The 72,089-nt window shown below is 50.3% G+C and overlaps 1 protein-coding gene across 1 annotated transcript; it reads left to right on the top strand.

The window, feature by feature from the left end:
- The first annotated feature begins 50,913 nt into the window (after positions 1-50,913).
- On the top strand, positions 50,914-52,766 carry LOC139751087 (uncharacterized). The gene is made up of 2 exons (XM_071666191.1): positions 50,914-51,110; positions 51,457-52,766. The coding sequence occupies exons 1-2, from the start codon at positions 51,033-51,035 to the stop codon at positions 52,378-52,380; spliced, it is 1,002 nt and encodes a 333-aa protein (XP_071522292.1). The 5' UTR covers positions 50,914-51,032; the 3' UTR covers positions 52,381-52,766.
- The last annotated feature ends 19,323 nt before the right edge of the window (positions 52,767-72,089 follow it).

Here is a 72,089-nt window from a genome sequence, read left to right as displayed (position 1 = left end):
ACTCTATCACATACTCCCACAACTCCTGATTCAGGAGTAGTGCTACTCCTTCCCTTGCTCTTGTCCTCTCACTAACCCCTGACTTAACTCCCAAGACATTCCCAAACCACTCTTCCCCTTTACCCTTTAGCTTCGTTTCACTCAGAGCCAAAACATCCAGGTTCCTTTCCTCAAACATACTACCTATCTCTCCTTTTTTCTCATCTTGGTTACATCCACACACATTTAGACACCCCAATCTGAGCCTTCGAGGAGGATGAGCACTCCCCGCGTGACTCCTTCTTCTGTTTCCCATTTTAGAAAGTTAAAATACAAGGAGGGGAGAGTTTCTGGCCCCCCGCTCCCGTCCCCTTTAGTCTCCTTCTACGACACGTGAGGAATGCGTGGGAAGTGTTCTTTCTCCCCTATCCCCAGGGATATATATATATACATATATATATATATATATATATATATATATATATATATATATATATATATATATATATATATATATATATATCTTTTTTTTTTTTTTTTCTTTTTCTTTTTCTTTGTCGTTGTCTCCCGCGTTTGCGAGGTAGCGCAAGAAAACAGACGAAAGAAATGGCCCAACCCACGCCCATACACATGTATATACATACGTCCACACACGCAAATATACATACCTACACAGCTTTCCATGGTTTACCCCAGACGCTTCACATGCCCTGATTCAATCCACTGACAGCACGTCAACCCCGGTATACCACATCGATCCAATTCACTCTATTCCTTGCCCTCCTTTCACCCTCCTGCATGTTCAGGCCCCGATCACACAAAATCTTTTTCACTCCATCTTTCCACCTCCAATTTGGTCTCCCACTTCTCCTCGTTCCCTCCACCTCCGACACATATATCCTCTTGGTCAATCTTTCCTCACTCATTCTCTCCATGTGCCCAAACCATTTCAAAACACCCTCTTCTGCTCTCTCAACCACGCTCTTTTTATTTCCACACATCTCTCTTACCCTTACGTTACTTACTCGATCAAACCACCTCACACCACACATTGTCCTCAAACATCTCATTTCCAGCACATCCATCCCCCTGCGCACACGTCTATCCATAGCCCACGCCTCGCAACCATACAACATTGTTGGAACCACTATTCCTTCAAACATACCCATTTTTGCTTTCCAAGATAATGTTCTCGACTTCCACACATTCTTCAAGGCTCCCAGGATTTTCGCCACCTCCCCCACCCTATGATCCACTTCCGCTTCCATGGTTCCATCCGCTGCCAGATCCACTCCCAGATATCTAAAACACTTTACTTCCCAATTGACTTGACCCTCAACCCTACTGTACCTAATAACCAATATATATATACTTACTTTGTCGCTGTCTCCCGCGGTAGCGCAAGGAAACAGACAAAAGAATGGCCCAACCCACCCACATACACATATATATACATACACGTCCACACACGCACATATACATACCTATACATTTCAAGATATACATATATGTACATACACACACATATACATATATACACATGTACATAATTCGTTTTTGTTGCCTTTATTCATTCCCGTCGCCACTCCGCTACACATGAAATGACAACCCCCTCCCCCCGCATGCGCGCGAGGTAGCGCTAGGAAAAAACAAAAAAGGCCACATTCGTTCACACTCAGTCTCTAGCTGTCATGTGTAATGCACCGAAACCACACCTCCCTTTCCACACATAGGCTCCACAAAACTTTCCATGGTTTACCCCAGACGCTTCACATGCCTTGCTTCAATTAATTGACAGCACGTCGACCCCGGTATACCACATCGTTCCAATTCACTTTATTCCTTGCACGCCTTTCACCCTCCTGCATGTTCAGGCCCCGATCGCTCAAAATCTTTTTCACTCCATCTTTCCACCTCCAATTTGGTCTCCCACTTCTCCTCGTTCCCTCCACCTCTGACACGTATATCTTCTTTGTCAATCTTTCCTCACTCATTCTCTGCATGTGACCAAACCATTTCAAAACACCCTCTTCTGCTCTCTCAACAACACTCTTTTTATTACCACACATCTCTCTTACCCTTACATTACTTACTCGATCAAACCACCTCACACCACATATTGTCCTCAAGCATCTCATTTCCAACACATCCATCCTCTTCCACACAACTCTATCTATAGCCCACGCCTCGCAACCATACAACATTGCTGGAACCACTATTCCTTCAAACATACCCATTTTTGCTCTCCGAGATAATGTTCTCGCCTTCCACACATTTTTCAACGTTCCCAGAACTTTCGTCCCCTCCCCCACCTAGTGACTCACTTCCACTTCCATGGTTCCATCCGCTGCCAAATCCACTCCCAGATATCTAAAACACTTCACTTCCTCCAGTTTTTCTCCATTCAAACTTACCTCCCAAATGACTTGTCCCTCAACCCTACTGTACCTAATAACCTTGCTCTTATTCACATTTACTCTCAGCTTTCTTCTTTCACACACTTTACACTCTGTCACCAGCTTCTGCAGTTTTTCACCCGAATCAGCCCCAAGCTGTATCATCAGCGAACAACTGACTCGCTTCCCAAGCCCTCTCATACACAACAGACTGCATACTTGCCCCTCTCTCCGAAACTCTTGCATTCACCTCCCTAACAACCCCATCCATAAACAAATTAAACAGCCATGGAGACATCACACACCCCTGCCGCAAACCTACATTCACTGAGAAACAATCACTTTCCTCTCTTCCTACTCGCACACATGCCTTACATCCTCGGTAAAAACTTTTCACTGCTTCCAACAACTTGCCTCCCACACCATATATTCTTAGCACCTTCCACAGAGCATCTCTATCAACTCTATCATATGCCTTCTCCAGATCCATAAATGCTACAAAGAAATCCATTTGCTTTTCTAAGTATTTCTCACATACATTCTTCAAAGCATGCACCTGATCCATTCATCCTCCACCACTTCTGAAACCACACTGCTTTTCCCCAATCTGATGCTCTGTACATGCCTTCCTCCTCTCAATCAATACCCTCCCATATAATTTACCAGGAATACTCAACAAGCTTATACCACTGTAATTTGAACACTCACCTTTATCCCCTTTGCCTTTGTACAATAGCACTATGCACGCATTCCGCCAATCCTAAGGCACCGCACCATGAGTCATACATACATTAAATATCTTTACCAACCAGTCAACAACACAGTCAACCCCTTTTTAATAAATTCCACTGCAATACCATCCAAAGCCGCTGCCTTGCCAGCTTTCATCTTCCGCAAAGCTTTCACTATCTCTTCTCTGTTTACCAAATCATTCTCCCTAACCCTCTCACTTTGCACATCACCTCGACCAAAACACTATATCTGCCACTCTTTCATCTAACACATTCAACAAACCTTCAAGATACTCACTCCGTCTCCTTTTTGAATCACCGCTGCTTGTTATCACCTCCCCATTAGCCCCCTTCACCGATGTTCCCATTTATTCTCTTGTCTTACGCAATTTATTTACCCCCTTCCAAAACATCTTTTTATTCTCCCTAAAATCTAATGATACTCTCTCATCCCAACTCTCATTTGCCCTCTTTTTCACCTCTTGCACCTTTCTCTTAACCTCCTGCCTCTTTCTTTTATACATCTCCCACTCATTTGCACCATTTCCCTGCAAATATCGTGCAAATGCCTCTCTCTTCTGTTTCACTAATAATCTTACTTCTTCATCCCACCACTCACTACCCTTTCTAATCAACCCACCTCCCACGCTTCTCATGCCACAAGCATCTTTTGCGTAAGCCATCACTGCTTATCTACATACATCCCATTCCGCCCCCACTCCCCTTACGTCCTTTGCTCTCACCTTTTTCCATTCTGCACTCAGTCTCTCCTGGTACTTTCTCACATAATTCTCCTTCCCAAGTTCACTTTCTCTCACCACTCTCTTCACCCCAACATTCTCTCTTGTTTTCTGAAAATCTCTACAAATCTTCACCTTCGCCTCCACAAGATAATGATCAGACATCCCTCCAGTTGCACCTCTCAGCACATCAACATCCAAAAGTCTCTCTTTTGGGCACCTGTCAATTAACAAGCAATCCAATAACGCTCACTGGCCATCCCTCCTACTTACCTACGTATACCTATGTATATCTCTTCTTAAACCAGGTATTCCCAATCATCAGTCCTTTTTCAGCACATAAATCTACAAGCTCTTCACTATTTCCATTTACAACACTGAACACCCTATGTACACCAATTATTCCCTCAACTGCCACATTATTCACCTTTGCATTCAAATCACCTATCATTATAACCCGGTCTCGTGCATCAAAACTACTAACTCACTCATTCAGCTGCTCCCAAAACACTTGCCTCTCTTGATCTTTCTTCTCATGCCCAGGTGCATATGCACCAATAATCACCCGTCTCTCTCCATCCACTTTCAGTTTTACCTATATCAATCTAGAGTTTACTTTCTTACAGTCTATCACATACCCACATAACTCCTGTTTCAGGAGTAGTGCTACTCCTCCTTTTGCTCTTGTCCTCTCACTAACCCCTGACTTTACTCCCAAAACATTCCTAAACCACTCTTCCCCTTTACCCTTGAGCTTTGTTTCACTCAGAGCCAAAACATCCAGGTTCCTTTCCTCAAACATACTACCTATCTCTCCTTTTTTTCTCATCTTGGTTACATCCACACACATTTAGACACCCCAATCTGAGCCTTCGAGGAGGATGAGCACTCCCCGCGTGACTCCTTCTTCTGTTTCCCCTTTTAGAAAGTTAAGATACAAGGAGGGGAGGGTTTCTAGCCCCCCGCTCCCGTCCCCTTTAGCCACCTTCTACGACACGTGAGGAATGCGTGGGAAGTATTCTTTCTCCCCTATATCCCCAGGGATAGGGGAGAAAGAATATATATATATATATATATTTCTTATCGAGGATGTAAGGCATGAGTACGTGTAGGAAGAGAGGAAAGTGATTGGTTCTCAGTGAATGTAGGTTTGCGGCAGGGGTGTGTGATGTCTCCATGGTTGTTTAATCTGTTTATGGATGGGGTTGTTAGGGAGGTGAATGCAAGAGTTTTGGAAAGAGGGGCAAGTATGAAGTCTGTTGGGGATGAGAGAGCTTGGGAAGTGAGTCAGTTGTTGTTCGCTGATGATACAGCGCTGGTGGCTGATTCATGTGAGAAACTGCAGAAGCTGGTGACTGAGTTTGGTAAAGTGTGTGAAAGAAGAAATTTAAGAGTAAATGTGAATAAGAGCAAGGTTATTAGGTACAGTAGGGTTGAGGGTCAAGTCAATTGGGAGGTGAGTTTGAATGGAGAAAAACTGGAGGAAGTGAAGTGTTTTAGATATCTGGGAGTGGATCTGGCAGCGGATGGAACCATGGAAGCGGAAGTGAATCATAGGGTGGGGGAGGGGGCGAAAATTCTCGGAGCCTTGAAGAATGTGTGGAAGTCGAGAACATTATCTCGGAAAGCAAAAATGGGTATGTTTGAAGGAATAGTGGTTCCAACAATGTTGTATGGTTGCGAGGCGTGGGCTATGGATAGAGGTGTGCGCAGGAGGATGGATGTGCTGGAAATGAGATGTTTGAGGACAATGTGTGGTGTGAGGTGGTTTGATCGAGTAAGTAACGTAAGGGTAAGAGAGATGTGTGGAAATAAAAAGAGCGTGGTTGAGAAAGCAGAAGAGGGTGTTTTGAAATGGTTTGGGCACATGGAGAGAATGAGTGAGGAAAGATTGACCAAGAGGATATATGTGTCGGAGGTGGAGGGAACGAGGAGAAGAGGGAGACCAAATTGGAGGTGGAAAGATGGAGTGAAAAAGATTTTGTGTGATCGGGGCCTGAACATGCAGGAGGGTGAAAGGAGGGCAAGGAATAGAGTGAATTGGATCGATGTGGTATACCGGGGTTGACGTGCTGTCAGTGGATTGAATCAGGGCATGTGAAGCGTCTGGGGTAAACCATGGAAAGCTGTGTAGGTATGTATATTTGCGTGTGTGGACGTATGTATATACATGTGTATGGGGGTGGGTTGAGCCATTTCTTTCGTCTGTTTCCTTCCGCTACCTCGCAAACGCGGGAGACAGCGACAAAAATATATATATATATATATATATATATATATATATATATATATATATATATATATATGTATATTTTTTTTTTTTCTTTTTCTTTTTCTTTGTCGTTGTCTCCCGCGTTTGCGAGGTAGCGCAAGAAAACAGACGAAAGAAATGGCCCAACCCACGCCCATACACATGTATATACATACGTCCACACACGCAAATATACATACCTACACAGCTTTCCATGGTTTACCCCAGACGCTTCACATGCCCTGATTCAATCCACTGACAGCACGTCAACCCCGGTATACCACATCGATCCAATTCACTCTATTCCTTGCCCTCCTTTCACCCTCCTGCATGTTCAGGCCCCGATCACACAAAATCTTTTTCACTCCATCTTTCCACCTCCAATTTGGTCTCCCACTTCTCCTCGTTCCCTCCACCTCCGACACATATATCCTCTTGGTCAATCTTTCCTCACTCATTCTCTCCATGTGCCCAAACCATTTCAAAACACCCTCTTCTGCTCTCTCAACCACGCTCTTTTTATTTCCACACATCTCTCTTACCCTTACGTTACTTACTCGATCAAACCACCTCACACCACACATTGTCCTCAAACATCTCATTTCCAGCACATCCATCCCCCTGCGCACACGTCTATCCATAGCCCACGCCTCGCAACCATACAACATTGTTGGAACCACTATTCCTTCAAACATACCCATTTTTGCTTTCCAAGATAATGTTCTCGACTTCCACACATTCTTCAAGGCTCCCAGGATTTTCGCCACCTCCCCCACCCTATGATCCACTTCCGCTTCCATGGTTCCATCCGCTGCCAGATCCACTCCCAGATATCTAAAACACTTTACTTCCCAATTGACTTGACCCTCAACCCTACTGTACCTAATAACCAATATATATATACTTACTTTGTCGCTGTCTCCCGCGGTAGCGCAAGGAAACAGACAAAAGAATGGCCCAACCCACCCACATACACATATATATACATACACGTCCACACACGCACATATACATACCTATACATTTCAAGATATACATATATGTACATACACACACATATACATATATACACATGTACATAATTCGTTTTTGTTGCCTTTATTCATTCCCGTCGCCACTCCGCTACACATGAAATGACAACCCCCTCCCCCCGCATGCGCGCGAGGTAGCGCTAGGAAAAAACAAAAAAGGCCACATTCGTTCACACTCAGTCTCTAGCTGTCATGTGTAATGCACCGAAACCACACCTCCCTTTCCACACATAGGCTCCACAAAACTTTCCATGGTTTACCCCAGACGCTTCACATGCCTTGCTTCAATTAATTGACAGCACGTCGACCCCGGTATACCACATCGTTCCAATTCACTTTATTCCTTGCACGCCTTTCACCCTCCTGCATGTTCAGGCCCCGATCGCTCAAAATCTTTTTCACTCCATCTTTCCACCTCCAATTTGGTCTCCCACTTCTCCTCGTTCCCTCCACCTCTGACACGTATATCTTCTTTGTCAATCTTTCCTCACTCATTCTCTGCATGTGACCAAACCATTTCAAAACACCCTCTTCTGCTCTCTCAACAACACTCTTTTTATTACCACACATCTCTCTTACCCTTACATTACTTACTCGATCAAACCACCTCACACCACATATTGTCCTCAAGCATCTCATTTCCAACACATCCATCCTCTTCCACACAACTCTATCTATAGCCCACGCCTCGCAACCATACAACATTGCTGGAACCACTATTCCTTCAAACATACCCATTTTTGCTCTCCGAGATAATGTTCTCGCCTTCCACACATTTTTCAACGTTCCCAGAACTTTCGTCCCCTCCCCCACCTAGTGACTCACTTCCACTTCCATGGTTCCATCCGCTGCCAAATCCACTCCCAGATATCTAAAACACTTCACTTCCTCCAGTTTTTCTCCATTCAAACTTACCTCCCAAATGACTTGTCCCTCAACCCTACTGTACCTAATAACCTTGCTCTTATTCACATTTACTCTCAGCTTTCTTCTTTCACACACTTTACACTCTGTCACCAGCTTCTGCAGTTTTTCACCCGAATCAGCCCCAAGCTGTATCATCAGCGAACAACTGACTCGCTTCCCAAGCCCTCTCATACACAACAGACTGCATACTTGCCCCTCTCTCCGAAACTCTTGCATTCACCTCCCTAACAACCCCATCCATAAACAAATTAAACAGCCATGGAGACATCACACACCCCTGCCGCAAACCTACATTCACTGAGAAACAATCACTTTCCTCTCTTCCTACTCGCACACATGCCTTACATCCTCGGTAAAAACTTTTCACTGCTTCCAACAACTTGCCTCCCACACCATATATTCTTAGCACCTTCCACAGAGCATCTCTATCAACTCTATCATATGCCTTCTCCAGATCCATAAATGCTACAAAGAAATCCATTTGCTTTTCTAAGTATTTCTCACATACATTCTTCAAAGCATGCACCTGATCCATTCATCCTCCACCACTTCTGAAACCACACTGCTTTTCCCCAATCTGATGCTCTGTACATGCCTTCCTCCTCTCAATCAATACCCTCCCATATAATTTACCAGGAATACTCAACAAGCTTATACCACTGTAATTTGAACACTCACCTTTATCCCCTTTGCCTTTGTACAATAGCACTATGCACGCATTCCGCCAATCCTAAGGCACCGCACCATGAGTCATACATACATTAAATATCTTTACCAACCAGTCAACAACACAGTCAACCCCTTTTTAATAAATTCCACTGCAATACCATCCAAAGCCGCTGCCTTGCCAGCTTTCATCTTCCGCAAAGCTTTCACTATCTCTTCTCTGTTTACCAAATCATTCTCCCTAACCCTCTCACTTTGCACATCACCTCGACCAAAACACTATATCTGCCACTCTTTCATCTAACACATTCAACAAACCTTCAAGATACTCACTCCGTCTCCTTTTTGAATCACCGCTGCTTGTTATCACCTCCCCATTAGCCCCCTTCACCGATGTTCCCATTTATTCTCTTGTCTTACGCAATTTATTTACCCCCTTCCAAAACATCTTTTTATTCTCCCTAAAATCTAATGATACTCTCTCATCCCAACTCTCATTTGCCCTCTTTTTCACCTCTTGCACCTTTCTCTTAACCTCCTGCCTCTTTCTTTTATACATCTCCCACTCATTTGCACCATTTCCCTGCAAATATCGTGCAAATGCCTCTCTCTTCTGTTTCACTAATAATCTTACTTCTTCATCCCACCACTCACTACCCTTTCTAATCAACCCACCTCCCACGCTTCTCATGCCACAAGCATCTTTTGCGTAAGCCATCACTGCTTATCTACATACATCCCATTCCGCCCCCACTCCCCTTACGTCCTTTGCTCTCACCTTTTTCCATTCTGCACTCAGTCTCTCCTGGTACTTTCTCACATAATTCTCCTTCCCAAGTTCACTTTCTCTCACCACTCTCTTCACCCCAACATTCTCTCTTGTTTTCTGAAAATCTCTACAAATCTTCACCTTCGCCTCCACAAGATAATGATCAGACATCCCTCCAGTTGCACCTCTCAGCACATCAACATCCAAAAGTCTCTCTTTTGGGCACCTGTCAATTAACAAGCAATCCAATAACGCTCACTGGCCATCCCTCCTACTTACCTACGTATACCTATGTATATCTCTTCTTAAACCAGGTATTCCCAATCATCAGTCCTTTTTCAGCACATAAATCTACAAGCTCTTCACTATTTCCATTTACAACACTGAACACCCTATGTACACCAATTATTCCCTCAACTGCCACATTATTCACCTTTGCATTCAAATCACCTATCATTATAACCCGGTCTCGTGCATCAAAACTACTAACTCACTCATTCAGCTGCTCCCAAAACACTTGCCTCTCTTGATCTTTCTTCTCATGCCCAGGTGCATATGCACCAATAATCACCCGTCTCTCTCCATCCACTTTCAGTTTTACCTATATCAATCTAGAGTTTACTTTCTTACAGTCTATCACATACCCACATAACTCCTGTTTCAGGAGTAGTGCTACTCCTCCTTTTGCTCTTGTCCTCTCACTAACCCCTGACTTTACTCCCAAAACATTCCTAAACCACTCTTCCCCTTTACCCTTGAGCTTTGTTTCACTCAGAGCCAAAACATCCAGGTTCCTTTCCTCAAACATACTACCTATCTCTCCTTTTTTTCTCATCTTGGTTACATCCACACACATTTAGACACCCCAATCTGAGCCTTCGAGGAGGATGAGCACTCCCCGCGTGACTCCTTCTTCTGTTTCCCCTTTTAGAAAGTTAAGATACAAGGAGGGGAGGGTTTCTAGCCCCCCGCTCCCGTCCCCTTTAGCCACCTTCTACGACACGTGAGGAATGCGTGGGAAGTATTCTTTCTCCCCTATATCCCCAGGGATAGGGGAGAAAGAATATATATATATATATATATTTCTTATCGAGGATGTAAGGCATGAGTACGTGTAGGAAGAGAGGAAAGTGATTGGTTCTCAGTGAATGTAGGTTTGCGGCAGGGGTGTGTGATGTCTCCATGGTTGTTTAATCTGTTTATGGATGGGGTTGTTAGGGAGGTGAATGCAAGAGTTTTGGAAAGAGGGGCAAGTATGAAGTCTGTTGGGGATGAGAGAGCTTGGGAAGTGAGTCAGTTGTTGTTCGCTGATGATACAGCGCTGGTGGCTGATTCATGTGAGAAACTGCAGAAGCTGGTGACTGAGTTTGGTAAAGTGTGTGAAAGAAGAAATTTAAGAGTAAATGTGAATAAGAGCAAGGTTATTAGGTACAGTAGGGTTGAGGGTCAAGTCAATTGGGAGGTGAGTTTGAATGGAGAAAAACTGGAGGAAGTGAAGTGTTTTAGATATCTGGGAGTGGATCTGGCAGCGGATGGAACCATGGAAGCGGAAGTGAATCATAGGGTGGGGGAGGGGGCGAAAATTCTCGGAGCCTTGAAGAATGTGTGGAAGTCGAGAACATTATCTCGGAAAGCAAAAATGGGTATGTTTGAAGGAATAGTGGTTCCAACAATGTTGTATGGTTGCGAGGCGTGGGCTATGGATAGAGGTGTGCGCAGGAGGATGGATGTGCTGGAAATGAGATGTTTGAGGACAATGTGTGGTGTGAGGTGGTTTGATCGAGTAAGTAACGTAAGGGTAAGAGAGATGTGTGGAAATAAAAAGAGCGTGGTTGAGAAAGCAGAAGAGGGTGTTTTGAAATGGTTTGGGCACATGGAGAGAATGAGTGAGGAAAGATTGACCAAGAGGATATATGTGTCGGAGGTGGAGGGAACGAGGAGAAGAGGGAGACCAAATTGGAGGTGGAAAGATGGAGTGAAAAAGATTTTGTGTGATCGGGGCCTGAACATGCAGGAGGGTGAAAGGAGGGCAAGGAATAGAGTGAACTGGAGCGATGTGGTATACCGGGGTTGACGTGCTGTCAGTGGATTGAATCAAGTCATGTGAAGCGTCTGGGGTAAACCATGGAAAGCTGTGTAGGTATGTATATTTGCGTGTGTGGACGTATGTATATACATGTGTATGGGGGTGGGTTGAGCCATTTCTTTCGTCTGTTTCCTTCCGCTACCTCGCAAACGCGGGAGACAGCGACAAAAATATATATATATATATATATATATATATATATATATATATATATATATATATATGTATATTATTATTTATTTTTTTATTATACTTTGTCGCTGTCTCCCGCGTTTGCGAGGTAGCGCAAGGAAACAGACGAAAGAAATGGCCCAAACCCCCCCCCCCCCATACACATGCATATACATACGTCCACACACGCAAATATACATACCTACACAGCTTTCCATGGTTTACCCCAGACGCTTCACATGCCTTGCTTCAATCCACTGACAGCACGTCAACCCCGGTATACCACATCGCTCCAATTCACTCTATTCCTTGCCCTCCTTTCACCCTCCTGCATGTTCAGGCCCCGATCACACAAAATCTTTTTCATTCCATCTTTCCACCTCCAATTTGGTCTCCCTCCTCTCCTTGTTCCCTCCACCTCCGACACATATATCCTCTTGGTCAATCTTTCCTCACTCATCCTCTCCATGTGCCCAAACCACTTCAAAACACCCTCTTCTGCTCTCTCAACCACGCTCTTTTTATTTCCACACATCTCTCTTACCCTTACATTACTCACTCGATCAAACCACCTCACACCACACATTGTCCTCAAACATCTCATTTCCAGCACATCCATCCTCCTGCGCACAACTCTATCCATAGCCCACGCCTCGCAACCATACAACATTGTTGGAACCACTATTCCTTCAAACATACCCATTTTTGCTTTCCGAGATAATGTTCTCGACTTCCACACATTCTTCAAGGCCCCCAGGATTTTCGCCCCCTCCCCCACCCTATGATCCACTTCCGCTTCCATGGTTCCATCCGCTGCCAGATCCACTCCCAGATATCTAAAACACTTCACTTCCTCCATATATATATATATATATATATATATATATATATATATATATATATATATATATATATATATATATATATATACATATATAGTCAGAGCGTGTATTGTCTAAGAATTATTTCCAACATCTGAAAAATGTGTTAATCTATTTCCGGATGTTCGTTATAAGATGAGCGTGACGCTCCTAATGACCTGAGCTGATAGGCTTATAGCCCATCCAACAACTACCCAACAAGTCTAAGGTGAATTATAAAGTGATACCTTGGTTGTTGCTAGTAGGTAACTTGTGACACCTTATGGCTGGTGGGGGATGGGGACCTTATGGCTGGTGTGGGATGGGGACCTTATGGCTGGTGGGGGATGGGGGACCTTATGGCTGGTGGGGGATGGGGACCTTATGGCTGGTGGGGGATGGGGGACCTTATGGCTGGTGGGGGATGGGGACCTTATGGCTGGTGGGGGATGGGGACCTTATGGCTGGTGGGGGATGGGGGACCTTATGGCTGGTGGGGGCGGCGGACCTTATGGCTGGTGGGGGCGGGGGACCTTATGGCTGGTGGGGGCGGCGGACCTTATGGCTGGTGGGGGCGGCGGACCTTATGGCTGGTGGGGGCGGGGGACCTTATGGCTGGTGGGGGCGGGGGACCTTATGGCTGGTGGGGGATGGGGACCTTATGGCTGGTGGGGGATGGGGGACCTTATGGCTGGTGGGGGATGGGGGACCTTATGGCTGGTGGGGGATGGGGACCTTATGGCTGGTGGGGGATGGGGGACCTTATGGCTGGTGGGGGATGGGGGACCTTATGGCTGGTGGGGGCGGGGGACCTTATGGCTGGTGGGGGATGGGGGACCTTATGGCTGGTGGGGGATGGGGACCTTATGGCTGGTGGGGGATGGGGGACCTTATGGCTGGTGGGGGATGGGGGACCTTATGGCTGGTGGGGGCGGGGGACCTTATGGCTGGTGGGGGATGGGGGACCTTATGGCTGGTGGGGGCGGCGGACCTTATGGCTGGTGGGGGATGGGGACCTTATGGCTGGTGGGGGATGGGGGACCTTATGGCTGGTGGGGGATGGGGGACCTTATGGCTGGTGGGGGCGGGGGACCTTATGGCTGGTGGGGGATGGGGGACCTTATGGCTGGTGGGGGATGGGGACCTTATGGCTGGTGGGGGATGGGGGACCTTATGGCTGGTGGGGGAATGGGACCTTATGGCTGGTGGGGGCGGGGGACCTTATGGCTGGTGGGGGATGGGGACCTTATGGCTGGTGGGGGATGGGGACCTTATGGCTGGTGGGGGATGGGGGACCTTATGGCTGGTGGGGGCGGGGGACCTTATGGCTGGTGGGGGATGGGGGACCTTATGGCTGGTGGGGGCGGGGGACCTTATGGCTGGTGGGGGATGGGGGACCTTATGGCTGGTGGGGGATGGGGGACCTTATGGCTGGTGGGGGATGGGGGACCTTATGGCTGGTGAGGGAAGGCAGGCAGACAGGTAGGCATGCAGTCAGGCAGGCAAGCAGGCAGGCAAGCAGGCAGGCAAGCAGGCAGGCAGGCAGGCAAGCAGGCAGGCAGGCAGGCAGGCAGACAGGCAGGCAGTCAGACAGGCAGGCAGGCAGGCAGGCAGGCAGGCAGACAGGCAGGCAGTCAGACAGGCAGGCAGTCAAGCAGGCAGGCAGTCAGACAGGCAGGTTGGCTGGCAAGCAGGCAGGCAAACAGGCAGGCAGGCAGGCCATGGTGCGTGGTGTCCCCATGGTTGTTTAATTTGTTTATGGATGAGGTTGTTAGGTAGGTAAATGCAAGAGTTTTTGAGAGAGGGGCAAGTATGCAGTCTGTTGGGGATGAGAGAGCTTGGGAAGTGAGTCAGATGTTCGCTGATGATACAACGCTGGTGGCTGATTCGGGTGAAAAACTGCAGAAACTGGTGACTGAGTTTGGTAAAGTGTGTGAAAGAAGAAAGCTGAGAGTAAATGTGAATAAGAGCAAGGTTATTAGGTTCAGTAGGGTTGAGTGACAAGCCAACTGGGAGGTAAGTCTGAATGGAGAAAAACTGGAGGAAGTGAAGTGCTTTAGATATCTGGGAGTGGATTTGGCAGCGGATGGAACCATGGAAGCGGAAGTGAGTCACAGGATGGGAGAGGGGCGAAGGTTCTGGGAGCGTTGAAGAATGTATGGAAGTCGAGAACATTATCTCGGAAAGCAAAAATGGGTATGTTTGAAGGAATAGTGGTTCCAACAATGTTATATGGTTGCAAGGCGTGGGCTATGGATAGAGTTGTGCGGAGGAGAGTGGATGTGCTGGAAATGAGATGTTTGAGGACAATGTGTGGTGTGAGGTGGTTTGATCGAGTAAGTAATGAAAGGGTGAGAGAGATGTGTGGAAATAAAAAGAGCGTGGTTGAGAGAGCAGAAGAGGGTGTTTTGAAATGGTTTGGTTACATGGAGAGAATGAGTGAGGAAAGATTGACCAAGAGGATATATGGGTCAGAGGTGAAGGGAACGAGGAGAAGTGGGAGACCAAATTGGAGGTGGAAGGGTGGAGTGAAAAAGATTTTGAGCGATCGGGGCCTGAACATGCAGGAGGGTGAAAGGCGTGCAAAGAATAGAGTGAATTTGAACGATGTGGTGTACCGGCGTCGACGTGCTGTCAATGGATTGAAGCAGGGCATGTGAAGCGTCTGGGGTAAACCATGGAAAGTTGTGTGGGGCCTGGATGTGGAAAGGGAGTTGTGGTTTCGGTGCATTATTACATGACAACTAGAGACTGAGTGTGAACGAATGTGGTCTTTGTTGTTTTTTCCTAGCGCTACTTCGCGCGCATGCGGGGGTAGGGGGGGGGAGTGCCATTTCATGTGTGGCGGGGTGGCGACGAAAAAGGATGAAAATAGCAAGTATGAATATGTACATCTGTATATATGTATATGTCTGTGTGTGTATAATATATATATATATATATATATATATATATATATATATATATATATATATATATATATATATATATATTTATATATATATATATATATATATATATATATATATATATATATATATATATATATATATATATATTTTTTTTTTTTAACTATTCGCCATCTCCCGCGTTAGCGAGGTAGCGTTAAGAACAGAGGACTGGGCCTTTGAGGGAATATCCTCACCTGGCCCCCTTCTCTGTTCCTTCTTTTGGAAAATTGAAAAAAAAAAAAAAAACGAGAGGGGAGGATTTCCAGCCCCCCGCTCCCTCCCCTTTTAGTCACCTTCTACGACACGCAGGGAATACGTGGGAAGCATTCTTTCTCCCCTATACCTAGGGATATATATATACGTTGATATGTGTTGGTATGTATGTGTGTATGTGTAGACGTGTATGTATATACATGTGTATGTGGGTGGGTTGGGCCATTATTTCGTCTGTTTCCTTGCGCTACCTCGCTAACGCGGGAGACAGCGACGAAGTATAATCAATAAATAAAAAGAGAAAGAAAAAAAATTATATATATATATATATATATATATATATATATATATATATATATATATATATATATATATACATATATATATATATATATATATATATATATATATATATATATATATATATATATATATATATATATATATATTTATTTTCTTTTTTTTTTTTTTTCAAACTATTCGCCATTTCCCGCGCTAGCGAGGTAGCGTTAATAACAGAGGACTGGGCCATTGAGGGAATATCCTCACCTGGCCCCCTTCTCTGTTCGTTCTTTTGGAAAATTAGAAAAAATTGAGAGGGGAGGATTTCCAGCCCCCCGCTCCCTCCCCTTTTAGTCGCCTTCTACGACACGCAGGGAATACGTGGGAAGTATTCTTTCTCCCCTATCCCCAGGGATAATATATATATATATATATATATATATATATATATATATATATATATATATATATATATATATATATATATATATATATGTGTTTGTGTATGTGTGTATGTGTGTATTGGGGAAGAGCCTCCTACCGAAGTTACCCGTGTCTTATCCCAGTATATATACATATGTTTTTACTCTTATGTACACACACACACACACACACACACACACACGCGCGCGCGCTTGCGCGCGCGCGCACAGACAGACAGACAGACTGGCAGACGGACAGACACATTCCAGGCTCAGCAATGTACCCATTTATCGACCAGCCCCAAAAAGATGAACATCACCTGAGTTGGGTGAGAACCGACAACCATGCCCATGGTTCGAACTCCCTGGCTGGCCTCGTGGTCAGCAACACTAACACACGGGGAAGAACACGGTGTACTCATACATATGTGGGAGGGGACCAACATGTACGTGTGCACAACTCGGTTTGTACAACATGTACGTGTACACAACACGGTCTCATTTTCGTAAATTAAGGAAAAAACTCCTTTAAGGAACATGTCAAGTTATCCTTCCTTCCCTCCCTAGCATCCCCTGCTAGGAGCCCTTCCCTCCCCAGCATCCCCTGCTAGGAGTTCTTCCCTCCCTAGCATCCCCTGCTAGGAGCCCTTCCCTCCCTAGCATCCCCTGCTAGGAGCCCTTCCCTCCCCAGCATCCCCTGCTAGGAGCCCTTCCCTCCCCAGCATCCCCTGCTAGGAGTTCTTCCCTCCCTAGCATCCCCTGCTAGGAGCCCTTCCCTCCCTAGCATCCCCTGCTAGGAGCCCTTCCCTCCCCAGCATCCCCTGCTAGGAGCCCTTCCCTCCCTAGCATCCCCTCCTAGGAGTCCTTCCCTCCCTCCACATCCCCTCCTAGGAGTCCTTCCGTCCCAGCATCCCCTGCTAGGAGCCCTTCCCTCCCTAGCATCCCCTGCTAGGAGTCCTTCCCTCCCAGCATCCCCTCCTAGGAGTCCTTCCCTCCCCAGCATCCCCTCCTAGGAGTCCTTCCCTCCCTAGCATCCCCTCCTAGGAGTCCTTCCCTCCCCAGCATCCCCTGCTAGGAGTCCTCCCTCCCTAGCATTCCCCTGCTAGGAGTCCTTCCCTCCCTAGCATCCCCTCCTAGGAGTCCTTCCTCCCCAGCATCCCCTGCTAGGAGTCCTTCCCTCCCCAGCATCCCCTCCTAGGAGTCCTTCCCTCCCTAGCATCCCCTCCTAGGAGTCCTTCCCTCCCCAGCATCCCCTGCTAGGAGTCCTCCCTCCCTAGCATCCCCTGCTAGGAGTCCTTCCCTCCCTAGCATCCCCTCCTAGGAGTCCTTCCCTCCCCAGCATCCCCTGCTAGGACTCCTCCCTCCCCAGCATCCCCTCCTAGGAGTCCTTCCCTCCCTAGCATCCCCTCCTAGGAGTCCTTCCCTCCCCAGCATCCCCTGCTAGGAGTCCTCCCTCCCCAGCATTCCTGCTAGGAGTCCTTCCCTCCCTAGCATCCCCTCCTAGGAGTCCTTCCCTCCCCAGCATCCCCTGCTAGGACTCCTCCCTCCCCAGCATCCCCTCCTAGGAGTCCTTCCCTCCCTAGCATCCCCTCCTAGGAGTCCTTCCCTCCCCAGCATCCCCTGCTAGGAGTCCTCCCTCCCCAGCATCCCCTGCTAGGAGTCCTTCCCTCCCTAGCATCCCCTGCTAGGAGTCCTTCCCTCCCCAGCATCCCCTGCTAGGACTCCTCCCTCCCCAGCATCCCCTCCTAGGAGTCCTTCCCTCCCCAGCATCCCCTGCTAGGAGTCCTTCCCTCCCCAGCATCCCCTCCTAGGAGTCCCTGCCTCCCCAGCATCCCCTCCTAGGAGTCCTTCCCTCCCCAGCATCCCCTCCTAGGAGTCCCTCCCTCCCCAGCATCCCCTGCTAGGAGTCCTTCCCTCCCCAGCATCCCCTGCTAGGAGTCCTTCCCTCCCCAGCATCCCCTCCTAGGAGTCCCTCCCTCCCCAGCATCCCCTGCTAGGAGTCCTTCCCTCCCCAGCATCCCCTCCTAGGAGTCCTTCCCTCCCCAGCATCCCCTCCTAGGAGTCCTTCCCTCCCCAGCATCCCCTGCTAGGAGTCCTTCCCTCCCCAGCATCCCCTGCTAGGAGTCCTTCCCTCCCTAGCATCCCCTGGTAGGAGTCCTTCCCTCCCTAGCATCCCCTGGTAGGAGTCCTTCCCTCCCTAGCATCCCCTGCTAGGAGTCCTTCCCTCCCCAGCATCCCCTGCTAGGAGTCCTCCCTCCCCAGCATCCCCTGCTAGGAGTCCTCCCCTCCCTAGCATCCCCTCCTAGGAGTCCTTCTCTCCCCAGCATCCCCTCCTAGGAGTCCTTCCCTCCCCAGCATCCCCTCCTAGGAGTCCTTCCCTCCCCAGCATCCCCTGCTAGGAGTCCTTCCCTCCCCAGCATCCCCTGCTAGGAGCCCTTCCCTCCCCAGCATCCCCTCCTAGGAGTCCTTCCCTCCCCAGCATCCCCTGCTAGGAGTCCTCCCCTCCCTAGCATCCCCTCCTAGGAGTCCTTCCCTCCCAGCATCCCCTCCTAGGAGTCCTTCCCTCCCCAGCATCCCCTGCTAGGAGCCCTTCCCTCCCTAGCATCCCCTCCTAGGAGTCCTTCCCTCCCCAGCATCCCCTCCTAGGAGTCCTTCCCTCCCCAGCATCCCCTGCTAGGAGTCCTTCCCTCCCCAGCATCCCCTCCTAGGTGTCCTTCCCTCCCCAGCATCCCCTGCTAGGAGCCCTTCCCTCCCCAGCATCCCCTCCTAGGAGTCCTTCCCTCCCCAGCATCCCCTCCTAGGAGTCCTTCCCTCCCCAGCATCCCCTGCTAGGAGCCCTTCCCTCCCTAGCATCCCCTCCTAGGAGTCCTTCCCTCCCCAGCATCCCCTCCTAGGAGTCCTTCCCTCCCCAGCATCCCCTGCTAGGAGTCCTTCCCTCCCCAGCATCCCCTCCTAGGTGTCCTTCCCTCCCCAGCATCCCCTGCTAGGAGCCCTTCCCTCCCCAGCATCCCCTCCTAGGAGTCCTTCCCTCCCCAGCATCCCCTCCTAGGAGTCCTTCCCTCCCCAGCATCCCCTGCTAGGAGCCCTTCCCTCCCCAGCATCCCCTCCTAGGAGTCCTTCCCTCCCAGCATCCCCTCCTAGGAGTCCTCCCTCCCCAGCATCCCCTGCTAGGAGTCCTCCCTCCCCAGCATCCCCTCCTAGGAGTCCTCCCTCCCCAGCATCCCCTGCTAGGAGCCCCCCCCCCCCCCCAGGTCTCACACCGGATATAACGAACAGGTGTTACTAGCGTCAGTATTGCCATAAGAGCCGCACCATTATTATGCCCTAACAAGATGGGTCATTACATTATAGATCATATAGTATATATCTTGGCTATACATATATACGAACTATATAACTTAACACAAACAATACTAGCTGTACCTCGTACCCACCTCCCCTCAGGACAATAGCAAGCACAAATAAAGTATATGGTAACGACTCAGACGAACTACACAATGGGTCGTTAGCAACACTGCTTCCGGTCGAGCACCATACTGCCTCGCTTGTCAGGTATACTGCATGCCTCTCCTGGTATACTGTCTGTCTCAGCATACTGCATGCCTCTCCTGGTATACTGTCTGTCTCAGTATACTGCATGCCTCTCCTGGTATACTGTCTGTCTCAGTATACTGCATGCCTCTCCTGGTATACTGTCTGTCTCAGTATACTGCATGCCTCTCCTGGTATACTGTCTGTCTCAGTATACTGCATGCCTCTCCTGGTATACTGTCTCTCAGCATACTGCATGCCTCTCCTGGTATACTGTCTGTCTCAGTATACTGCATGCCTCTCCTGGTATACTGTCTGTCTCAGTATACTGCATGCCTCTCCTGGTATACTGTCTGTCTCAGTATACTGCATGCCTCTCCTGGTATACTGTCTGTCTCAGTATACTGCATGCCTCTCCTGGTATACTGTCTGTCTCAGTATACTGCATGCCTCTCCTGGTATACTGTCTGTCTCAGTATACTGCATGCCTCTCCTGGTATACTGTCTGTCTCAGTATACTGCATGCCTCTCCTGGTATACTGTCTGTCTCAGTATACTGCATGCCTCTCCTGGTATACTGTCTGTCTCAGTATACTGCATGCCTCTCCTGGTATACTGTCTGTCTCAGTATACTGCATGCCTCTCCTGGTATACTGTCTGTCTCAGTACTGCATGCCTCTCCTGGTATACTGTCTGTCTCAGTATACTGCATGCCTCTCCTGGTATACTGTCTGTCTCAGCTATACTGCATGCCTCTCCTGGTATACTGTCTGTCTCAGTATACTGCATGCCTCTCCTGGTATACTGTCTGTCTCAGTATACTGCATGCCTCTCCTGGTATACTGTCTGTCTCAGTATACTGCATGCCTCTCCTGGTATACTGTCTGTCTCAGTATACTGCATGCCTCTCCTGGTATACTGTCTGTCTCAGTATACTGCATGCCTCTCCTGGTATACTGTCTGTCTCAGTATACTGCATGCCTCTCCTGGTATACTGTCTGTCTCAGTATACTGCATGCCTCTCCTGGTATACTGTCTGTCTCAGTATACTGCATGCCTCTCCTGGTATACTGTCTGTCTCAGTATACTGCATGCCTCTCCTGGTATACTGTCTGTCTCAGTATACTGCATGCCTCTCCTGGTATACTGTCTGTCTCAGTATACTGCATGCCTCTCCTGGTATACTGTCTGTCTCAGCATACTGCATGCCTCTCCTGGTATACTGTCTGTCTCAGTATACTGCATGCCTCTCCTGGTATACTGTCTGTCTCAGTATACTGCATGCCTCTCCTGGTATACTGTCTGTCTCAGTATACTGCATGCCTCTCCTGGTATACTGTCTGTCTCAGTATACTGCATGCCTCTCCTGGTATACTGTCTGTCTCAGTATACTGCATGCCTCTCCTGGTATACTGTCTGTCTCAGTATACTGCATGCCTCTCCTGGTATACTGTCTGTCTCAGTATACTGCATGCCTCTCCTGGTATACTGTCTGTCTCAGTATACTGCATGCCTCTCCTGGTATACTGTCTGTCTCAGTATACTGCATGCCTCTCCTGGTATACTGTCTGTCTCAGTATACTGCATGCCTCTCCTGGTATACTGTCTGTCTCAGTATACTGCATGCCTCTCCTGGTATACTGTCTGTCTCAGTATACTGCATGCCTCTCCTGGTATACTGTCTGTCTCAGTATACTGCATGCCTCTCCTGGTAAGTATACTGTCTGTCTCAGTATACTGCATGCCTCTCCTGGTAAGTATACTGTCTGTCTCAGTATACTGCATGCCTCTCCTGGTATACTGTCTGTCTCAGTATACTACATGCCTCTCCTGGTATACTGTCTCAGTATACTGCATGCCTCTCCTAGTATACTGTCTGTCTCAGTATACTACATGCCTCTCCTGGTATACTGTCTCAGTATACTGCATGCCTCTCCTGGTATACTGCCTTCCTCACGGGGTATATTGTCTCCCTCACCGGGTATACTGTCTTCCCACACGGAGTATACTGCCCCCTCACCGTGTATGCTGCCTTTATTAGTATACTTCTCTCACCAAGTATACTGCTTTCCTTACAGGTATACTGCATTCCTTAATGGGTTTACTGACTTCATTACCGTATATAATGCCTCCCTCATCAGGTATACTGCTTCCACACAGGGTATACTGCTTTCTTCATTATACGACGTCACTCATCGGGTATGTTGCCCCTCTCATTAGGTATGCTGCTCCCAAACTGTGTATATTTCCCATTGGGTATACTGTCTTCTTCAGTATACTTCCTTCCTCACAAGGTATACTGGCTTTCTCATTGGACATGCTGCCCATTATCTTTGTGTACTACTCCAATAGGAATACTGCCTTTGTAAGTATACTGTAATCTTGGGAAGTGAGTCAGTTGTTGTTCGCTGATGATACAGCGCTGGTGGCTGATTCATGTGAGAAACTGCAGAAACTGGTGACTGAGTTTGGTAAAGTGTGTGAAAGAAGAAAGTTAAGAGTAAATGTGAATAAGAGCAAGGTTATTAGGTACAGTAGGGTTGAGGGTCAAGTCAATTGGGAGGTAAGTTTGAATGGAGAAAAACTGGAGGAAGTGAAGTGTTTTAGATATCTGGGAGTGGATCTGGCAGCGGATGGAACCATGGAAGCGGAAGTGGATCATAGGGTGGGGGAGGGGGCGAAAGTTCTGGGAACGTTGAAAAATGTGTGGAAGGCGAGAACATTATCTCGCAAAGCAAAAATGGGTATGTTTGAAGGAATAGTGGTTCCAACAATGTTATATGGTTGCGAGGCGTGGGCTATAGATAAGGTTGCGCGGAGGAGGGTGGATGTGTTGGAAATGAGATGTTTGAGGACAATATGTGGTGCGAGGTGGTTTGATCGAGTAAGTACTGAAAGGGTAAGAGAGATGTGTGGTATTAAAAAGAGTGTGGTTGAGAGAGCGGAGAATGGTGTATTGATATGGTTTGGTCACATGGAGAGAATGAGTGAGGAAAGATTGATCAAGAGGATATATATGTCAGAGGTGAAGGGAACGAGGAAAAGTGGGAGACCAAATTGGAGGTGGAAGGATGGAGTGAGAAAGATTTTGAGCGATCGTTGCTTGAGCATGCAGGAGGGTGAAAGGCGTGCAAGGAATAGAGTGAATTGGAACGATGTGGTATACCGGGGTCGACGTGCTGTCAATGGATTGAAGCAGGGCATGTGAAGCGTCTGGGGTAAACTATGGAAAGTTTTGTGGGGCCTGGATGTGGAAAGGGAGGTGTGGTTTCGGTGCATTATACATGACAGCTAGGGACTGAGTGTGAACGAATGTGGCCTTTGTTGTCTTTTCCTAGCGCTACCTCGCGCGCATGCTTGGGGGAGATGGTTGTCGTTTCATGTGTGGCGGGGTGGCGACGGAAATGAATAAGGGCAGCAAGTATGAAGTATGTACATGTGTATATATGTATATGTCTGTGTATGTATATATAGGTATACGTTGAAATGTATAGGTATGCATATTTGCGTGTGTGGACGTATATATATATATATATATATATATATATATATATATATATATATATATATATATATATATATATATAAATATATATATATATTATCCCTGGGGATAGAGGAGAAAGAATACTTCCCGTGTATTCCTTGCGTGTTGTAGAAGGCGACTAAAAGGGAAGGGAGCGGGGGGTTGGAAATCCTCCCCTCTCGTTTTTTTTTTTTTTTTTAATTTTCCAAAAGAAGGAACAGAGAAGGGGGCCAGGTGAGGATATTCCCTCAAAGGTCCAGTCCTCTGTTCTAAATGCTACTTCGCTAACGCGGGAAATGGCGAATAGAATGAAAGAAATATATATATATATATATATATATATATATATATATATATATATATATATATATATATATATATATTCTTTTTTTTTTTTTTTTCCAAAAGAAGGAACAGAGAAGGGGGCCAGGTGAGGATATTCCGAAAAAGGCCCAGTCCTCTGTTCTTAACGCTACCTCGCTAATGCGGGAAATGGCGAAGAGTTTGAAAAAAAGAAAAAGAATATATATATATATATATATATATATATATATATATATATATATATATATATATATATATATATATATATATATATTATCCCTGGGGATAGGGGAGAAAGAATACTTCCCACGTATTCCCTGCGAGTCGTAGAAGGTGACTAAAAGGGGAGGGAGCGGGGGGCTGGAAATCCTCCCCTCTCAATTTTTTCTAATTTTCCAAAAGAAGGAACAGAGAAGGGGGCCAGGTGAGGATATTCCCTCAAAGGCCCAGTCCTCTGTTCTTAACGCTACCTCGCTAATGCGGGAAAGGGCGAATAGTTTGAAAGAAAGAATATATATATATATATATATATATATATATATATATATATATATATATATATATATATATATATATATGTAAGAACGCAAGTTATATTGCTTTTGATCGTTATTTAAACACATAAATGGTCTAATAAGAGTAAATGTGAATAAGAGCAAGGTTATTAGGTACAGTAGGGTTGAGGGTCAAGTCAATTGGGAGGTGAGTTTGAATGGAGAAAAACTGGAGGAAGTGAAGTGTTTTAGATGTCTGGGAGTGGATCTGGCAGCGGATGGAAACATGGAAGCGGAAGTGGATCATAGGGTGGGGGAGGGGGCGACAATTCTGGGAGCCTTGAAGAATGTGTGGAAGTCGAGAACATTATCTCGGAAAGCAAAAATGGGTATGTTTGAAGGAATAGTGGTTCCAACAATGTTGTATGGTTGCGAGGCGTGGGCTATGGATAGAGTTGTGCGCAGGAGGATGGATGTGCTGGAAATGAGATGTTTGAGGACAATGTGTGGTGTGAGGTGGTTTGATCGAGTAAGTAACGTAAGGGTAAGAGAGATGTGTGGAAATAAAAAGAGCGTGGTTGAGAGAGCAGAAGAGGGTGTTTTGAAATGGTTTGGTCAAATGGAGAGAATGAGTGAGGAAAGTTTGACCAAGAGGATATATGTGTCGGAGGTGGAGGGAACGAGGAGAAGAGGGAGACCAAATTGGAGGTGGAAAGATGGAGTGAAAAAGATTTTGTGTGATCGGGGCCTGAACATGCAGGAGAGTGAATTGAGGGCAAGGAATAGAGTGAATTGGAGCGATGTGGTATACCGGGGTTGACGTGCTGTCAGTGGATTGAATCAAGGCATGTGAAGCGTCTGGGGTAAACCATGGAAAGCTGTGTAGGTATGTATATTTGCGTGTGTGGACGTGTATGTATATACATGTGTATGGGGGTGGGTTGGGCCATTTCTTTCGTCTGTTTCCTTGCGCTACCTCGCAAACGCGGGAGACAGCGACAAAGCAAAAAAAAAAAAAAAAAAAATGGTCTAATACTTTCCTGACTTATGAAAGGAAGTTCTTTCTATTTTCTGTTGTCTTGTTTATGAATTAGATCTGGGAAATTTTCATCTTTTAAATTCTATTTGTTTCAAACAGCAACTCCAAAACATTCATATTCTGGACTTACTGTCTGAAATAAGTTCTTTCTTGATTCTAGCACGACAACTTACCAACTTTAGCATGATAATTCTAGAATTATCAGTAGCGTTCTAAATTATAGTACGATAATCTGTAAACACGTACGATATTCTGCGAGACGAGGTCGGCCGGGCCCGTCAAGGAGCATGAGTGTCAACAATGGCTGGAGACGCCACAAATTAAGACATTTTCACACTACGCTGTAAAGTCCGAGAGTTCAACATTAAAAGGACATTTTTAGTCAAGTTATTTGAATGTATTTTCCTGTGTTGTTAAGATATTCTTGATATTGTTCAAAACGTCAGGGTAGTTAGAGGAATATTTGATGATTTGTGCATTCGTTGAAGTTGGTTGGCATTGGCTAGAAACAATGCTGAGGGTACTCCATATTAGTGTTGTGAGACGTAGTTAACTGGTGAAATTATGGAATTAAGATTAAATTCATTGATGGAAATAGCAAAACCAAATGATAATCTAGGAGTATGATATATATATATATATATATATATATATATATATATATATATATATATATATATATATATATATATATATATATATATATATAGGAGTATGATATATTTATCCCTGGGGATAGGGGAGAAAGAATGCTTCCCACGTATTCCCTGCGTGTCGTAGAAGGCGACTAAAAGGGAAGGGAGCGGGGGGCTGGAAATCCTCCCCTCTCAATTTTTTTTTTTTTAATTTTCCAAAAGAAGGAACAGAGAAGGGGGCCAGGTGAGGATATTCCCTAAAAGGCCCAGTCCTCTGTTCTTAACGCTACCTCGCTAATGCGGGAAATGGCGAATAGTATGAAAGAAAAAGAATATATATATATATATATATATATATATATATATATATATATATATATATATATATATATATAGAGAGAGAGAGAGAGAGAGAGAGAGAGAGAGAGAGAGAGAGACGTTGATCCCCCCCCCCCACATTTCCCAGGTAAGTGTTGTGTATATCAGTAAACAGATGGCTCTGACGAACAAGGCAGTAACGATAACATGTTAAAGGTAGCGCTATATGAGTTGCCTGTCTTATAAGGCTATATGGTTGCGTCTCCAGTTGACACGTACTTCTCAAAACACCAAGAAAGTTGTGAGGGTCGTCCACACATCCACACCTCCACCTCCACATCCACAACTCTAGCCTCCACACATCCAAATCCACACCTCAAGCCTCCACACCTACAGCCTCCACGCCACATTTACACCTCCAGTCTACACACCTCCACTTCTACACTTCCACACCACATCCATACCTCCACCTCCACACCTCCACATCCATACCTCCAGCCTCCACATTCCAATCCACGCCTCCACACCTCCACATCTACACCTCAAACCTCAACACCTCCACATCCATACCGCCAGCCTCCACACCTCCACATCCACGCTTCCACACCTCCACACCCACACTTCCACATCCACACCTCCAGCCTCCACATCCATACCTCCAGCCTCCATATCCACACCTCCACATCCACACCTCTACATCCATACCTCCAGCCTCCACATCCACACCTCCAGCCTCCACACCTCCACATCCACACCTCCAGTCTCTACACCTTGACTTCTTATGTGTAGAAAGTTTAACCCTTGACCCCTAGTGTGGTGACCCTTGATTTAGTGACATTTGCTGTAGTGACTCGTAATGTAGTGACCCCTGGGCTAGTGACCTCTGATGTAGTTATGCTGTAGTTATCCCTGATTGTAGTGACCCTAGTAGAGTGATCCCTGATGTTGTGACCCTCGTAGAGTGACCCCTGTTGTAGTGACCCCTGATGTAGTGAATCCTTGCAGTGATCCCTAATGAAGTGACTCTCTTAGAGTGACCCCCTGATGTCCTGACTCTCGTAGAGTGAACCCTGACGTAGTGACCATCGTAGAGTGACTCATGATGTAGGTGACCCTTGTAGAGTGACTCAATGTACTGACCATCGTAGAGTGATCCCTGATGAAGTGACTCTCGTAGAGTGACATTTGATGTAGTGAACCCTCGCAGTGACCCTTGATGTAGTGATCCTCGTAAAGTGACCCCTGATGTAGTGACCCTTGCAGAGTTACCCATGATGTAGTTAACCCACACAGTGACTCCTAATGTAGTGACCCTCGTCGAGTGACTCCTGATGTAGTGAACCATCGCAGAGTGACCCCTGATGTAGTGACCCTCGTAGAGTGACCCCTAATGTAGTTAACCCGCGCAGTGACCCCTGTAGTTAACCCGCGCAGTGACACCTGATGTAGTGAACCTCGTAGAGTGAAACTTGATGTAGTGAATCCTCACAATGACTCCTGATGTATTGAACCAAGCAGTGACAGCTGATGTAGTGAACCCGCGCAGTAACCCCTGATGTAGTGACTCTCGTAGAGTGACCGCTGAGGAAGTGAACCCTCGCAGTGACGCCTGATGTAGTGAGCCTTGGTGTAGTGACCCCTGGTGTAGTGACCCACGGTGTACTGACCCCCGGTTAAGTGACGACCTGGTGTATTTACCCCTGGTGTTTGTGATAATGGTGTAGTGACCCCCAGTGCAGTGGCCCCGTTGTAATGACCTCTTGTGTAGTGGCCTCTGGTGTAGTAATCCCTGGTGCAGTGACCCCAGTGTAGTGACACCTGGTTTAGTGATCCCTGGTGTAGTGACCCCGGTGTAGTGATCCCGGTGTAGTGACACCAGGTGTAGTGATTCCCATGTAGTGACCGCCGGTGTTAGTGATCCCTGGAGTAGAATCCTCGGTGTAGTGACACCCGGGGTAGTGATCCATGGTGTAGTGATCTCTGGTGTAGCGACCCCTGGTGTAGTGATCCCTGGTGTAGTGACCCATGGTGTAGAGATCCCTGGTGTAGTGACCCCTGGTGTAGTGACCCCTGGTGTAGAGATCCCGGTGTAGTGACCCCTGGTGCAGTGAACCAGGTGTAGTGACACCTGGTGTAGTGATCCCTGGTGTAGTGGGTGTAGTGACCCCCGGTGTAGTGACACCTGTGTAGTGACCCCTGGTGTAATGACCCTCGGTGTAGTGACCTCGGTGTAGTAATCCCTGGTGTCGTGACCCCCGGTGTAGATACCCCCGGTGTAGTATTCTCTGGTGTAGTGACCCCGATGTAGTGATCTCAGATATAGTGACCCAGGTGTAGTGATCCCTGATGTCGTAAACCCCGGTGCAGTGACCCTTGGTGTAGTGACCCCCCGTGTAATGATCCATGGTGTAGTGACGTCCTGTGCAGTGATTCTGGTGTAGTGACCCCCGGTGTAATGACCCATGGTGTAGTGACCCTCAGTGTAGTGATCCCTGGTGAAGTGACCCCGGTGTAGTGACCCAGGTGTAGTGATCCCCGTTGTAGTGATCCCGGTGTAGTGATCCCCAGTATAGTGAATTCTGGTGTAGTGAACCCGATGTAGTGACCCTGGTGTAGTGATCCCTGATTTAGTGGCCCCCGGTGTAGTGATCTATGGTGCAGTGACCGCCGGTGTAGTGGTCCCTGGTGTTGTGACCCTCGGTGTAGTGATCCCTGGTGTTGTGACTCCCGGTGTAGTGATCACTGGTGTTATGACTCCCGGTGTAGTGATCCCTGGTGTAGTGACCCCGATGTAGTGATTCTGGTGTAGTGACCCCTAGTGTATGATCCCTGGTGTATTGACCAGCGGTGCAGTGACCCCGGTGGAGTGATCCCTGGTGTAGTGCCCCGGTGTAGTGATCCCTAGTGTAATGACCCCAGTGTAGTGATCCCTGGTGTAGTGACCCTCGGTGTGGTGATCTCTGGTGTAGTGACCCCCGGTGTAGTAATCCCTGGTGTAGTGACTCCAGTGTAGTGATACCTGATGTAGTGGCCCCCTGGTGTAGTGATCTCTGGTGTAATGACCGCCGGTGTAGTGATCCCTGGTGTAGTGACCCCCGGTGTAGTGATCCCTGGTATAATGACCCCAGTGTAGTGATCCCTGGTGTAGTGACTCCAGTGTAGTGATCGCTGGTGTAGTGACACCCGGTGTAGTTATCCGTGGTGTAGTGACCCCAGTGTAGTGACCCCAGTGTAGTGATCGCTGGTTTAGTGACCCCGGTGCAGTATTCCCTGGTGTAGTGACCCCGGTGTAGTGATCCCTGGTGTAGTGACCCCCAAGGTAGTGATCCCTGGTGTAGTGACCCCCAGTGTAGTTATCCCTGGTGTGGTGATCCCAGTGTAGTGATCCCTGGTGTAGTAACCCCCGGTGTAGTGATCCCTGGTGCATTAACCCTCGGTGTAGTGATCCCGGTGTAGTGATCCCTGGTGTAGTGATTTCCGGTGTAGTGATCACTGGTATAGTGACCCAGTGTAGTGATCCTGGTGTAGTGACCCAGTGTAGTAATCCCTGGTGTAATGACCCTGGTGTAGTGATCCCTGGTGTAGTAGCTCCCGGTGTAGTGATCCTGGTGTAGTGACCCTCGTTGTAGTGATCCCTGGTGTAGTGACCCACGGTGTTGTGATCTCTGGTGTAGTGACCCAGTGTAGTAATCACGGTGTAGTGATCCCCAGTGTAGTGAATTCTGGTGTAGTGACCCCGGTGTAGTGATCCCTAGTGTAGTGACCCTCGGTGTAATGATCCCTCGTGTGGTGAATCCAAGTGTAGTGATCCCTGGTGTAGTGACCCCCGGTGTAGTGACCCCCGGTGTAGTTATCCCTGGTGTAGTGATCCCAGTGTAGTGATCCCTGGTGTAGTGACACCCGGTGTAGTGATCCCTGGTGTAGTGAGCCCCGGAGTAGTAATCCCTGGTGTAGTGAACCCTGGCGTAGTGATCCCTGGCGTAGTGATCCCTGGTGTAGTGATCCCTGGTGTAGTGATCCCAGTGTAGTGATCTCTGGTTTAGTGACCCCCGGTGTAGTGATCCCTGGTGTAGTGACCCCCGGTGTAGTGATCCCCGGTGTAGTGATCCCTGATGTAGTGATCCCTGATGTAGTGACCCAAGTGTAGTGATCCCTGGTGTAGTGATCCTTGGTGTAGTGACCCCTGGTGTAGTGATCTTTGGTGTAGTGACCCCGGTGTAGTGATCCCTGGTGTACTGACTCCCCGTGTAGTGACCCCAGTGTAGTGATCTCTGGTGTAGTGACCCCCGGTGTAGTGATCCTGGTGTAGTGACCCCCTGTGTAGTGATCCCTGGTGTAGTGACCCCGGTGTAGTGATCCCTGGTGTAGTGACCCCCGGTGTAATGATCCCTGGTGTGGTGCCCCCGGTGTAGTGATTCCTGGTGTAGTGATCCCTGTTGTAGTGACCTCCAGTGTAGTGATCGTGGTGTAGTGACGCCTGGTGTAGTGATCCCTGGTTTAGTGACCCCTGGTGAAGTGATCTTTGGTGTAGTGACCCCTGGTGTAGTGATCCCTGGTGTGGAGACCCCCGGTGTAGTGATCCGTGGTGTAGTGACCCCCGGTGTAATGATCCCTGGTGTGGAGACCCCCGGTGTAGTGACCCGTGGTGTAGTGACCCCCGGTGCACTGAAGGAACACCCTGATTAAGGAATGATTTAAGTTCGTGTGTGTTGGCTTGAGTTTAGTGGCTTGTAACAGGTGGTATGGTCACCCTACACGCCCTAGTGACTGACAGGTGGTATGGTCACCCTACACGCCCTAGTGACTGACAGGTGGTATGGTCACCCTACACGCCCTAGTGACTGACAGGTGGTATGGTCACCCTACACGCCCTAGTGACTGACAGGTGGTATGGTCACCTTACACACCCTAGTGACTGACAGGTGGTATGGTCACCCTACACGCCCTAGTGACAGGTGGTATGGTCACCCTATACACCCTAATGACTGACAGGTGGTATGGTCACCCTACACGCTCTAGTGACTGACAGGTGATATAGTCACCCTACTCACCCTAGTGATTGACAGGTGGTATGGTCACCCTACACGCCCTAGTGACTGACAGGTGGTATGAATACCCTTCACACCCTAGTGACTGATAGGCGGTATGGTCACCCTACACACCCTAGTGACTGACAGGTGGTATGGTCACCCTACACGCCCTAGTGACTGACAGGTGGTATGGTCACCCTACACGCCCTAGTGACTGACAGGTGGTATGGTCACCCTACACGCCCTAGTGACTGACAGGTGGTATGGTCACCCTACACGCCCTAGTGACTGACAGGTGGTATGGTCACCTTACACACCCTAGTGACTGACAGGTGGTATGGTCACCCTACACGCCCTAGTGACAGGTGGTATGGTCACCCTATACACCCTAATGACTGACAGATGGTATGGTCACCCTACACGCTCTAGTGACTGACAGGTGATATAGTCACCCTACTCACCCTAGTGATTGACAGGTGGTATGGTCACCCTACACGCCCTAGTGACTGACAGGTGGTATGAATACCCTTCACACCCTAGTGACTGATAGGCGGTATGGTCACCCTACACACCCTAGTGACTGACAGGTGGTATGGTCACCCTACACGCCCTAGTGACTGACAGGTGGTATGGTCACCCTACACGCCCTAGTGACTGACAGGTGGTATGGTCACCCTACACGCCCTAGTGACTGACAGGTGGTATGGTCACCTTACACACCCTAGTGACTGACAAGTGGTATGGTCACCCTACACGCCCTAGTGACAGGTGGTATGGTCACCCTATACACCCTAATGACTGACAGAGGGTATGGTCACCCTACACGCCCTAGTGACAGGTGGTATGGTCACCCTACACACCCTAGTGACTGACAGGTGGTATGGTCACCCTACACGCCCTAGTGACTGACAGGTGGTATGGTCACCCTACACGCCCTAGTGACTGACAGGTAGTATGGTCACCCTACACGCCCTAGTGACTGACAGGTGGTATGGTCACCCTACACGCCCTAGTGACTGACAGGTGGTATGGTCACCCTACACGCCCTAGTGACTGACAGGTGGTATGGTCACCCTACACGCCCTAGTGACTGACAGGTGGTATGGTCACCCTACACGCCCTAGTGACTGACAGGCGGTATGGTCACCCTACACGCCCTAGTGACTGACAGGTGGTATGGTCACCCTACACGCCCTAGTGACTGACAGGTGGTATGGTCACCCTACACGCCCTAGTGACTGACAGGTGGTATGGTCACCCTACACGCCCTAGTGACTGACAGGTGGTATGGTCACCTTACACACCCTAGTGACTGACAGGTGGTATGGTCACCCTACACGCCCTAGTGACAGGTGGTATGGTCACCCTATACACCCTAATGACTGACAGGTGGTATGGTCACCCTACACGCTCTAGTGACTGACAGGTGATATAGTCACCCTACTCACCCTAGTGATTGACAGGTGGTATGGTCACCCTACACGCCCTAGTGACTGACAGGTGGTATGAATACCCTTCACACCCTAGTGACTGATAGGCGGTATGGTCACCCTACACACCCTAGTGACTGACAGGTGGTATGGTCACCCTACACGCCCTAGTGACTGACAGGTAGTATGGTCACCCTACACGCCCTAGTGACTGACAGGTGGTATGGTCACCCTACACGCCCTAGTGACTGACAGGTGGTATGGTCACCCTACACGCCCTAGTGCCTGACAGGTGGTATGGTCACCCTACACGCCCTAGTGACTGACAGGTGGTATGGTCACCCTACACGCCCTAGTGACTGACAGGCGGTATGGTCACCCTACACGCCCTAGTGACTGACAGGTGGTATGGTCACCCTACACGCCCTAGTGACTGACAGGTGGTATGGTCACCCTACACGCCCTAGTGACTGACAGGTGGTATGGTCACCCTACACGCCCTAGTGACTGACAGGTGGTATGGTCACCTTACACACCCTAGTGACTGACAGGTGGTATGGTCACCCTACACGCCCTAGTGACAGGTGGTATGGTCACCCTATACACCCTAATGACTGACAGGTGGTATGGTCACCCTACACGCTCTAGTGACTGACAGGTGATATAGTCACCCTACTCACCCTAGTGATTGACAGGTGGTATGGTCACCCTACACGCCCTAGTGACTGACAGGTGGTATGAATACCCTTCACACCCTAGTGACTGATAGGCGGTATGGTCACCCTACACACCCTAGTGACTGACAGGTGGTATGGTCACCCTACACTCCCGAGCGACTGACAGGTGGTATGGTTACCCTACACACCCTAGTGACTGACAGGTGGTATGGTCACCCTACACGCCCTAGTGACTGACAGGTGGTATGGTTACCCTACACACCCTAGTGACTGACAGGTGGTATAGTCACCCTACACGCCCTAGTGACTGACAGGTGGTATGGTCACCCTACACGCCCTAGTGACTGACAGGTGGTATGGTCAGCCTACACACTCTAGTGACGGTGGTATGGTCACCCTACACGCCCTAGTGACTGACAGGCGGTATGGTCACCCTACACGCCCTAGTGACTGACAGGTGGTATGGTCACCCTACACACCATAGTGACTGACAGGTGGTATGGTCACCCTACACACCCTAGTGACTGACAGGTGGTATGGTCACCCTACACGCTCTAGTGACTGACAGGTGGTATGGTCACCCTACACACCATAGTGACTGACAGGTGGTATGGTCACCCTACACACCCTAGTGACTGACAGGTGGTATGGTCACCCTACACGCTCTAGTGACTGACAGGTGGTATGGTCACCCTACACGCCCTAGTGACTGACAGGTGGTATGGTCACCCTACACGCTCTAGTGACTGACAGGTGGTATGGTCACCCTACACACCATAGTGACTGACAGGTGGTATGGTCACCCTACACACCCTAGTGACTGACAGGTGGTATGGTCACTCTACACACCATAGTGACTGACAGGTGGTATGGTCACCCTACACACCCTAGTGACTGACAGGTGGTATGGTCACCCTACACGCCCTAGTGACTGACAGGTGATATGGTCACCCTACACGCCCTAGTGACTGACAGGTGATATGGTCACCCTACACGCCCTAGTGACTGACAGGTGGTATGGTCACCTTACACGCCCTAGTGACTGACAGGTGATATGGTCACCCTACACGCCCTAGTGACTGACAGGTGGTATGGTCACCCTACACGCCCTAGTGACTGACAGGTGGTATGGTCACCCTACACGCCCTAGTGACTGACAGGTGGTATGGTCACCCTACACGCCCTAGTGACTGACAGGTGATATGGTCACCCTACACGCCCTAGTGACTGACAGGTGATATGGTCACCCCACACGGTATCGCAGGGAACTACTGGCTGTTGGAATGGTAGGGATGCAGGTGGAAGGTTATTGATGAAAGGTCAAAGTAGTTAACACCTGGGGTCACACGTGTGTAGTGTTGACCTGACCTGACCTGGAAGGTCACCATTGTGTCCAGTCACTTTGGTCACAGGTCCACGCATTGTTTGTTTCCTTAAGACTTGGCTCATCCCCACCTGTGTCGGAGGATTAAGTTTGCCTCTACCATCACCACCATCACCAGCACCACCATCATCATCATCACCAGCACCAGCACCACCATCACCATCATCATCACCACCACCACCATCATCATCACCAGCACCAGCACCACCATCACCACCATCATCATCACCAGCACCAGCACCACCAGCACCACCATCACCACACCACCATCCATCATCATCACATCCAGCACCACCACCCATCTATACACACCCAGCACCACCACACCACCATCACCACCACCACATCATATCATCACCATCCACCACCACCATCATCACACCTCATCACACGACACACACCACATCATCACACCACCACCCTCACACATCACCAGCACACCACCATCATCATCACCAGCACACACGCACCCACCACCACCACCACCATATCACACCAACCAGCACCACCATCACCACCATCACCGCACACCACATCATCATCACCAGCACCACCACCATCATCATCACCAGCACCACACCACCATCAATCATCACCACACATCATCATACACCAGCACCCACACCACCATCCACCACCACCAACCATCATCATCACCAGCACCAGCACCACCAGCACACCACCACACCAACACACACCAGCACAATCATCATCACCAGCACCACCACCATCATCATCACCACCACCACCAACCACATCATCACCACCATCATCATCACCAGCACCAGCACCACCATCACCACCAACCACCATCATACATCACCAGCACCAGCACCACCATCACCACCACCAACCATCATCATCACCATCACAGCACCACCAGCACCACCATCACCACCACCATCATCATCATCACCAGCACCACATCACCATCAATCATCACCAAGCACCACCACCACCAGCACCACCACCATCTATCACCACACATCACCATCATCATCACCACCACCACCATCATCACACCAAGCATCCAGCATCCCACCATCACCACCACCACCATCATCATCACCAGCACCACACACCACACCATATCATCAAATCATCATCACCAGCACCACCACCATCATCATCACCAGCACCACCACCACCACCACCACCACCATCACATCATCACCAGCACCACCACCACCATCATCACCACCATCATCATCACCAGCACCAGCACCACCAGCACCACCACCACCACCACCATCATCATCATCACCAGCACCACCACCATCATCATCATCACCAGCACCACCACCACCACCATCACCACCATCATCATCACCAGCACCAGCACCACCAGCACCACCATCACCACCACCATCATCATCATCACCAGCACCACCATCATCATCATCACCAGCACCACCACCACCAGCACCACCACCATCATCACCACCATCACCATCATCATCACCACCACCATCATCATCATCACCAGCACCACCACCATCATCATCACCAGCACCACCACCATCACCACCACCACCATCATCATCACCAGCACCAGCACCACCATCACCACCACCACCATCATCATCACCAGCACCAGCACCACCAGCACCACCATCACCACCACCATCATCATCATCACCAGCACCACCACCATCATCATCACCAGCACCACCACCATCATCATCACCACCATCATCACCACCATCATCATCACCAGCACCAGCACCACCAGCACCACCATCACCACCACCACCATCATCATCACCACCACCACCATCATCATCACCAGCACCAGCACCACCAGCACCACCATCACCACCACCATCATCATCATCACCAGCACCACCACCATCATCATCACCAGCACCACCACCATCATCATCACAACACCACCACCATCATCATCACCAGCACCACCACCATCACCACCACCACCATCATCATCACCAGCACCACCACCATCACCACCACCACCATCATCATCACCAGCACCAGCACCACCATCACCACCACCACCATCATCATCACCACCACCACCATCATCATCACCAGCACCACCAGCACCATCACCACCACCATCATCATCATCACCAGCACCACCACCATCATCATCACCAGCACCACCACCATCATCATCACCAGCACCACCACCAGCACCATCATCATCACCAGCACTAGCACCAGCACCACCATCACCACCAACATCACCAGCACCACCACCATCATCATCACCAGCACCACCATCACCACCAACATCACCAGCACCACCACCATCATCATCACAACACCACCACCATCATCATCACCAGCACCACCACCAGCACCACCACCATCATCACCACCATCACCACCAACATCACCACCACCACCACATCATCACCAGCACCACCACCACCACATCACCAGCACCACCACCATCACCACCACCACCACATCACCACCACCACCACATCATCACCAGCACCACCACCACCACATCACCACCAGCACCACAACCAGCATCACCACCACTATCACCAGCACCAGCAACACCACCAGCACCACAACCAGCATCACCACCACTATCACCAGCACCAGCAACACCACCACCACCACAACCAGCATCACCACCAGCACCACAACCAGCATCACCACCAGCATCACCAGCCACCACCACCACCATCACCAGCACCACCAACCACCACCAGCACCTCCATCACCAGCACACTAGAATGTTGGAGATACATGACCTTACTAGAGTGCTGGGGACGCATGACTTTATTGGAGTGTTGGGATACATGACCTTACTAGTGTTGGGGACGCATGACTTTAGTGGAGTGTTGGGGATACATGGCCTTACTAGAGTGCTGGGGACACATGACTTTACTGGAGTGTTGAGGACGCATGATTTTACTGGATTGTTGGGGATACATGACCTTACTAGAGTGTTGGGATGCATAACTTTACTGGAGTGTTGGGAATACATGGCTTTACTAAAGTTTTGGAGATACATGACCTTACTACACTGTTGGGATATATGACTTTACTAGTGTTGGGACACATGGCTTTATTAGAACGTTGGGACACATGACTTTACAGGAGCTGGAACATATAACTTTACTAGTGTTGGGACACGTGACTTTACTAGTGTTGGGACATATGACTTTACTAGTGTTGGAACACTTGACTTTACTAGTGTTGGGACACATGACTTTACAAGAGTGTTGGGACACAAGACTTTACTAGTGTTGGGCCACATGACTACTAGAGTGTTTGGGATACATGACTTTACTAGTGTTGGGACAGATGACTGGTATACCAGAGTGTTGGGACACATGACTAGTATACTGGAGTGTTGGGACACATGACTAGTATACTAGAGTGTTGGGACACATGACTAGTATACTGGAGTGTTGGGACACATGACTAGTATACTGGAGTGTTGGGACACATGACTAGTATACTAGAGTGTTGGGACACATGACTAGTATACTGGAGTGTTGGGACACATGACTAGTATACTGGAGTGTTGGGACACATGACTAGTATACTAGAGTGTTGGGACACATGACTAGTATACTAGAGTGTTGGGACACATGACTAGTATACTGGAGTGTTGGGACACATGACTAGTATACTGGAGTGTTGGGACACATGACTAGTATACTGGAGTGTTGGGACACATGACTAGTATACTGGAGTGTTGGGACACATGACTAGTATACTGGAGTGTTGGGACACATGACTAGTATACTAGAGTGTTGGGACACATGACTAGTATACTGGAGTGTTGGGACACTTGACTTTACTAAAGTATTGGGGCACATGATTTAGCTAGTGTTGGGACAAATGACTTTATTAGTGTTGGGACACATGGCTTCATTAGTGTTGGGACACATGACTTTACTAGACTGTTGGGATACATGACTTTACTAGTGTTGGGACACATAACTTTACTAGTGTTGGGACACATGATTTTATTATTGTTGGGACACATGCATGAATTTACTAGCGCTAGGATACATGACTTTACAAGGGTTGGGACACATGACTTTACTAGTGTTGGGACGCATGCATGACTTTACTAGAGTGTTGGGACACATGACTTAATTAGAGTGTTGTGACACATGACTTTACTAGTGTTGTGACACATGACTTTACTAGAGTGTTGGGACACATGACAACTAATGTTGGGACACATGACTTTACTAGAGTGTTGTGACACATGACTTTACTAGAGTGTTGGGACACATGCATGGCTTTACTCGAGTGTTGGGACACATGACTTTACTAGAGCGCTGGGACACATGACTTTACTAGAGTGTTGTGACACATGACTTTAATAGTGATGTGATACATGAATTTACTAGGGTTGTGACACATGACTTACTAGAGTGTTGGGACACATGACTTTGCTAGTGTTGGGACACATGACTTTACTAGAGTGTTTGGATGCATGACTTTACTAGTGTTGTGACACATAACTTTACTAGTGTTGTGACACATGACAAGATTCGTTTATAGTGACCGCCACACATGGCCAGATGATCCTTCTAGATAGATGGTTGATGTAGGCTGAAGGTCATCATCACTACAACGGTGGGTGACTGATGGATGTACAGTAGCGGAAACTTGAGAAACGTGATCGCTATACAGAGGGACCGCTCTCTGTGGGTCACTATGAAAGATGATTGCTGTACACATGTAATATGTGTGTGTGTGTGTGTGTGTGTGTGTATGTGTGTGTGTGTGTGTGTGTGTGTATGTGTGTGTGTGTGTGTGTGTGTGTGTGTGTATGTGTGTGTGTGTGTGTGTGTGTATGTGTGTGTGCGCGATCACACGTGTTGTGAGGGCGCCATAGCTAGGGACACACTCACTTCTCGTCTCATGCACCCAGCTTGACCCCCACCATGCTCGTAGCGCCCAGCTTGACCCCCACCATGCTCGTAGCGCCCAGCTTGACCCCCACAATGCTCGTAGCGCCCAGCTTGACCCCCACCATGCTCGTAGCGCCCAGCTTGACCCCCACCATGCTCGTAGCGCCCAGCTTGATCCCCGCCATGCTCGTAGCGCCCAGCTTGACCCCCACCATGCTCGTAGCGCCCAGCTTGATCCCCGCCATGCTCGTAGCGCCCAGCTTGACCCCCACCATGCTCGTAGCGCCCAGCTTGAAGCCCACCATGCTCGTAGCGCCCAGCTTGACCCCCACCATGCTCGTAGCGCCCAGCTTGACCCCCCACCATGCTCGTAGCGCCCAGCTTGAAGCCCACCATGCTCGTAGCGCCCAGCTTGACCCCCACCATGCTCGTAGCGCCCAGCTTGACCCACACCTTGCTCGTAGCGCCCAGCTTGACCCCCACCATGCTCGTAGCGCCCAGCTTGACCCCCACCATGCTCGTAGCGCCCAGCTTGACCCCCACCATGCTCGTAGCGCCCCAGCTTGATCCCCGCCATGCTCGTAGCGCCCAGCTTGACCCCCACCATGCTCGTAGCGCCCAGCTTGATCCCCGCCATGCTCGTAGCGCCCAGCTTGACCCCCACCATGCTCGTAGCGCCCAGCTTGAAGCCCACCATGCTCGTAGCGCCCAGCTTGACCCCCACCATGCTCGTAGCGCCCAGCTTGACCCCCACCATGCTCGTAGCGCCCAGCTTGACCCCACCATGCTCGTAGCGCCCAGCTTGACCCCACCATGCTCGTAGCGCCCAGCTTGACCCCCACCATGCTCGTAGCGCCCAGCTTGACCCCCACCATGCTCGTAGCGCCCCAGCTTGACCCCCACCATGCTCGTAGCGCCCAGCTTGATCCCCGCCATGCTCGTAGCGCCCAGCTTGACCCCCACCATGCTCGTAGCGCCCAGCTTGACCCCCACCATGCTCGTAGCGCCCAGCTTGACCCCCACCATGCTCGTAGCGCCCAGCTTGACCCCCACCATGCTCGTAGCGCCCAGCTTGACCCCACCATGCTCGTAGCGCCCAGCTTGACCCCCACCATGCTCGTAGCGCCCCAGCTTGACCCCCGCCATGCTCGTAGCGCCCAGGCTTGACCCCCACCATGCTCGTAGCGCCCAGCTTGACCCCCACCATGCTCGTAGCGCCCAGCTTGACCCCCACCATGCTCGTAGCGCCCAGCCTTGACCCCCCCCATGCTCGTAGCGCCCAGCTTGACCCCCGCCATGCTCGTAGCGCCCAGCTTGACCCCCACCATGCTCGTAGCGCCCAGCTTGACCCCCACCATGCTCGTAGCGCCCAGCTTGACCCCCACCATGCTCGTAGCGCCCAGCTTGACCCCCACCATGCTCGTAGCGCCCAGCTTGACCCCCGCCATGCTCGTAGCGCCCAGCTTGACCCCACCATGCTCGTAGCGCCCAGCTTGACCCCCACCATGCTCGTAGCGCCCAGCTTGACCCCCACCATGCTCGTAGCGCCCAGCTTGACCCCCACCATGCTCGTAGCGCCCAGCTTGATCCCCGCCATGCTCGTAGCGCCCAGCTTGACCCCCACCATGCTCGTAGCGCCCAGCTTGACCCCCACCATGCTCGTAGCGCCCAGCTTGACCCCCACCATGCTCGTAGCGCCCAGCTTGACCCCCACCATGCTCGTAGCGCCCAGCTTGACCCCCACCATGCTCGTAGCGCCCAGCTTGACCCCCACCATGCTCGTAGCGCCCAGCTTGACCCCCACCATGCTCGTAGCGCCCAGCTTGACCCCCACCATGCTCGTAGCGCCCAGCTTGACCCCACCATGCTCGTAGCGCCCAGCTTGACCCCCACCATGCTCGTAGCGCCCAGCTTGACCCCCACCATGCTCGTAGCGCCCAGCTTGACCCCCACCATGCTCGTAGCGCCCAGCTTGACCCCCACCATGCTCGTAGCGCCCAGCTTGACCCCCACCATGCTCGTAGCGCCCAGCTTGACCCCCACCATGCTCGTAGCGCCCAGCTTGACCCCCACCATGCTCGTAGCGCCCAGCTTGACCCCCACCATGCTCGTAGCGCCCAGCTTGACCCCCACCATGCTCGTAGCGCCCAGCTTGACCCCCACACCATGCTCCGTAGCGCCCCAGCTTGACCCCCCACCAGGCTCGTAGCGCCCAGCTTGACCCCCCACCAGTGCTCGTAGCGCCCAGCTTGACCCCACCAAGCTCGTAGCGCCCAGCTTGACCCCCACACATGCTCGTAGCGCCCAGCTTGACCCCACCATCCGTAGCGCCCAAGCTTGACCCCACCATGCACGTAGCGCCGACAGCTTGACCCCACCATGCTCTTAGCGCCCAGCTTGACCCCCACATGCTCGTAGCGCCCCAATGCCCCACATGTGCTCCGGCGCCCAGCTTGACCCCCACCATGCTGTAGCGCCCAGCTTGACCCCCACCATGCTGTTAGCGCCCAGCTTGATCTCCATCTCGTACCAACCAGCTTGACCCACCTGCTCGTTAGCCATACCAGTTTGATCATCTGGTGTGTTGACCATACCAGTGATCATCTGTGTGTTGACCATCCAGGTTGATCATCTGGTGTGTTAAACCGCACCATACCAGGTTGATCATCTGGTGTGTTGACCATACCAGGTTGATCATCTGGTGTGTTGACCATACCAGGTTGATCATCTGGTGTGTTGACCATACCAGGTTGATCATCTGGTGTGTTGACCATACCAGGTTGATCATCTGGTGTGTTGACCATACCAGGTTGATCATCTGGTGTGTTGACCATACCAGGTTGATCATCTGGTGTGTTGACCATACCAGGTTGATCATCTGGTGTGTTGACCATACCAGGTTGATCATCTGGTGTGTTGACCATACCAGGTTGATCATCTGGTGTGTTGACCATACCAGGTTGATCATCTGGTGTGTTGACCATACCAGGTTGATCATCTGGTGTGTTGACCATACCAGGTTGATCATCTGGTGTGTTGACCATACCAGGTTGATCATCTGGTGTGTTGACCATACCAGGTTGATCATCTGGTGTGTTGACCATACCAGGTTGATCATCTGGTGTGTTGACCATACCAGGTTGATCATCTGGTGTGTTGACCATACCAGGTTGATCATCTGGTGTGTTGACCATACCAGGTTGATCATCTGGTGTGTTGACCATACCAGGTTGATCATCTGGTGTGTTGACCATACCAGGTTGATCATCTGGTGTGTTGACCATACCAGGTTGATCATCTGGTGTGTTGACCATACCAGGTTGATCATCTGGTGTGTTGACCATACCAGGTTGATCATCTGGTGTGTTGACCATACCAGGTTGATCATCTGGTGTGTTGACCATACCAGGTTGATCATCTGGTGTGTTGACCATACCAGGTTGATCATCTGGTGTGTTGACCATACCAGGTTGATCATCTGGTGTGTTGACCATACCAGGTTGATCATCTGGTGTGTTGACCATACCAGGTTGATCATCTGGTGTGTTGACCATACCAGGTTGATCATCTGGTGTGTTGACCATACCAGGTTGATCATCTGGTGTGTTGACCATACCAGGTTGATCATCTGGTGTGTTGACCATACCAGGTTGATCATCTGGTGTGTTGACCATACCAGATTGATCATCTGGTGTGTTGACCATACCAGGTTGATCATCTGGTGTGTTGACCATACCAGGTTGATCATCTGGTGTGTTGACCATACCAGGTTGATCATCTGGTGTGTTGACCATACCAGGTTGATCATCTGGTGTGTTGACCATACCAGATTGATCATCTGGTGTGTTGACCATACCAGGTTGATCATCTGGTGTGTTGACCATACCAGGTTGATCATCTGGTGTGTTGACCATACCAGGTTGATCATCTGGTGTGTTGACCATACCAGGTTGATCATCTGGTGTGTTGACCATACCAGGTTGATCATCTGGTGTGTTGACCATACCAGGTTGATCATCTGGTGTGTTGACCATACCAGGTTGATCATCTGGTGTGTTGACCATACCAGGTTGATCATCTGGTGTGTTAACCATACCAGGTTGATCATCTGGTGTGTTGACCATACCAGGTTGATCATCTGGTGTGTTGACCATACCAGGTTGATCATCTGGTGTGTTGACCATACCAGGTTGACCAGCAGTCATAACTGGCCATACCAGGTTGACCAGCGGTCATAACATTTGGCTGTTCTCCTCAAACTGCAGGTGGCATGTGTCTAACATTCCCTCACCGTCGTCGCCTCACTGCCTCTCCCTACATCATGTGTCAACACACCCCACACATCGCTCGACCTCCTCCTGACCACACAACACACCTCACTGCCTCTCCCTACATCATGTGTCAACACACCCCACACATCGCTCGACCTCCTCCTGACCACACAACACACCTCACTGCCTCTCCCTACATCATGTGTCAACACACCCCGCACATCGCTCGACCTCCTCCTGACCACACAACACACCTCACTGCCTCTCCCTACATCATGTGTCAACACACCCCACACATCGCTCGACCTCCTCCTGACCACACAACACACCTCACTGCCTCTCCCTACATCATGTGCCAACACACCCCACACATCGCTCGACCTCCTCCTGACCACACAACACACCTCACTGCCTCTCCCTACATCATGTGTCAACACACCCCACACATCGCTCGACCTCCTCCTGACCACACAACACACCTCACTGCCTCTCCCTACATCATGTGCCAACACACCCCACACATCGCTCGACCTCCTCCTGACCACACAACACACCTCACTGCCTCTCCCTACATCATGTGTCAACACACCCCACACATCGCTCGACCTCCTCCTGACCACACAACACACCTCACTGCCTCTCCCTACATCATGTGCCAACACACCCCACACATCGCTCGACCTCCTCCTGACCACACAACACACCTCACTGCCTCTCCCTACATCATGTGTCAACACACCCCACACATCGCTCGACCTCCTCCTGACCACACAACCACTTTATAGTGACCCTCGAGGGACGACACAGTGGACCCCGGCGTTGTGTACCATCCCGTACAGGAACTTCTTATTCCACAGTAATCCTTCCCTTCCCCAGCTTCTGAACGTAGCGCAGTCTTGAAGGCCATAGAGAGGCGTCTCTTGGAGTCATGTAATAATCAAAGATAAAGTCTTTTTCTCTCATGACCACAAACATGGCTGTGCTATAGGCCAGAACTCACCCTTCCTCCTGGCTTGACGAAGACAACCGGAGCAACGCGTCTTTTACGTTTCAACTTCAAATCCACAATTTACTCTTTACGTTACAATCATCCATAAAATCCACAATTTTCTCTTTACGTTACAATCATCCATAAAATCTAAAACGAAAAAAGAAAAAAATCAGAGCCATGCGAACACTCAGTTATTATTTTCCAGGAAAGTTTTCAGCTTGACGAAGTTCACATTGTCCTCTCTGATGACAACAATAACTTCCTGTTGTGCAGATGATAACGTCCTTCCTCACGTGACATATTTATTCTCGTACAAGACGATTGGTTTATCTTGCTCTCATGTCAACCTGGGCACAAGCCTCTTGCTTCATACTTCAGGCTACACAGTTCAGGCATCAGGTCAACGACTTCATATTCACAGTGCAGGTCAAGTAACCCAATAAACGATGTCAATTGACACATATTTCAGTACTTGCTTTGTCAGTTGTTGTGTTGCGATATAGTTTGTTGCACAAGACAAAACGTATTACAATGCCAGTGTTTCATACTTATACAACACTAGTTTTATGGACATCAATAAATGCAGTAATTGGTACACCACCAGTGTTTCATAACGTGGAAACACCAGTGTCCCATACTGGGACAACATCAGTGTCCCATACTGGGACAACATCAGTGATTCTTACCGGGGCAACATCAGTGATCATTACCATACAACACCAGTGATCCTTAACATGCAACACAAGTGTTTCTTACTATACAACACCAGGGATTCTTACCACATAACATCAATGATTCTTACCAGACAACACCACTGAATCTTAGCAGACAACACCAGTGATTCTTACCCTACAACACTGGTGATTCTTACCATACAACACCAGTGATTCTTACCATACAACACCGGTGATTCTTACCAGACAACACCAGTGATCCTTACCATACAACACCAGTGATCCTTACCATACAACACCAGTGTTTCTTACCATACAACACCAGTGATTCTTACCAGACAACACCAGTGATCCTTACCATACAACACCAGTGATTCTTACCAGACAACACCAGTGATCCTTACCACACCATACCAGTGAGTCTTACCATACAAGACCAGTGATTCTTACTAGACAACACCAATGATCTTTACCATACATCAGTGATCCTTACCATGCAACATAAGTGATTCTTACCATACAACACCAGGGATTCTTACCATACAACACCAGTGATTCTAACCATACAACACCAATGATTCTTACCATACAACACCAATGATTCTTACCATACAACACCAGGGATCCTTACCATACAACACCAGTGATTCTTACCATACAACACCAATGATTCTTACCATACAACACCAGGGATTCTTACCATACAACACCAGTGATTCTTACCATACAACACCAATGATTCTTACCATACAACACCAGGGATCCTTACCATACAACACCAGTGATTCTTACCATACAACACCAATGATTCTTACCATACAACACCAGTTATTCTTACCATACAACACCAGTGATCCTTACCAAACAACATCATTGATTCTTACCAGACAAAACCAGTGAATCTTAGCAGACAACACTAGTGAACCACAAACGGTTCACCAATTCATTAACTGACACAGAGTGACGTGTGTCTGTACCTTCGGGAGGGAGACTGAACAGTTAGTGTGTAGGGGAGTGAGAGGTGTTAGGATGATGAAGGCTGGTGTGGGAGTGAGAGGTGTTAGGATGATGAAGGCTGGTGGGGGAGTGAGAGGTGTTAGGATGATGAAGGCTGGTGTGGGAGTGAGAGGTGTTAGGATGATGAAGGCTGGTGGGGGAGTGAGAGGTGTTAGGATGATGAAGGCTGGTGGGGGAGTGAGAGGTGTTAGGATGATGAAGGCTGGTGTGGGAGTGAGAGGTGTTAGGATGATGAAGGCTGGTGGGGGAGTGAGAGGTGTTAGGATGATGAAGGCTGGTGGGGGAGTGAGAGGTGTTAGGATGATGAAGGCTGGTGGGGGAGTGAGAGGTGTTAGGATGATGAAGGCTGGTGGGGGAGTGAGAGGTGTTAGGATGATGAAGGCTGGTGGGGGAGTGAGAGGTGTTAGGATGATGAAGGCTGGTGGGGGAGTGAGAGGTGTTAGGATGATGAAGGCTGGTGGGGGAGTGAGAGGTGTTAGGATGATGAAGGCTGGTGGGGGAGTGAGAGGTGTTAGGATGATGAAGGCTGGTGGGGGAGTGAGAGGTGTTAGGATGATGAAGGCTGGTGGGGGAGTGAGAGGTGTTAGGATGATGAAGGCTGGTGGGGGAGTGAGAGGTGTTAGGATGATGAAGGCTGGTGGGGGAGTGAGAGGTGTTAGGATGATGAAGGCTGGTGGGGGAGTGAGAGGTGTTAGGATGATGAAGGCTGGTGGGGGAGTGAGAGGTGTTAGGATGATGAAGGCTGGTGGGGGAGTGAGAGGTGTTAGGATGATGAAGGCTGGTGGGGGAGTGAGAGGTGTTAGGATGATGAAGGCTGGTGGGGGAGTGAGAGGTGTTAGGATGATGAAGGCTGGTGGGGGAGTGAGAGGTGTTAGGATGATGAAGGCTGGTGGGGGAGTGAGAGGTGTTAGGATGATGAAGGCTGGTGGGGGAGTGAGAGGTGTTAGGATGATGAAGGCTGGTGGGGGAGTGAGAGGTGTTAGGATGATGAAGGCTGGTGGGGGAGTGAGAGGTGTTAGGATGATGAAGGCTGGTGGGGGAGTGAGAGGTGTTAGGATGATGAAGGCTGGTGGGGGAGTGAGAGGTGTTAGGATGATGAAGGCTGGTGGGGGAGTGAGAGGTGTTAGGATGATGAAGGCTGGTGGGGGAGTGAGAGGTGTTAGGATGATGAAGGCTGGTGGGGGAGTGAGAGGTGTTAGGATGATGAAGGCTGGTGGGGGAGTGAGAGGTGTTAGGATGATGAAGGCTGGTGGGGGAGTGAGAGGTGTTAGGATGATGAAGGCTGGTGGGGGAGTGAGAGGTGTTAGGATGATGAAGGCTGGTGGGGGAGTGAGAGGTGTTAGGATGATGAAGGCTGGTGGGGGAGTGAGAGGTGTTAGGATGATGAAGGCTGGTGGGGGAGTGAGAGGTGTTAGGATGATGAAGGCTGGTGGGGGAGTGAGAGGTGTTAGGATGATGAAGGCTGGTGGGGGAGTGAGAGGTGTTAGGATGATGAAGGCTGGTGGGGGAGTGAGAGGTGTTAGGATGATGAAGGCTGGTGGGGGAGTGAGAGGTGTTAGGATGATGAAGGCTGGTGGGGGAGTGAGAGGTGTTAGGATGATGAAGGCTGGTGGGGGAGTGAGAGGTGTTAGGATGATGAAGGCTGGTGGGGGAGTGAGAGGTGTTAGGATGATGAAGGCTGGTGGGGGAGTGAGAGGTGTTAGGATGATGAAGGCTGGTGGGGGAGTGAGAGGTGTTAGGATGATGAAGGCTGGTGGGGGAGTGAGAGGTGTTAGGATGATGAAGGCTGGTGGGGGAGTGAGAGGTGTTAGGATGATGAAGGCTGGTGGGGGAGTGAGAGGTGTTAGGATGATGAAGGCTGGTGGGGGAGTGAGAGGTGTTAGGATGATGAAGGCTGGTGGGGGAGTGAGAGGTGTTAGGATGATGAAGGCTGGTGGGGGAGTGAGAGGTGTTAGATGATGAAGGCTGGTGGGGGAGTGAGAGGTGTTAGGATGATGAAGGCTGGTGGGGGAGTGAGAGGTGTTAGGATGATGAAGGCTGGTGGGGGAGTGAGAGGTGTTAGGATGATGAAGGCTGGTGGGGGAGTGAGAGGTGTTAGGATGATGAAGGCTGGTGGGGGGAGTGAGAGGTGTTAGGATGATGAAGGCTGGTGGGGGAGTGAGAGGTGTTAGGATGATGAAGGCTGGTGGGGGAGTGAGAGGTGTTAGGATGATGAAGGCTGGTGGGGGAGTGAGAGGTGTTAGGATGATGAAGGATGGTGGGGGAGTGAGAGGTGTTAGGATGATGAAGGATGGTGGGGGAGTGAGAGGTGTTAGGATGATGAAGGCTGGTGTGGGAGTGAGAGGTGTTAGGATGGCTGGTGGGGGAGTGAGAGGTGTTAGGATGATGAAGGATGGTGGGGGAGTGAGAGGTGTTAGGATGATGAAGGCTGGTGGGGGAGTGAGAGGTGTTAGGATGATGAAGGCTGGTGGGGGAGTGAGAGGTGTTAGGATGATGAAGGCTGGTGGGGGAGTGAGAGGTGTTAGGATGATGAAGGCTGGTGGGGGAGTGAGAGGTGTTAGGATGATGAAGGATGGTGGGGGAGTGAGAGGTGTTAGGATGATGAAGGCTGGTGGGGGAGTGAGAGGTGTTAGGATGATGAAGGCTGGTGGGGGAGTGAGAGGTGTTAGGATGATGAAGGCTGGTGGGGGAGTGAGAGGTGTTAGGATGATGAAGGCTGGTGGGGGAGTGAGAGGTGTTAGGATGATGAAGGCTGGTGGGGGAGTGAGAGGTGTTAGGATGATGAAGGCTGGTGGGGGAGTGAGAGGTGTTAGGATGATGAAGGCTGGTGGGGGAGTGAGAGGTTGATGAACCTCGTTAGAACATGACCAGTGGTGGATGTCTGGTGGATGATGGTTGGGAGAGTATCACGTGCAGGTGGGGGGGGGGGGAGGTGTAAATCCCAGCAGATTACAAGATTTACAGGAGGATTACAGGGGATTACAGGAGGATTACAGGGGATTACAGGAGGATTACCGGGGATTACCGGCATGAAGTGAGAAGGCCTTGCCTACCCAAGCGTTGTGAGGGAAGCTACCTATTACAACCAGCATCAAAAACAACCACAACCCCGGCCATCACAACCCCAGGCTCTTGGCCACAACTCCGGCCATCACAACCACAGAAGGAACAAGAAACAATTAAAGGAATTATCTAATCATCCTTACAGTGTGAGGGAGGACGAGAAAACATGGACGTAACAAATGACAAAAACAAGCAAACAAACCGGGAAAGGTGTGTCATTAATACCGGGATATTAAATGTAGTGCAGGTGTGTAGTGCAGGTGTGTAGTGCAGGTGTGTAGTGCAGGTGTGTAGTGCAGGTGGTACAGTTGTGTGAAGCAAATTGTAAGAGTACAAGTCTTGACACAAAGGCTTACTGTAAGATGGTTCCTTCCGCTGAGGGATTGCCTCAGTTACCACGGGAACTCTCGCTGACTGTACCCCCAGTCACCCAGGACTGGTGAGTGACTGTACCCCCAGTCACCCAGGACTGCTGAGTGACTGTACCCCCAGTCACCCAGGACTGCTGAGTGACTGTACCCCCAGTCACCCAGGACTGCTGAGTGACTGTACCCCAGTCACCCAGGACTGGTGAGTGACTATACCCCCAGTCACCCAGGACTGCTGAGTGACTGTACCCCCAGTCACCCAGGACTGCTGAGTGACTGTACCCCAGTCACCACATGACCTTCCAGTAACAATTCATACTTTGCCAGCGTAAAGATGACAACCATTACACACATGATGCCACTTTTGGTCACGCTAATTGTTTAAATGTTCGTAGAGAACAGCCACAGGAGCGGGTGGATTAGCCATACTTCCTCTGATGACAATAATGACATTTCATTCCGAAAATGGAAGGAACAAAGCTGGTCTTCCATTGAGATAGTCTGGGTGGGGGAACCGTGATTCTGGCCCCGCCCATTCCATCTGCTTATTGGTCTAGACGTAAAAGGCAGATGGTCATTGGTCGACAGTGATGCCATGGTTGAGTGATTACATTTCTATCTTCTTACGCTATTATGTCAAAACTCGCCAGTTTCTAGTAAATGTATCAAAGTCTCATTCATAATTCATGCTATGACTTCTCTAGGTGAAAGCATGCAAATTACAAACATGTTGAGAACAAATGTGATGATAAAGTCTGAAATGTATCAGATTTGGCAACTTACCATGTCCGATGAAGGTGGAGCTATGTATCGTGATCAGTCAGTTTGCAGCGTTGGTAAGAGCAACACACAGTTCACTGTGCTGTCTTCATTCCTGTTTCCAGAGTCCGAGTGCGAGCCAGAGACCGTGAGAGCGAGCACAAAGCAAGATGGAGTTAGCGACGGAGCGGCCTGCCTCCTATAGCCTCGTGCCCTCCACAACCTCCAACCTCTCAGAATTTAACGAGGTATGCCATCGCTATAAAGCTGAATACTATTTCTTTCTCTAATAAATTTATTTTCTTGAGTCTGTTCCCAGCATAGCAATTGCAAGGCACGACGCATGGCTACAATACACGTGATGTATCTAGTGGTTATTGTTATAGATATTTACATTGATATTTGTTTTGTTAAAGCTGCACATTCCCGTCTGAATGTATATATTTTGATTTCCATATATTGTTTCACCAGTTGCTATTTAAAGTTCGGTAGTTTTAGAAGAGGGATAACTTGTTTTTAAGTGCGAAAGAAATAAATGACAATGATAGAGATAGGTGTGGAGGGTGCGGTAGTAAGTGTGTTGTTGTGTTCCAGATTTGGCTGGACCTGGAGTCAGTACTGCTGGACGAGACCCAGGGGGACGACCCATCACCCGGGGTCCCGCCACCTTCCCAGGTGGGAGTCGGTGACTACTCCCCTCTGCCCTTCCCACCCACTCCACCTGTCGGGGAGTGTGAGGCAGAGGCGGGCGCCAACCCGAGGCCCCTGCCTTCGGCTCTGCTCCCGCTAGCCACAGCCTTCCGCGCTCCCAGTACCTCTTACGAACAGGTGGTGCCACAAATGCAACAGCAGAAACAACGACATCATGAGCAACAGCAGTACGGGTGCGAGCCGCCCACCACTGTTTATGTCGACTATCACTACCACTACCCCCACCCGGCCGCCATGACCAGCCCTCACACCACCACCACCACCACCACCACCCACACTACCACAGAAGCCACCACCCACCTCACCTACAGCACGCACTTCATCCCCAGCACAAGAGAGAGCAGTAGCCAGGCTGGCACTACCACTGCCCTGGGCAGCCTGTATCAGTACTGGGGCGGTTCGGGCGTCGTGCTCACCCCGCCGTCTTCCCCGCATGCCCACGGCATGGTCTCGGCGCCCGTCCTATGCCCGCCCGCGCTACCCACCGCCGGCACGCCCACCACCGCACGACCACGACGACGACGAACCCGTCGACGTGTGGTGGTCCACACCTGCCCGCAGCCCGGCTGCCTCAAGACGTACACCAAATCGTCACACCTGAAGGCGCACCTGCGGACCCACACGGGGGAGAAGCCCTATACGTGCAAGTGGAAGGGTTGTGGTTGGAGATTCGCCAGGTCGGACGAACTGACGCGCCACTACCGTAAACATACGGGCGACCGTCCCTTCCAGTGTCGACTATGTGAGAGGGCTTTCTCCCGCTCTGACCACCTCAGCCTCCACATGAAGCGACACATCGCACTCTAACTTGTCCTCAGCAGCCCTGGGCCATCGCCCCAGCCTCCACATGACACGATACATGGCACGAGTCCACCTGGGAAGAGGTCAGGTCAGGAGGGTCACGAGTTCTCTTGTGATGATTAACAATGTAACTACACAAGAGCGGCATTATATCTAACCCTTACTGACCTAACTACCCATTGTCGCAACCTAATATTTCTCTCTCTCTCTCTCTCTCTCTCTCTCTCTCTCTCTCTCTCTCTCTCTCTCTCTCTCTCCTCTAGTCATATGTAGAGATATCTCTACCTCCTGATTGTACAAATATAAGCTTCACACCACAACTCCTGTATGGGGACACTTGTCATATAATCAATGTCGCTTTAATGGTTCTACTGTTGAATAAATGATATAAAGGAGAATGTTTTTTTATTGTATCACAACCAAAAGTTCTCTACAGGTCTGTTGTTATGCTGTAGCGAAACCCGGATCACACAAGCCACGCCCACTCCCAGGTCATATTACTGGGCTACTGTAGAGGTCAGCGGACACACACACACACACACACACTCACACATCGGACTTAAGCAGAGAGAGAGAACAGTCCAGGTGCAGAGGAAGAGAACAAAGACGGTTCCAGAATGCTGCGACCTGAGTCACAACAGTGAGAGATGAGAGGCGCTACATTTGCCCATTATGGAAGAGAGAAAAGTGAAGGGTAACTTGATAACAAGATTGTTGACGTATTGATGAGTTGTACGAGAGAAAAAAGTTAGAGCAACTTGAGAACATAACATGAAAATAAGCAATATACAGAAGGTAGTGAGTGAGGATATGGTTAATGTGAACACCATACAAGAACATAACAAGTTGTATGATAATAGAGAATGACACCCCACGACTGTAGAACTCCCTCCCGTGCAGGACACGACAAGGCACCCCACGAATGTAGAACTCCCTCCCGTACAGGACACGACAAGGCACCCCACGAATGTAGAACTCCCTCCCGTGCAGGACACGACAAGGCACCCCACAAATGTAGAACTCCCTCCCGTGCAGGACACGACAAGGCACCCCACAAATGTAGAACTCCCTCCCGTGCAGGACACGACAAGGCACCCCACAAATGTAGAACTCCCTCCCGCACAGGACAAGAGATGGGACCCCACGAATGTAGAACTCCCTCCGAGTACAAGACAAGAGATGGGGACCCAATAAGTGTAGAACTCCCTCCCGTACAGTACAAGAGATGAAATCCCACGAGTGTAGAACTCCCTCCCCGTACAGTACAAGAGATGAAATCCCACGAGTGTAGAACTCCCTCCCCGTACAGTACAAGAGATGGGATCTTACGAGTGTAGAACTCCCTCCCCGTACAGTACAAGAGATGGGATCTTACGAGTGTAGAACTCCCTCCCCGTACAGTACAAGAGATGGGATCTTACGAGTGTAGAACTCCCTCCCCGTACAGTACAAGAGATGGGATCTTACGAGTGTAGAACTCCCTCCCCGTACAGTACAAGAGATGGGATCTTACGATTGCTATTCCAAAAATACCTTCTGCTGCCTGCTAGAGTGACCTGCTGTCCCCCCCCCTGCTAGAGTGTACATAGTGACCTGCTGTACACCTGCCCCCCCCCCCGTAACTACACCCCCTCCACACCTCCAGCAACCTCCCCTCCTCCCGGGGAGGAAGTGACGTGTCGCTACTTCCGGTAAATTCACTGCTCACCTCCTCCCCTCACCCCCAGCAGTCACATCCCCTCACCCCCAGCAGTCACATCCCCTCACCCCAGCAGTCACCTCCCCTCACCCCAGCAGTCACCTCCCCTCACCCCCAGCAGTCACCTCCCCTCACCCCCAGCAGTCACCTCCCCTCACCCCCAGCAGTCACATCCCCTCACCCCCAGTAGTCACCTCCCCTCACCCCCAGCAGTCACCTCCCCTCACCCCCAGCAGTCACATCCCCTCACCCCAGCAGTCACCTCCCCTCACCCCCAGCAGTCACCTCCCCTCACCCCCAGCAGTCACCTCCCCTCACCCCCAGCAGTCACCTCCCCTCACCCCCAGCAGTCACCTCCCCTCACCCCTAACAGCCAGATAGTCAACCTTGGTTGGCCTTTAAGGCCAGGATCTGGCCATCCTTGCATTACGCCTTTCATCCTAAAACTATTTCAACACTCGCAATATGATGGTAGTGGGTGGGTGTGGGTGGGTGTGGGTGGGTGTGGGTGGGAGTGGGTGATAACTGTTGACGGTGGGTGGAAGTGGGCGGGCGGCAGGTGGGCCACACTGGGAACCGACCATCTTTCCGCCCAGCAGAGCGAAGACAAGTGAGACCTGGAGTGAGCGAGCTAGAGAGAGAGAGAGAGAGAGAGAGAGAGAGAGAGAGAGAGAGAGAGAGAGAGAGAGAGAGAGAGAACACTGTACCATTACGACAGTATGATAACAGTAACACAGTGGTACACCCAACCACAGCATTACCCAAAGCCCATGATATGAGCAGTACATTATCATCCTGGAACCTGCATGATGCATGTGATGATACCCATCACCAACATGGAACCTGCATGATGCATGTGATGATACCCATCACCAACATGGAACCTGCATGATGCATGTGATGATACCCATCACCAACATGGAACCTGCATGATGCATGTGATGATACCCATCACCAACATGGAACCTGCATGATGCATGTGATGATACCCATCACCAACATGGAACCTGCATGATGCATGTGATGATACCCATCACCAACATGGAACCTGCATGATGCATGTGATGATACCCATGTGATGACCTGCTAGCCAGCAGGTGAGTTTCCTGGTGGAGAGTAACGTGTACACATCATGGCTACACACAACACTGTGGTGCCTCACAACCACAACATTAAACATGAGGTCTGGTCGGTACCTACGAGGCAAAGCCTTTATGTTTCCTACAACACTCTCACAACAACACTCACCACAACACTCACCACAACACTCTCACAACAACACTCACCACAACACTCACCACAACACTCTCACAACAACACTCACCACAACACTCACCACAACACTCTCACAACAACACTCACCACAACACTCTCACAACACTCTCACAACAACACTCACCACAACACTCTCACAACAACACTCACCACAACACTCTCACAACAACACTCACCACAACACTCTCACAACAACACTCACCACAACACTCTCACAACAACACTCACAACAACACTCTCACAACAACACTCACCACAACACTCTCACAACACTCTCACAACAACACTCACCATAACACTCACCACAACACTCTCACAACAACACTCACCACAACACTCTCACAACAACACTCACCACAACACTCTCACAACAACACTCACCACAACACTCTCACAACACTCTCACAACAACACTCACCATAACACTCACCACAACACTCTCACAACAACACTCACCACAACACTCTCACAACAACACTCACCACAACACTCTCACAACACTCTCACAACAACACTCACCATAACACTCACCACAACACTCTCACAACAACACTCACCACAACACTCTCACAACACTCTCACAACAACACTCACCATAACACTCACCACAACACTCTCACAACAACACTCACCACAACACTCTCACAACAACACTCACCACAACACTCTCACAACACTCTCACAACAACACTCACCATAACACTCACCACAACACTCTCACAACAACACTCACCACAACACTCTCACAACACTCTCACAACAACACTCACCATAACACTCACCACAACACTCTCACAACAACACTCACCACAACACTCTCACAACAACACTCACCACAACACTCTCACAACACTCTCACAACAACACTCACCACAACACTCTCACAACAACACTCACCACAACACTCTCACAACAACACTCACCACAACACTCTCACAACAACAATCACCACAACACTCTCACAACAACAATCACCACAACACTCTCACAACACTCTCACAACAACACTCACCACAACACTCTCACAACAACACTCACCACAACACTCTCACAACAACACTCACCACAACACTCTCACAACACTCTCACAACAACACTCACCACAACACTCTCACAACGACACTCACCACAACACTCTCACAACAACACTCACCACAACACTCTCACAACACTCTCAAAACAACATTCACCACAACACTCTCACAACAACACTCACCACAACACTCTCACAACACTCTCACAACAACACTCACCACAACACTCTCACAACAACACTCTCACAACAACACTCACCACAACACTCTCACAACAACACTCACCACAACGCTCTCACAACAACACTCACCACAACACTCACCACAACACTCTCACAACAACACTCACCACAACACTCTCACAACAACACTCACCACAACACTCTCACAACAACACTCACAACAACACTCCTAACAACACTCACCACAACACTCTCACAACAACACTCCTAACAACACTCACCACAACACTCTCACAACAACACTCTCACCACAACACTCTCACAACAACACTCACCACAACACTCTCACAACAACACTCACCACAACACTCTCACCACAACACTCTCACAACAACACTCACCACAACACTCTCACAACAACACTCCTAACAACACTCACCACAACACTCTCACAACAACACTCCTAACAACACTCACCACAACACTCACCACAACACTCTCACAACAACACTCTCACAACAACACTCACCACAACACTCACAACAACACTCCTAACAACACTCACCACAACACTCACAATAACACTCACCACAACACTCTCACAACAACACTCACCACAACACTCTTACAACAACACTCACCACAACACTCTCACAACAACACTCCTAACAACACTCTCACAACAACACTCACCACAACACTCTCACAACAACACTCACCACAACACTCACAATAACACTTACCACAACACACCACAACACTCTCACAACAACACTCACCACAACACTCCTAACAACACTCACAACAACACTCACAATAACACTTACCACAACACTCTCACAACAACACTCACCACAACACTCACAATAACACTCACCACAACACTCTCACAACAACACTCACCACAACACTCACAACAACACTCACCACAACACTCTCACAACAACACTCACCACAACACTCTCACAACAACACTCACCACAACACTCACAACAACACTCACCACAACACTCTCACAACAACACTCACCACAACACTCTCACAACAACACTCACCACAACACTCCTAACAACACTCACCACAACACTCACAATAACACTTACCACAACACACCACAACACTCACAACAACAACACTCACTACTAGGAACAGGAGCCACACGTCTCTCACCTCACACAACCAGGAGCCACACGTCTCTCACCTCACACAACCAGGAGCCACACGTCTCTCACCTCACACAACCAGGAGCCACACGTCTCTCACCTCACACAACCAGGAGCCACACGTCTCTCACCTCACACAACCAGGAGCCACACGTCTCTCATCCCACACAACCAGGAGCCACACGTCTCTCATCCCACACAACCAGGAGCCACACGTCTCTCACCTCACACAACCAGGAGCCACACGTCTCTCACCTCACACAACCAGGAGCCACACGTCTCTCATCCCACACAACCAGGAGCCACACGTCTCTCATCCCACACAACCAGGAGCCACACGTCTCTCATCCCACACAACCAGGAGCCACACGTCTCTCACCTCACACAACCAGGAGCCACACGTCTCTCATCCCACACAACCAGGAGCCACACGTCTCTCATCCCACACAACCAGGAGCCACACGTCTCTCACCTCACACAACCAGGAGCCACACGTCTCTCATCCCACACAACCAGGAGCCACACGTCTCTCATCCCACACAACCAGGAGCCACACGTCTCTCATCCCACACAACCAGGAGCCACACGTCTCTCACCTCACACAACCAGGAGCCACACGTCTCTCACCTCACACAACCAGGAGCCACACGTCTCTCATCCCACACAACCAGGAGCCACACGTCTCTCATCCCACACAACCAGGAGCCACACGTCTCTCATCCCACACAACCAGGAGCCACACGTCTCTCATCCCACACAACCAGGAGCCACACGTCTCTCACCTCACACAACCAGGAGCCACACGTCTCTCATCCCACACAACCAGGAGCCACACGTCTCTCATCCCACACAACCAGGAGCCACACGTCTCTCATCCCACACAACCAGGAGCCACACGTCTCTCACCTCACACAATCAGGAGCCACACGTCTCTCATCCCACACAACCAGGAGCCACACGTCTCTCATCCCACACAACCAGGAGCCACACGTCTCTCACCTCACACAACCAGGAGCCACACGTCTCTCACCTCACACAACCAGGAGCCACACGTCTCTCATCCACACAACCAGGAGCCACACGTCTCTCATCCCACACAACCAGGAGCCACACGTCTCTCATCCCACACAACCAGGAGCCACACGTCTCTCATCCCACACAACCAGGAGCCACACGTCTCTCACCTCACACAACCAGGAGCCACACGTCTCTCATCCCACACAACCAGGATCCACACGTCTCTTATCCCACACAACCAGGAGCCACACGTCTCTCACCTCACACAACCAGGAGCCACACGTCTCTCATCCCACACAACCAGGAGCCACACGTCTCTCACCTCACACAACCAGGAGCCACACGTCTCTCATCCCACACAACCAGGAGCCACACGTCTCTCATCCCACACAACCAGGAGCCACACGTCTCTCATCCCACACAACCAGGAGCCACACGTCTCTCATCCCACACAACCAGGAGCCACACGTCTCTCACCTCACACAACCAGGAGCCACACGTCTCTCATCCCACACAACCAGGAGCCACACGTCTCTCATCCCACACAACCAGGAGCCACACGTCTCTCACCTCACACAACCAGGAGCCACACGTCTCTCATCCCAAACAACCAGGAGCCACACGTCTCTCATCCCACACAACCAGGAGCCACACGTCTCTCACCTCACACAACCAGGAGCCACACGTCTCTCACCTCACACAACCAGGAGCCACACGTCTCTCATCCCACACAACCAGGAGCCACACGTCTCTCACCTCACACAACCAGGAGCCACACGTCTCTCACCTCACACAACCAGGAGCCACACGTCTCTCATCCCACACAACCAGGAGCCACACGTCATGAAACGGTGACTTGAACAGTGATGTACCAACCCGACCTGCCCCGGCACCGTGTACCTGCCCCGACACCGTGTACCTGCCCCGGCACCGTGTACCTGCCCCGACACCGTGTACTGTTTCTCCTCCTTCCTGTGTCATCATAAGAGACACGAGCCAGTGGTAAGGGTGATTTGACCTTACTGTAGTGTGGCATTATGGCCCTTGTCTGGATGGCTATAGTTAGGCCGTGGTAGGGTGAGGCAGGCACTCAAGACGGACAGCAACTTGGCGAAGTGTGAGCGGCGTCATCACGTGCCATGTACGAGGTGGTCAAGACATCAGAGATAACAGGAGGCATATGTAGTACAGGAGAGGACCTTACAGTAATGTTAATGACGGGTTACGGTTCAGCAATGGTTCCTTGCCTCACCTCCACCTGCTTCACCCACACACCACCTCCACCTGGGGGGGGGGGGAGGTGGTCGCGTGCCGCCCTGGGACGCTCCACGGCCCATCCGCCGCACGCGGCTTCTCCCGCCGCACCTGCGTCTTGGTAGGAATGCCGCACACGCCGTAATATCACCCTGATTTCCGGGCGGCGACGTCCGGGGATGTGTTGCGGTCTGTGGAGGGAGGGAGGGAGGGAGGGAGGGAGGGAGGCAGGGAGGCAGGCAGGGAGGGAGGGAGGGAGGCAGGGAGGGAGGCAGGGAGGGAGGGTGGCAGGGAGGGAGGGAGGGAGGGGACGCAGTACTCTTATGTATCTTAAAGTTGTGGAGGGAGGGAGGGAGGGAGGGAGGGAGGGAGGGAGGGAGGGGACGCAGTACTCTTATGTATCTTAAAGTTGTGGAGGGAGGGAGGGAGGGAGGGAGGGAGGGAGGGGGTTGTAGTGTGGAGGATGGTAACGTGATGATGTGATGAGAACCGTGAGCCGGATACCGGCCCCTCCGTCCGTCCGTGAGCGGGGGAGGACGCGTGCCTGCTCACCTCAGGATCGGTAGTTAGTTGGTGGAGATGTTATACATGTGGCGTGGCTGGCAGTGGCGGGGGTGGCGCGTGGCTGACAGTGGAGGGGGGGGGGCGCGTGGCTGGCAGTGGCGGGGGTGGCGCGTGGCTGACAGTGGAGGGGGGGGGGGCGCGTGGCTGGCAGTGGGGGGGGGGGGGGCGCGTGGCTGGCAGTGGCGGGGGTGGCGCGTGGCTGACAGTGGAGGGGGGGGGCGCGTGGCTGGCAGTGGCGGGGGGGGGCGCGTGGCTGACAGTGGAGGGGGGGGGCGCGTGGCTGGCAGTGGCGGGGGTGGCGCGTGGCTGACAGTGGAGGGGGGGGGCGCGTGGCTGGCAGTGGGGGGGGGGGGGGGGGTGGCGCGTGGCTGGCAGTGGGGGGGGGTGTGGGAGTGGGGGACGAGGTGGCGCGTGGCTGGGAATGTGATCACACTCATGATCACACCCTCATTGTTCTCACAAACCTCACGCTCATGATCACACCCTCATTGTTCTCACAAACCTCACGCTCATGATCACACCCTCATTGTTCTCACAAACCTCACGCTCATGATCACACCCTCATTGTTCTCACAAACCTCACGCTCATGATCACACCCTCATTGTTCTCACAAACCTCACACTCATGATCACACCCTCACTGTTCTCACAAACCTCACGCTCATGATCACACCCTCACTGTTCTCACAAACCTCACACTCATGATCACACCCTCATTGTTCTCACAAACCTCACACTCATGATCACACCCTCATTGTTCTCACAAACCTCACGCTCATGATCACACCCTCACTGTTCTCACAAACCTCACACTCATGATCACACCCTCATTGTTCTCACAAACCTCACACTCATGATCACACCCTCATTGTTCTCACAAACCTCACACTCATGATCACACCCTCACTGTTCTCACAAACCTCACACTCATGATCACACCCTCACTGTTCTCACAAACCTCACGCTCATGATCACACCCTCATTGTTCTCACAAACCTCACACTCATGATCACACCCTCATTGTTCTCACAAACCTCACGCTCATGATCACACCCTCATTGTTCTCACAAACCTCACACTCATGATCACACCCTCACTGTTCTCACAAACCTCACGCTCATGATCACACCCTCACTGTTCTCACAAACCTCACACTCATGATCACACCCTCATTGTTCTCACAAACCTCACGCTCATGATCACACCCTCATTGTTCTCACAAACCTCACACTCATGATCACACCCTCATTGTTCTCACAAACCTCACACTCATGATCACACCCTCATTGTTCTCACAAACCTCACGCTCATGATCACACCCTCATTGTTCTCACAAACCTCACGCTCATGATCACACCCTCATTGTTCTCACAAACCTCACACTCATGATCACACCCTCATTGTTCTCACAAACCTCACACTCATGATCACACCCTCATTGTTCTCACAAACCTCACACTCATGATCACACCCTCATTGTTCTCACAAACCTCACACTCATGATCACACCCTCATTGTTCTCACAAACCTCACACTCATGATCACACCCTCATTGTTCTCACAAACCTCACACTCATGATCACACCCTCATTGTTCTCACAAACCTCACGCTCATGATCACACCCTCAATGTTCTCACAAACCTCACACTCATGATCACACCCTCATTGTTCTCACAAACCTCACACTCATGATCACACCCTCATTGTTCTCACAAACCTCACACTCATGATCACACCCTCATTGTTCTCACAAACCTCACGCTCATGATCACACCCTCATTGTTCTCACAAACCTCACGCTCATGATCACACCCTCATTGTTCTCACAAACCTCACGCTCATGATCACACCCTCATTGTTCTCACAAACCTCACGCTCATGATCACACCCTCATTGTTCTCACAAACCTCACACTCATGATCACACCCTCATTGTTCTCACAAACCTCACACTCATGATCACACCCTCATTGTTCTCACAAACCTCACACTCATGATCACACCCTCATTGTTCTCACAAACCTCACAGCTCATGATCACACCCTCATTGTTCTCACAAACCTCACACTCATGATCACACCCTCATTGTTCTCACAAACCTCACACTCATGATCACACCCTCATTGTTCTCACAAACCTCACACTCATGATCACACCCTCATTGTTCTCACAAACCTCACACTCATGATCACACCCTCATTGTTTCTCACAAACCTCACGCTCATGATCACACCCTCATTGTTCTCACAAACCTCACACTCATGATCACACCCTCATTGTTCTCACAAACCTCACACTCATGATCACACCCTCATTGTTCTCACAAACCTCACGCTCATGATCACACCCTCACTGTTCTCACAAACCTCACGCTCATGATCACACCCTCACTGTTCTCACAAACCTCACGCTCATGATCACACCCTCATTGTTCTCACAAACCTCACGCTCATGATCACACCCTCATTGTTCTCACAAACCTCACGCTCATGATCACACCCTCATTGTTCTCACAAACCTCACGCTCATGATCACACCCTCATTGTTCTCACAAACCTCACACTCATGATCACACCCTCATTGTTCTCACAAACCTCACGCTCATGATCACACCCTCATTGTTCTCACAAACCTCACGCTCATGATCACACCCTCATTGTTCTCACAAACCTCACGCTCATGATCACACCCTCATTGTTCTCACAAACCTCACGCTCATGATCACACCCTCATTGTTCTCACAAACCTCACGCTCATGATCACACCCTCATTGTTCTCACAAACCTCACGCTCATGATCACACCCTCACTGTTCTCACAAACCTCACGCTCATGATCACACCCTCATTGTTCTCACAAACCTCACGCTCATGATCACACCCTCACTTGTTCTCACAAACCTCACGCTCATGATCACACCCTCATTGTTCTCACAAACCTCACGCTCATGATCACACCCTCATTGTTCTCACAAACCTCACGCTCATGATCACACCCTCATTGTTCTCACAAACCTCACGCTCATGATCACACCCTCATTGTTCTCACAACCTCACCATGATCACACCCTCTTGTCCACAAACCACTCATGACCACTCATGTTCTCACAACCTCACCCAGATCACACCCATTGTTCTAAACCCACCTATGATCAACCCTTGTTCTCACAACCACTCATGATCACACCCTCATTGTTCCACAAACTCACCCATGATCAACCCTTGTTCTCACAAACTCACCTCATGATCACACCATGTCTCAAACCTCACCTCATATCACACCTCATGTCTCCAACCTCACACCATACACATATCCACAAACCCACTAAACACTCATGTCTCACAAATCACGATGTCACACTCATTAAAACCTCACCCATCAACCCCATTTTCTCACAAACCCACCCAGACACACCCTCTTGTCCACAAACCCACACTCTGATCACCCTCATGTTCTCACAAACCCACGCTCTGATCACCCCTTCTCACAACCTCACACTCAGACAACTCAGTTCTCACAAACCTCACCTCATGATCAACCCTCAGTTCTCACAAACCTCACACTCATGATCACACCCTCATTGTTCTCACAAACCTCACACTCATGATCACACCCTCACTGTTCTCACAAACCTCACGCTCATGATCACACCCTCATTGTTCTCACAAACCTCACACTCATGATCACACTCTCAATGTTCTCACAAACCTCACACTCATGATCACACCCTCACTGTTCTCACAAACCTCACGCTCATGATCACACCCTCATTGTTCTCACAAACCTCACGCTCATGATCACACCCTCATTGTTCTCAACAAACCTCACGCTCATGATCACACCCTCATTGTTCTCACAAACCTCACGCTCATGATCACACCCTCATTGTTCTCACAAACCTCACACTCATGATCACACCCTCATTGTTCTCACAAACCTCACACTCATGATCACACCCTCACTGTTCTCACAAACCTCACGCTCATGATCACACCCTCATTGTTCTCACAAACCTCACACTCATGATCACACTCTCAATGTTCTCACAAACCTCACACTCATGATCACACCCTCACTGTTCTCACAAACCTCACGCTCATGATCACACCCTCATTGTTCTCACAAACCTCACACTCATGGTCACACCCTCATTGTTCTCACAAACCTCACGCTCATGATCACACCCTCACTGTTCTCACAAACCTCACACTCATGATCACACCCTCATTGTTCTCACAATCCTCACACTCATGATCACACCCTCATTGTTCTCACAAACCTCACACTCATGATCACACCCTCACTGTTCTCACAAACCTCACGCTCATGATCACACCCTCACTGTTCTCACAAACCTCACGCTCATGATCACACCCTCATTGTTCTCACAAACCTCACGCTCATGATCACACCCTCATTGTTCTCACAAACCTCACACTCATGATCACACCCTCACTGTTCTCACAAACCTCACGCTCATGATCACACCCTCATTGTTCTCACAAACCTCACACTCATGATCACACCCTCACTGTTCTCACAAACCTCACACTCATGATCACACCCTCACTGTTCTCACAAACCTCACACTCATGATCACACCCTCATTGTTCTCACAAACCTCACACTCATGATCACACCCTCATTGTTCTCACAAACCTCACGCTCATGATCACACCCTCACTGTTCTCACAAACCTCACGCTCATGATCACACCCTCACTGTTCTCACAAACCTCACGCTCATGATCACACCCTCACTGTTCTCACAAACCTCACGCTCATGATCACACCCTCACTGTTCTCACAAACCTCACGCTCATGAACACACCTTCATTGTTCTCAAAAGACAGTCCTGCCAACGAAGCTTCACCGGCTACATCCTGAGGTGGAAACCTCAATTCCAGCTCAAGCTTGTGAGGAGGAGGAGGAGGAGGAGGAGGAGGAGGAGGAGGAGGGCCTCATCCTCACTACCTGAGCAGAGTTGAAATCTCCAACATATGATCAACTACCCCCCACCACCACCACGTCTATATGCCTGGACTGCTAACTGTGCTTCAGTAACTAACTATATCTATAATGTTTCAGTAACTATATGATGTTTCAGTAACTATATCTATAATGTTTCAGTAACTATATCTATAATGTTTCAGTAACTAACTATATCTATAATGTTTCAGTAACTAACTATATCTATAATGTTTCAGTAACTATATCTATAATGTTTCAGTAACTAACTATATCTATAACGTCGTTTTCTTCTATTTTCTATATCAGCATTTCATCTTGAAGGATCTCACACTTCCCCCTCCTCTCTCCATCACCCCCCCTCCCTCCTCCCCCCCAACCCCAGCAGGACACCCCCCTCCTTCCCCTCCCTCCTCCCCCCAACCCCAGCAGGACACACCCCTCCTTCCCCTCCCTCCTCCCCCCAACCCCAGCAGGACACCCCCCTCCTTCCCCTCCCTCCTCCCCCCCCAACCCCAGCAGGACACCCCCCTCCTTCCCCTCCCTCCTCCCCCCCAACCCCAGCAGGACACCCCCCTCCTTCCCCTCCCTCCTCCCCCCAACCCCAGCAGGACACCCCCCTCCTTCCCCTCCCTCCTCCCCCCAACCCCAGCAGGACACCCCCCTCCTTCCCCTCCCTCCTCCCCCCAACCCCAGCAGGACACCCCCCTCCTTCCCCTCCCTCCTCCCCCCAACCCCAGCAGGACACCCCCCTCCTTCCCCTACCTCCTCCCCCCAACCCCAGCAGGACACCCCCCTCCTTCCCCTCCCTCCTCCCCCCAACCCCAGCAGGACACCCCCCTCCTTCCCCTCCCTCCTCCCCCCAACCCCAGCAGGACACCCCCCTCCTTCCCCTCCCTCCTCCCCCAACCCAGCAGGACACCCCCCTCCTTCCCCTCCCTCCTCCCCCAACCCCAGCAGGACACCCCCCTCCTTCCCTCCCTCCCTCCTCCCCCCCAACCCCAGCAGGACACCCCCCTCCTTCCCCTACCTCCTCCCCCCCAACCCCAGCAGAGACAACCCCCCTCCTTCCCCTCCCTCCTCCCCCCAACCCCAGCAGGACACCCCCCTCCTTCCCCTCCCTCCTCCCCCCCAACCCCAGCAGGACACCCCCCTCCTTCCCCTCCCTCCTCCCCCCAACCCCAGCAGGACACCCCCCTCCTTCCCCTCCCTCCTCCCCCCAACCCCAGCAGGACACCCCCCTCCTTCCCCTCCCTCCTCCCCCCAACCCCAGCAGGACACCCCCCTCCTTCCCCTCCCTCCTCCCCCCAACCCCAGCAGGACACCCCCCTCCTTCCCCTCCCTCCTCCCCCCAACCCCAGCAGGACACCCCCCTCCTTCCCCTCCCTCCTCCCCCCAACCCCAGCAGGACACCCCCTCCTTCCCCTCCCTCCTCCCCCCAACCCCAGCAGGACACCCCCCTCCTTCCCCTCCCTCCTCCCCCCAACCCCAGCAGGACACCCCCCTCCTTCCCCTCCCTCCTCCCCCCAACCCCAGCAGGACACCCCCCTCCTTCCCCTCCCTCCTCCCCCCAACCCCAGCAGGACACCCCCCTCCTTCCCCTCCCTCCTCCCCCCAACCCCAGCAGGACACCCCCCTCCTTCCCCTCCCTCCTCCCCCCCAACCCCAGCAGGACACCCCCCTCCTTCCCCTCCCTCCTCCCCCCAACCCCAGCAGGACACCCCCCTCCTTCCCCTCCCTCCTCCCCCCAACCCCAGCAGGACACCCCCCTCCTTCCCCTCCCTCCTCCCCCCAACCCCAGCAGGACACCCCCCTCCTTCCCCTCCCTCCTCCCCCCAACCCCAGCAGGACACCCCCCTCCTTCCCCTCCCTCCTCCCCCCCAACCCCAGCAGGACACCCCCCCTCCTTCCCCTCCCTCCTCCCCCCCAACCCAGCAGGACACACCCCTCCTTCCCCTCCCTCCTCCCCCCAACCCCAGCAGGACACCCCCCTCCTTCCCTCCCTCCTCCCCCCCAACCCCAGCAGGACACCCCCCTCCTTCCCCTCCCTCCTCCCCCCCCCAACCCCAGCAGGACACCCCCCTCCTTCCCCTCCCTCCTCCCCCCCCAACCCCAGCAGGACACCCCCCCCCCCCCCCCCCCGATATGCACCAGGGGTTAGGTGACTTCCGGTCTGGCTGGATCATCTCTCATGGTATTGATTTTCAGCTGTTACCTTCCTGTGTGTGTGTGTGTGTGTGTGTGTGTGTGTGTGTGTGTGTGTGTGTGTGTGTGTGTGTGTGTGTGGTGTGTGTGTGTGGTGTGTGTGTGTGTGTGTGTGTGGTGTGTGTGTGTGTGTGTGTGTGTGTGTGTGTGTGTGTGTGGTGTGTGTGTGTGTGTGTGTGTGTGTGTGTGTGTGTGTGTGTGTGTGTGTGTGTGTGGTGTGTGTGTGTGTGTGTGTGTGTGTGGTGTGTGTGTGTGTGTGTGTGTGTGTGTGTGTGGTGTGTGTGTGTGTGTGTGTGTGTGGTGTGTGTGTGTGGTGTGTGTGTGGTGTGTGGTGTGTGTGTGTGTGTGTGTGTGTGTGTGTGTGTGTGTGTGTGTGTGTGTGTGTGTGTGTGTGTGTGTGTGTGTGTGTGTGGTGTGTGTGTGTGTGTGTGTGTGTGTGTGTGTGTGTGTGTGTGTGTGTGTGTGTGTGTGTGTGTGTGTGTGTGTGTGTGTGTGTGTGGTGTGTGTGTGTGTGTGTGTGTGTGTGTGTGTGTGTGTGTGTGTGTGTGTGTGTGTGTGTGTGTGTGTGTGTGTGTGTGGTGTGTGTGTGTGTGTGTGTGTGTGTGTGTGTGTGTGTGTGTGTGGTGTGTGTGTGTGTGTGTGTGTGTGTGTGTGTGTGTGTGTGTGTGTGGTGTGTGTGTGTGTGTGTGTGTGTGTGTGTGGTGTGTGTGTGTGTGTGTGTGTGTGTGGTGTGTGTGTGTGTGTGTGTGTGGTGTGTGTGTGTGTGTGTGTGTGTGTGTGTGTGTGTGTGTGTGTGTGTGTGTGTGGTGTGTGTGTGTGGTGTGTGTGTGTGTGTGTGTGGTGTGTGTGTGTGGTGTGTGTGTGTGTGTGTGTGTGTGTGTGTGTGGTGTGTGTGTGTGTGTGAGTGTGTTGTGTGTGTGGTGTGTGTGTGTGTGTGTGTGGTGTGTGTGTGGTGTGTGGTGGGTGTGTGTGTGTGTGTGTGTGTGTGTGTGGTGTGTGTGTGTGTTGTGTGTGTGTGTGTGTGTGTGATGTGTGTGTGTGTGTGTGTGTGTGTGTGTGTGTGTGAGTGTGTGTGTGAGTGTACATACACAGGAGTGGCGTCCCACAGGACACAACGTGTGATACTTGTGTGGTGGTGGTTGGTCACATGTTGATCTCTCCCATAACACATCCTCCTGCACCACATCTACACCTGACTGACCCATAACACATCCTCCTGCACCACATCAACACCTGACTGACCCATAACACATCCTCCTGCACCACTTCAACACCTGACTGACCCATAACACATCCCTCCTGCACCCACATCTCTTACACCTGACTTGACCCATAACACATCCTCCTGCACCACATCACCACCTGACTGGACCATAACACATCCTCCTGCACACATCACACCTGACTGACCCATAACACATCCTCCTGCACCACATCTAACACCTGACTGACCCATAACACATCCTCTCTGCACCACATCTACACCTGACTGACCCATATCACATCCTCCTGCACCACATCAACCCTGACTGACCCATAACACATCCTCCTGCACCACATCTACACCTGACTGACCCATAACACATCCTCCTGCACCACATCTACACCTGACTGACCCATAACACATCCTCCTGCACCACATCAACACCTGACTGACCCATAACACATCCTCCTGCACCACATCAACACCTGACTGACCCATAACACATCCTCCTGCACCACATCTACACCTGACTGACCCATAACACATCCCCCTGCACCACATCACACCTGACTGACCCATATCACATCCTCCTGCACCACATCAACACCTGACTGACCCATAACACATCCACCTGCACCACATCTACACCTGACTGACCCATGATCACATCCTCCTGCACCACATCTACACCTGACTGACCCATGATCACATCCTCCTGCACCACATCAACACCTGACTGACCCATAACACATCCTCCTGCACCACATCTACACCTGACTGACCCATGATCACATCCTCCTGCACCACATCTACACCTGACTGACCCATAACACATCCTCCTGCACCACATCAACACCTGACTGACCCATAACACATCCTCCTGCACCACATCTACACCTGACTGACCCATGATCACATCCTCCTGCACCACATCTACACCTGACTGACCCATGATCACATCCTCCTGCACCACATCTACACCTGACTGACCCATGATCACATCCTCCTGCACCACATCAACACCTGACTGACCCATGATCACATCCTCCTGCACCACATCTACACCTGACTGACCCATGATCACATCCTCCTGCACCACATCTACACCTGACTGACCCATAACACATCCTCCTGCACCACATCTACACCTGACTGACCCATGATCACATCCTCCTGCACCACATCTACACCTGACTGACCCATGATCACATCCTCCTGCACCACATCTACACCTGACTGACCCATAACACATCCTCCTGCACCACATCTACACCTGACTGACCCATAGCACATCCTCCTGCACACATCTACACCTGACTGACCCATGATCACATCCTCCTGCACCACATCTACACCTGACTAACCCATGATCACATCCTCCTGCACCACATCAACACCTGACTGACCCATGATCACATCCTCCTGCACCACATCTACACCTGACTGACCCATAACACATCCTCCTGCACCACATCTACACCTGACTGACCCATAACACATCCTCCTGCACCACATCAACACCTGACTGACCCATAACACATCCTCCTGCACCACATCAACACCTGACTGACCCATAACACATCCTCCTGCACCACATCTACACCTGACTGACCCATAACACATCCTCCTGCACCACATCAGTTTGAATCCTTTTCATAAGATGGTATATGGGCGGGCGGGGCGGGGGGGGGGGGGGTGGGGAATTCTGGGGAGGATGTGGAGATGGGTGTCAGGGAGAGGAAGGAAGGGGAGAAGCACCCTGGAGGGTAACGAGATGGGTGGCGGCGTGAGGAGATGGGAATGGGGAGGGGATGGGGAGGGGGGGGGTGGGAAGGGAGGAGACGTGGGGCAGCGCGACATTAATTCACAGTCAGGCTCCACCAATGTTTGTGCTGGTGTGTGTGTGTGTGTGTGTGTGTGTCTGCTTGTCTTGATGGAGAGAGAGAGAGAGAGAGAGAGAGAGAGAGAGAGAGAGAGAGAGAGAGAGAGAGAGAGAGAGAGAGAGAGAGAGAGAGAGAGAGAGAGAGAGAGAGAAGTAAGAAGACACACACATACACAAGTCCTTCCCAACCAACCCATAAATTCTCTTCACGAATACAATTGAATCCAGAAGTGAGAGGTGCGGCCCCTAGTGAGAGCCAGCTGGGAGAGGAACTGCCCCACAGTGAGAGCCAGCTGGGAGAGGAACTGCCCCACAGTGAAGACACATTGCAGGATCCTCACCACCTGAGGGGGGTGAAGCCGGGGGGGGGGGGGTATGAAGGCATGAGACATGAAGGTATAGATGAAGACATGGATTACATGAAAGTATGAAGATATGAAGACATGAAGGTATGAAAACATGAAGACATGAAGGTATGAAAACATGAAGACATGAAGGTATGAAGACATGAAGGTATGAAGACATGAAGGTATGAAAACATGAAGACATGAAGGTATGAAGACATGAAGACATGAAGATATGAAGACATGAAGACATGAAGGTATGAAGACATGAAAACATGAAGACATGAAAACATGAAGGTATGAAGACATGAAATGAAGGTATGAAGACATGAAAACATGAAGGTATGAAGACATGAAAACATGAAGACATGAAGGTATGAAGACATGAAAACATTGAAGGTATGAAGACATGAAAACATGAAGGACATGAAGACATGAAGTACATGAAGACATGAAGGTAATGAAAGACATGAAGACAAGATGAAGACATGAAGGTATGAAGACATGAAGGTATGAAGACATGAAGGTATGAAGACATGAAGACATGAAGGTATGAAGACATGAAGGTATGAAGACATGAAGACTTGAAGGTGAAGACATGAAGACATGAAGACACGAAAACATTGAAGATATGAAGACATGAAAACATGAAGGTATGAAGACATGAAAACATGAAGGTATGAAGACATGAAAACATGAAGGTATGAAGACATGAAAACATGATGACATGAAAACATAAAGGTATGAAGACATGAAAACATGAAGGTATGAAGACATGAAGGTATGAAGACATGAAGGTATGAAGACATGAAGACATGAAGGTATGAAGACATGAAGGTATGAAGACATGAAGACATGAAGGTGAAGACATGAAGACATGAAGACACGAAAATATTGAAGATATGAAGACATGAAAACAAGAAGGT

Source organism: Panulirus ornatus, chromosome 11 (assembly GCF_036320965.1).
Source record: "Panulirus ornatus isolate Po-2019 chromosome 11, ASM3632096v1, whole genome shotgun sequence".
NCBI lineage: Eukaryota > Metazoa > Arthropoda > Malacostraca > Decapoda > Palinuridae > Panulirus > Panulirus ornatus.
The sequence above is the reverse complement of the archived record's forward strand: the minus strand, read 5'-3'. Positions and strand labels throughout refer to the sequence as shown.

Bases quoted from the DNA above. Each gene is read 5' to 3' on its own strand.
- LOC139751087 (XM_071666191.1), top strand. From the start codon at position 51,033: ATGGAGTTAGCGACGGAGCGGCCTGCCTCCTATAGCCTCGTGCCCTCC. The intron at 51,111-51,456 runs GTATGCCATCGC...GTTGTGTTCCAG, and splicing joins ACCTCTCAGAATTTAACGAG to ATTTGGCTGGACCTGGAGTC.